This window comes from Dipodomys merriami, unplaced genomic scaffold (assembly GCF_024711535.1).
Source record: "Dipodomys merriami isolate MVZ:Mamm:240054 unplaced genomic scaffold, mDipMer1.0.p SCAF_50, whole genome shotgun sequence".
Taxonomy (NCBI): domain Eukaryota; kingdom Metazoa; phylum Chordata; class Mammalia; order Rodentia; family Heteromyidae; genus Dipodomys; species Dipodomys merriami.
Window position 1 is genome coordinate 7,002,412 of NW_027206069.1, and position 71,772 is coordinate 7,074,183.

The 71,772-nt window shown below is 47.5% G+C and overlaps 2 protein-coding genes across 2 annotated transcripts; one reads left to right on the top strand and one right to left on the bottom strand.

The window, feature by feature from the left end:
- Window positions 1-4,660: 4,660 nt before the first annotated feature.
- On the bottom strand, window positions 4,661-6,400 carry LOC138810533 (uncharacterized). The gene has a single exon (XM_069997761.1). It carries the CDS (start codon window positions 6,398-6,400, stop codon window positions 4,661-4,663), a length of 1,740 nt encoding a protein of 579 aa, XP_069853862.1.
- A 34,476-nt stretch (window positions 6,401-40,876) lies between these two features.
- Tcl1a (TCL1 family AKT coactivator A) lies at window positions 40,877-45,171 on the top strand. Its single transcript, XM_069997762.1, has 3 exons — window positions 40,877-40,981; window positions 44,563-44,733; window positions 45,121-45,171. Exons 1-3 carry the CDS (start codon window positions 40,877-40,879, stop codon window positions 45,169-45,171), a joined length of 327 nt encoding a protein of 108 aa, XP_069853863.1.
- Window positions 45,172-71,772: the final 26,601 nt, after the last annotated feature.

Genomic DNA, 71,772 nt, shown 5'->3' on the forward strand with positions numbered 1-71,772 from the left:
AGTCTGGGGCTCTGAGGAGAGAGGCAAGCCATGTCAACACTCCAAAGCACCCTGCATAGCTGGGACTGGGGCAGGCAAGGCAGGGCCTTGGGACCCAGAGAAAGGGACAACAGAAAAGGCCTCAAGGATGGGCGCTCAGATCTGGCTCCCAGTGTGTGAGGAGTTTAGCCATGTGGCAATGCGTTAACAGCTCAACTTGTTTCTCCCTCTACAGCTCAACTTGTTTCTCCCTCTGCTTGTACCAAGATGACCAAGATTTCCTTGCCTGGGGTAGACACCCGACATCCTAGAAATCGCCAGCACCTTCTCTGGCTGCCAAGCATGCCCCGTTGCATTGTATCCTCTGTAGTCATGGGGAGAGGGAAGAGGTGCCGAGCCATGGGGAAATCTTCACACCGCACACACCAATACATATCCAGGTGGATTTCAGAGGTGGGTAAATGCAAGTAAATCAATGCCACCCTGGCAGTTTAATAAACATCTGAGGGATTGAAACACTGGCTAAGTATAGCAATATTTTTTTAAAGCCCAAGAGAGAACAATGGACAGAGAGCTACCACAATAGGTAGTGGGGAAGGGGACTGACACAGGAAGATCACTAGAATCCTGGGACTCTGATGAATTTTTCTTTAAAAGAAATCCACTGAGCTTCCTGTAGCTCAAGAGGAAAAGAAAGGGTACCACTACAAACAGTAGGGAGGCCATACAGGAAGATGCCCGGCCCCTCCTGTATAGTTATAGAGCAAATACAAGCTGAAATGACAAAGGGGAGCCACCACCTGTACCTAGCAGGGCAGTTACACGGGACGGTCCCACTGCCCATACACACCCTATAGCAAGGGCTGGGTGAGAGGCCCAACTAGTTGTGTCTCAGAGACAGATGAGGGCGTTCGGTGCTCAGGATGCCAGCTCTTGAAATGTGTGACCCCAACTGCTCAGAATCAGCTTGGAGCAGACTCGGCTAGGCTGCTCTTCAGGACCATCATCTTGCAGGACAACTCCACAGAGCCTTCGCTGGGCTATTTTCCAGGACTACTCCAGGAGGCTTTCACCTTCGTTTTTTTCAACAGTTACAAAACTCTACCAACTTAGTGGCTGATTTTGTCTGATTTGGATATTGCTGAATTAGAATTTTTACCTCCTAATAAACAGTCATCTTCATTAAAACATGATCCATTCGCTCTGACTGGAAGTAGCTGGGTTGGGAGGGAGGGAGAGGAGTCGATGGTGATTTATTTCCTGTGTGTCCAAATAAGCCACGCGGGAAGGAGGTCAGGTGGCAAGAATGCAATTTGTTCCATTCAGTTTTATCTGTAAACATTAGGAGTATGTTTCTTGGTTCCTGTCTTCCCTTGAGCTTTGTAAGGTCTGCAGTGGGGAGGCAGGGAGAGAGGCAGCTCTTAAGAGCAAGGTAGAGGGCTGGGCCAGATGGGCACGCTGCCCAGCCGGCCCGCACAGGCTGGGCCCTCGCATTCACACTGAGAAGTAAACCCATTGCTGTTGACCAGAGATTGTTCTTGTTTCTGATTTTTTCATTTCTTTCTCTGGTTTTGTCTCACAGAAAGGCAGAGCAACGAGGAAAGGCTGTTTGCCTAGGAAGGCCATGTGGCTGTTGGCGAGGAACATCTCCCCGGCCCAAATCCCTATGTCCTGAGCCTAGAGACCCAGTCCATCAATGGCTCTGACTGATCTCCGTTAAGAACCCCAGGGAAGGGCTCCAGAAGCCCAGGCAACTCCAGTCATTTTCAAGGGGTACTGACTGGCCTGGGGGTATCCTTTGTGAAGCTCAAAGAGGGGGCTGGGAGTTGGGCACCAGTGGCTCATGCCTGTAATCCTAGCTACTCAGGAGGCTGAGGTCTGAGGATCACAGTTGAAAACCAGCCCGGGCAGGAAAGTCTGTGAGATGCTTATCTTCAATTCACCACCAGAAAACCAGAAGTGGTGCTGCGGCTCAAGTGGTAGAGCACTGGCCTTGAGCTGAAGAGCACAGGGACAGCACCCGGGCCCAAAGTTCAAGCCCCATGACCGATTAAAAAGACAAAAACAAAACAAAAAAAAAAAAAAAAAAAAAACAGGGGTTGGGAGCTGTAGAGTGCTGGCAAGATTCTTGATGCAGTTTTATCTGATTTAATCCTCAGGAAGGATTAAATAAAAGATAAATACTTGGTTTCTATTTTGTTGATGGAGCTTCTTGGAGATGAACATTGAACTCAGGGCTGTTTAACAACCAAGCCCAGCTTTCAGTGCTATGCCCAACTGCTTTGGTGTAAACTTGACCATTCCTCCCAAACCTGACCCTCCAGGGTGGCAGCATGAAGGGGTGGGGGCTTTGGAGGGTGACTGGGTTCTGAGAAGCCCGCCCTCCCCAACGGGACTGGTGTCTTACAGACAGGACTCACTCCAGGACCTTTACCGCCTTCCACCCCTTCCACCACACGAGGGTGTATTAGTCAATGATATGCCTCTGTAACAAAACTCCTGACATTGGCTACTTCCTTAGATCTATTTTGGCTCACTTTCATCCATACCCACCAACATTTGCAAGTATGCAGGGCAACCATTTCAAAGACCATCTTTACAAACATGCTGCATGCCCGGCCCTCATGGGACTGGACACAGCTGCACGGCTGCATTCACCGCAGCACCACTGGGAACAGCCACGCTATGGAAACAGCCCAGGTGCCCTACAGGTGACAAGAGGCCTAACGGTGAAGGGGACAGTCTTTACAGGCCCGTCTGAGCCCTGAGGTACGGCACCTGCCACCACTGGGGCCGTGATTGGGACTGCTACGCTACTCTTGCTTGGAGTCCTGTGTATTTAAAATTACTAACAAAGTTCAGCCAGGCACTAATGGTTCATACCTATAATCCTCACTATCTCAGGAGGCTGAGATCTGAGGATCACAGTTCAAAGCCAGCCCAGGCAGGAAAGTCCCTGAGACTCTATCTCCAATGAACCACCAGAAAACCAGAAGTATAGCTGTGGCTCAAAGTGGTGTCCTCAAGTAAAAGAGCTCAGAGACAGTGCCCAGGCCCAGTGTTCAAGCCCCACAACTGACAAAAAAAAAATACTAGGAAAATTCATGCTCTCTGACCTAGATCAATTCAAACTACAACTGACTATGGATCTAAAAGCCAACCATGACAAAGGACCTCTGGATGGCATCAGCACAGCTTCTTTTAAAAACCTTCCCCAAGACCACCCTTCTCATGGACTCCTTCCCTTGGGTCCCCTCTAAGCCCCCACCCAGCAGGAAGTAGCCAGGTTCCTGACAACAGTCAGGAAAAATGAGGGAAGAGAAAAACCGGAAAGGTCACAATGTCTCGGCTTGCCCACTGTGCTTTGGCTACTGCCCAGGGGAGGGTCTTGTCTGTTTTAGACAAGCCAATCATAATCTGACAAATTGCCTAAAGGGAGGAGAATAAAAGGGGGACAAGGTTAACATAAAACAACAGGCCAGAGACCCTGAGATAGACAATCCATTTCCAGGTCCTGCTGCTTACTTTCTCTTTATTAAATAAACTCCTCACTACCTTACTATAAACTGTGGCCACCGTTCCTGATTTGTTTTTGTACTAGTGGAGAACAAGAACCCTCCATGCTCCTGCATCACATGGATCAAGACAATGTGGCAGTTAGACACACTGGAATATGACTATATCACTTTCAGGGAAATGGATGAGTCTGGAACCATATTAAGTAAGCCAGGATAAAGGACCAGTGGAATGGACACAGAAAGAACAAAGGATCTTGTTTTTCTTCATATGTTAGACCTAAAATGTAAATATATTCAAGAGCACATACAGAACCACAGGTCTGAGTAGTCTGACTGAAGTATGCCATACACATTGTGAGATATCATGATGAAACACTGTGAATGATCAACGCACAGCAGAACAAATAAGAACATGAAGAAATTCAAACATATCCTGTCTGGGTGTCAGTACCAGAGGGAGGGCCAGGCAAGAAGATGAGGGAGAGGGAGGGCAAATACACACAAAATGCTTTAGATACATGAGTGTCATCCTTGGACAAAAGAACTAAGGGACAGTGCCCAGGCCCTGAGTTCAAGCCCCGATACTGGCATGCATGCATGTGTGTGCGCGCACACACACACACACACACACATAAAAAAATAACTAATACCCTTTTATCCAACTAATTAAGGCCAATAAAAAAGCAAATAAATAAATGAATAAGACATTTAAAATTCAATTTTTAAGAAAGAAATAATGCAGAGGGCAGCTTGCATGGTTGCGGCACCAAGTACGCTGAGGACTCAGCCTCTTACACTGCCAAGACGCCCTTAGCAACCAGGCGCCCATGGGTCCTGGGGGCCTTGTCCCCCGCCCAGAGTGTTCCTCCCTCACCCTTTGTCCTTGATGTCCTCACAGCTGTCATGGTGCCACACCTGTCCCCCCTCCTACCCTTCCATCCTTTCTGGAGTCCCAAGCTGGGATGTTGGGATGCAGGGATGCAGGGATGCTAGATGATGGGATGCTTGGGTGCAGGGATGCTGGGATTCAGGGATGCAGGGATGCAGTGATGCAGGGATGCTGGGATGCAGGGATGCTGGGATGCAGAGGTGCTGGGATGCAGGGGTGCTGGAATGCTGGGATTCAGGGATGCAGGGATGCTGGGATGCAGGGATGCTGGGATTCAGGGATGCAGGGGTGCTGGGATGCAGGGGTGCTGGAATGCTGGGATGCTGGGATTCAGGGATGCAGGGATACTGGGATACTGGGATTCAGGGATGCAGGGGTGCTGGGATGCTGGGATGCAGGGATGCTGGGATGCAAGGATGCAGGAATGCTGGGATGCAGGGTTGCTGGGATGCAGGAATGCTGGGATGCTGGGATGCAGGGATGCAGGGATGCTGGGATGCAGGGATGCAGGAATGCTGGGATGCAGGAATGCTGGGATGCAGGGATGCTGGGATGCAGGAATGCTGGGATGCAGGGATGCTGGGATGCAGGGATGCTGGGATGCAGGGATGCAGGAATGCTGGGATGCTGGGATGCTGGAATGCTGGGATGCAGGGATGATGGGATGCAGGGATGCTGGAATGCAGGGATGCAGGGATGCTGGGATGCAGGGATGCAGGAATGCTGGGATGCTGGGATGCAGGGATGCTGGAATGCTGGGATGCAGGGATGCTGGGATGCAGGGATGCTGGAATGCAGGGATGCTGGGATGCAGGGATGCAGGGGTGCTGGAATGCAGGGATGCTGGGATGCTGGAATGCAGGGATGCTGGGATGCAGGGGTGCTGGGATGCAGGGGTGCTGGGATGCAGGGATGCAGGGATGCTGGGATGCTGGAATGCAGGGATGCTGGGATACTGGGATGCAGGGATGCAGGGATGCAAGGGTGCTGGGATGCAGGGGTGCTGGGATGCAGGGATGCAGGGATGCTGGAATGCTGGGATGCAGGGATGCTGGGATGCAGGGATGCTGGAATGCAGGGATGCTGGGATGCAGGGATGCAGGGGTGCTGGAATGCAGGGATGCTGGGGTGCTGGAATGCAGGGGTGCTGGGATGCTGGAATGCAGGGGTGCTGGGATGCAGGGGTGCTGGGATGCAGGGGTGCTGGGATGCAGGGATGCAGGGATGCTGGGATGCAAGGGTGCTGGGATGCAGGGGTGCTGGGATGCAGGGATGCAGGGATGCTGGGATGCAGGGATGCAGGAATGCTGGGATGCTGGGATGCAGGGATGCAGGGATGATGGGATGCAAGGATGCTGGGATGCAGGGATGCAGGGGTGCTGGGGTGCAGGGGTGCTGGGATGCTGGGATGCTGGGATGCAGGGATGCAGGGATGTGAGGATGCAGGGGTGCTAGGATGCAGGGATGCAGGGATGCTGGGATGCAGGGATGCTGGGATGCAGGAATGCAGGGGTGCTGGAATGCAGGGATCCTGGGATGCAGGGGTGCTGGAATGCAGGGATCCTGGGATGCAGGGGTGCTGGAATGCAGGGATCCTGGGATGCAGGGGTGCTGGAATGCAGGGATCCTGGGATGCAGGGGTGCTGGGATGCAGGGATGTGAGGATGCAGGGGTGCTGGGGTGCAGGGATGCTGGGATGCAGGGGTGCTGGAATGCAGGGATGCTGGGATGCAGGGGTGCTGGGATGCAGGGATGCTGGGATGCAGGGATGTGAGGATGCAGGGGTGCTGGGATGCAGGGATGCTGGGATGTGAGGATGCAGGGGTACAGGGATGCTGGGATGCAGGGATGCTGGGATGCAGGGGTGCTGGGATTCAGGGGTGCAGGGGTGCTGGGATTTAAGGATGCTGGGATTTAAGGATGCTGGGATATAGGCTGGCTTCAGTTGGTCCTGCCCCTTGACTCCTCCAGTCTTAGTCCTGATGGAGCCTTGAAGCCAGATACCTTGGATCATGCCAACTGCCGTGGTCTCTCTGGCCTTTCCCGCCTCATTTACTGTTTAATATACCCAGCATGGGCATCGCAGTGGTAACGACTTTATAAATAGTAATGCCAGCAATGCTTAAGAGGCTCCTGAAACCCCGCCAAGTCCCTCCTCCGCATCCTCACTCCATGCTTGAGGTGGTGGGGTTCCATGTCCCTCTTCTAGAAACTTGAGGGATGATGGGAACTCCAGCACACAGTGAGTGTTCTGCAAACACCCATCAGTGAATGAGCGAAGGAAGAAATCCAAGGACCCTGGCTCCGGGGCTTTGGGTTCCCCCAGCTGGAAAGCAGGGGTCAGGAGTGTGACCCTGGCTACTCACTCTACCTCATGGCTCCTTGCAGGAGGAGAGCAGAGGCAAAGGGCACTTTGCCAAGCTGGTGAGGAAGGGTTGAGCCAACTTGTGCCTGCTCCAAAGCACAGAGAGTCACCGCGAGGTGAGAGGAGGCAGGTACTGGCATGCTGGGATCCTTTTCCTTTCTTTTCTTTTTTGTGCCAGTCAGTTCTGTAACCTGAACTTAGGGCCCAGGAGCTATCCCTGGGCTTCATTTTTTTCTCAAGTCTGGTGCCTTGAGAAGCCACAGCTTCACTTCCAGCTTTTTGGTAGTTTAGTGGACAGAAGAGTTTCAGACTTTCCTGCCCAGGCTGGCTGTGAAGTGCAATCCTCAGATCTCAGCCTCCTCAGTAGCTAGAATTACAGGCGTGAGCCACTGGTACCTGGCTTTTGGGGATTCTTATGACTAAGGAGCCCACAGAGGCCTTTTTCAAAGCATCCTCCTCTGCTCCCCACATGCACACTATCTAGGGCTCCTAAAATCTTCCCCACCTCCTCCCTTCCATGGAGTCCTAGAAGGCCATTGTCAATTAACTGGTCTCCTTTTATCTAAATGATAGAACTGAAGACCAAGAAGGCAAGAGGCTTAATCAAAGGCAAACAGCATCATATCACCACAGTTGGCAGCAAGATCCAGGTTTTCCCATTGCTAAATCAGTGCCCCTTGATAAAAGGTAGCCTGAGTTCCCCTGGCTTCAGAGGTGGGTTGATGTAGGGGCTGGCATGATTCCTTGGTCCAGCCCCATCCTATGGTAGCCGACACAAGTCTTAGGTCTATGGGCTATTATTCCTGGAGATGGGGACCAGGAGAACGAGCTCCCACCTGTTAATCCCCTGAGAATTTCTCTCAACCCACCATTGTGTGTGTGTGTGTGTGTGTGTGTGTGTGTGTGTGTGTGTGTGTGTGTGTGTGTGTGTGTGTGTGTGTGTCTGTCTGTGTGTGCGTGCACGCACAGTACTGGGGCTTGAACTCAGGGCCTGAGCACTGTCTCTTAGCTATTTTTTATTCAAGATGGAGTCTCCACCACTTGAGCCACAGCTCCATTTCAGCTTTATGTGGTTCACTGGAGATAAGAGTCTCTTGGTCCCTCAGACTTTCCTGCCTGGGCTGGCTCTGAACCATGATCCTCAGATCTCAGCCTCCTGAGTAGCTAGGATGACAGGCGTGAGCCACCAGCATCTGGACTCACTATGAAGCATTAGGTAAAGAAAGCAAAGGCTTTTTTTTTCCTTGGGCTACATTCTAGATTCTTCTTCAGCATCACTCTCTCAAGCTCTCTCTAGGTCCCAGAGCAGCAATGAGTTGGCCGCAGAGCCCCAGAATTCTTAAATGATGGCTGGTCGGGGCTCCGGGGCTTGTCTGGCACTCAGGAGTTGGTGGAAGGAAACCACAGTATGATACAGTCCCTGAGCAGGTTCCAGCCTGAGGGGCAGGGGCGCCGTCCACCTCGCCATTACGAGAGCCCCAAGTTTGGCAAGGGAGAGGCCACGCATACACGAGGAGTTTATGATCCAACTTGGAGTAAATTCATTTGCGGGCCTGTGTAGCTTCAGGCAAGCAGGAAGAGATTAAATAAGTTAATGGATGCGAGAGCACTTTTGAAAGTGTAAAAGCGTTGTGCGAGCACTTTCTAAGTGTAGCGTGTTATATAATGGTGAGCTGAGGCGGCCAGGAAGCCACGCAGAGGGGAGGCTCGGGAGTGTGCACCGCTCCACGCCTCCTCCAGGATTTCCAGCCACTTCATCAATTTAGGTTCTCATTTCTGCTATCAGGTGAATGGGTTTTTTCCCCCCTGGCTCTTTGAGGAACTTTCCTAAGCTGCTGGACATCTGCTACTTGGTGCCAGACAGGACATGCCGATTGCATCATGGGACACTTTCAATCATTCCTTCCTTTAATCTGTAAATCTCAGCTATTCACGAGGTTGAGATCTCAGGATCTTGGTTTGAAGCCAGCCTGGGCAGGAAATCCATGAGACTCTTATCTCCAATTAACCACCAGAAAACCAGAAGTGACACTGTGGCTCAAAGTGGTATAGCACTAGCCTTGAGCAAAAGAGCTCAGAAGCAACACCCAGGCCCCAAGTTCAAGCCCCACCACTGACACACATAGAAAGGAAGGAAGGAAGGAAGGGAGGGAGGGAGGGAGGGAGGGAGGGAGGAAGGAGGAAAGAAGGAAGGAAGGAAGGAAGGAAGGAAGGAAGGAAGGAAGGAAGGAAGGAAGGAAGGAAGGAAGGAAAGAAGGAAGGAAGGAAGGAAGGAAGGAAGGAAGGAAGGAAGGAAGGAAGGAAAGAAGGAAGGAAGGAAGGAAGGAAGGAAGGAAGGAAGGAAAAGACATGGCAGAGAGAGAGAAAAGAAACAGAGAATAAGCACATGGTATAGTCATGCCACAGGAAAATGGTACTTTAGGCCATTCTGGCTATCTTGTGCTGTCTTCAGTTACAAGGCCTGGGCTTGGGTTGAACAGGGAGAATTGGGGCCTTTGGACATGGTTTTCTGATTGGTACATCTCTCCTCCATTCTCTACAAGGTTACAATGCCAAAGATTGGTGCTCCAAACGGAGCTGCTTGTGCTGGCCTTGTCAAAAGTAATGAAAGCCATGTGGTTAAGAAAAACAAATAGTTCCCAATCATGGCTGCCTGACGCCACGCATCAGATTTTTCCAAGGCAGAACACAGATGCCCCTCTTGCTAACCGAATTTGACACCGTTAATGTTTTAACCATGCAAGTGTTTCCTTTTGCTTAGACTGCATCATGAGTCGTGGAACTGGAACCTCACGAGGGCCTGCCCCCTGACCTCTACTGAGGCCCTGGAGACTGCCGGCTTCTCCATCAATGCCTGGAGGCAGCGGGAAGCCGCTGGAGGGGTTGCTGCCCCACGTCTCTAACAGCCATCAGGGGCACCTCCAAGCTAAGCCACCGCACAAGGCATCAGGTGGAGTCTGACCTGGGGGACCCGAGGGCATACCTGGTACTGAGACAAGTGGGCTCCAAAGGTGGGGAGGGAGGCTGGCTTCCATCAAAGAGCTTTGGTGGCAGTCCTGGCCAGCCTGGGATTGAGATGGGCACCCTGGGAGATACGGTATGTGGACATTGCTCTGCCCGCTCATGTGCAGTGCCTGCCTGTCTAAACTGGCATGCGCTCATGGAGTCCTCATGGTAACTCTGCAAGTGAGGTCTCATTGGCACTCTCATTTATCATTATCTTTATTTTTCAGATCAAGGGTCCAAGACAAGGAGTAGTGAGATGGTTTACCCAGATACCTGGCTAACGAGTATAGAGTTGGGAGTTGAGCAAGCTATCCTCTGCCCTAGTGTTTACCCCACTTCACCGCATTCCTGTGATGCTGCACAAAGCCATGATTTACCCACTAGCTGGCCTTGCTCACGGCTAGCAGCTGTACCTTAAAAGGAGATGCTTGAACCCTCCCAGGCCTGCATTTCTTCACTCCTAATGAAGGGAATCACTACTCTGAAGCTGGGCTGGGCTTCAGATGCGCTTTCTAAGATCCTGCTCTCCTCAGCCACGCCTTCTGGTTGTGAGCACTTCAAGGATCTCCACAGCCTCCCCAGCTCCCACTGCAAGGTGCCCTCTGGAGCCCAGGGCCAGACTTTCATGTTGGGTAGAATAGGCCTTCATGGAGCATGCCTAGAAGTTGACGTCATTGGATACCAGCATCCCTTGAAAAAACTCAGCTAATCTCCAGAGAAATGGGACATATCAGGCAAACAGGATTTTCATCTGCTGAGCTTTTACTTCATGTACAGATTCTATAATAGGGCTCCTCAGTGACCTTCAGTGAATCTTCTGAGGGCCCCATGAAGTAGAAGTGTTTGTATTCCTGTTTTTAAGGACCAAGCTACGGAGAGATGCAATGAGGCATTTTCCTGTAGTCATTTAAAAACAACAACAAAAGGACAGAGTAGAGCCAGGACCAAACACAGGGGAATGGGGGTGGGGGGAGGGGCGGGGGGGTGTGCACTCATCCCACCTCTCAATCCCAGCAGCCCCTGCCCTTGGCCAACACCTGTCCTCCTCCAGGGAAGTGAGTGACCTCTGTATTTCTCAGGGTCCCTCTTCCGCCCCAAGAAGAGCAGAGCTGCCCTGGTGATAAGATCTAGGGAGAAAATACTCCTGTAATGCGCTCATCCATCACCCACTCCAACAGAAAAGACAAATTATTAAACATGCCCTGTGTGCCCTTTCAAACCCTGGTGGAGAACAACAATTAAAACTTCTCATTGCAGGAGCTGCCCTAGAGACAAATGAAAGGAAATTGAATGTGGAAACGGAGGGAGAGAGGCATGTCCATGGGGGATCTGAGGGTCCCAGAGACTGTGTGGAGACAGGAGCATTTTATAGCAGGCTTAGCTGGCAGCCTTCAGCTGGAAATGCTCAAGGACAAGCCTGGGAAATGTCTGCAATGGTTGGTATAAGACAATGTTTCTCAATATGAATATGTGTGTCCTATTACAGAAACATTGATATGTCTATGCGCATGTACGGAGACACTTGCTCATAAAAAGAAATTCTTTCGGGGCTGGGAAGGTGGCTCAGTGGTAGAGCGCTTGCCTTGCAATGCATAAGACCCTGGGTTCGATTCCTCAGCACCACATAAGAAAAAAGAAAAAAGCCGGAAGTGGCGCTGTGGCTCAAGTGGTAGAGTGCTAGCCTTGAGCTGAAGAGCTGAGGGACAGCACCCAGGCCAGAGTTCAGGCCCCACAACTGGATCCCCCCCAAAAAAGAGAAATACTCTCTAGGGGGGCCCAGTGGCTCACACCTATAATTTTAACTACTCAGGAGGCTGAGATCTAAGGATCACAGTTCAAAGCCAGCTCAGGCAGGAAAGTCTGTGAGACTCTTATCTCCAATAAACCACCAGAAGATTGGAAGTATTGCTGTGGCTCAAGCAGTAGAGCACTTATTTTGAGCTGAAGAGCTGAGGGACAATGCCCAGGCCCAGAGTTCAAGCCCTAGGACCAACAACAACAACAAAAAAATTCTAACTTAAAAAATAAATGATGTAAGCTGGGCGCCGGTGGCTCACACCTATAATCCTAGCTACTCAGGAGGCTGAGATTTGAGGATCACAGTTCAAAGCCAGCCCAGGCAGGAAAGTCCATGAGACTCTTATCTCCAATAAAAACCACTAGAAAACTGGAAGTGGCACTGTGGCTTATGTGGTAGAGCGCTCGCCTTGAGCTGAAGAGCGCAAGGACAGTGCTCAGGCCCAGAGTTCAAGCCCTACAACTGATAATAAATAAATAAATAAATAAATAAATGATATTCATTAAAAACTCTTGGGCATTTATCCAAAAGATTACAAGTCAGGACACAGTCAGGACACATACACTCATGTTTATTGCTGCACTATTCACCACAGAGCAATATCCAGATGCCCTACAATGGGTAAATAGATCAAGAAAATGAGGGCTGAGAATTTGGCTTAGTGGTTTTAGTGGTAGAGTGCTTGCCTAGCATGCATGAAGCTCTGGGTTCAATTCCTCAGTACCACATAAACAGAGAAAGCCAGATGTGGCACTGTGGCTCAAGTGGTAGAGTGCTAAGTTTGAGCAAAAGAAGCTCAGGGACAGTGCTCAAGCCCTAAGTTAAAACAGAAGAACAAAGGAAGAGGAGGAAGAGGAGGAGGAGGAGTAAGAGGAAGAGGAGGAGGAGGAGGAGGAGGAGGATGGAGAGAGAGAGAGAGAGAGAGAGAGAGAGAGAGAGAGAGAGAGAGAGAGAATGTGACTAAGATGTAGATATATATGATATATATGCCAGGAATATCTATACACATATATGTAGGTATATGTATATATTTAATGGAATTTTACTCATTTGTTAAGAAGAATATTATATCATTTTCAGGGAAATGAACAGACCTGGAAAAAATAGGTTACATGAAATAAGTCAGGCTCAGGGAGACAAAGGATATATATTTTCTCTCATGTGGAAGATCGAAATTATAAATGTATGCAAACAAATGCACACACACACACACACACACACACACACACACACACACACACACACACACACACACACACACACACACACACACACACACACACACACACACACACACACACACACACACACACACACACACACACACACACACACACACAGGCTAAAGTATGGCATGGACCAGTTAGAATTCCAATGCTGTACCACTCCTTTAAATAACTAACATATAGTTTAGCAAAATGAATACCAGAAAGCTGGAACAAGTTTTGTCAGGGTGTGGAAGGTCAAGACGAGAGAGGGGGAGGCAGTTACCATCATAGTATTCTGTGTACATATGTGAAAATGGGCCCAGGTAACATGACAGGAAGGATGAGTGGGGTTGGTAAAAAGGGGTGAGAATGATGACAGGGGTAACACCCATCAAGAAGCACTGTACTGACAAACCGACGTGCTGAATTGAAACCTCTCAACACAACTATTTAAGGGGCTGGGAAGGTGGCTCAGAGGTAGAGCGCTTGCCTTGCATGCCTGAGGCCCTGGGTTCGATTCCTCAGCACCACATAAGCAAAAAGAAAAAAGCTAGAAGTGGTGCTGTGGCTCAAGTGGTAGAGTGCTAGCCTTGAGCTAAAGAGCTGAGGGACAGCGCCCAGGCCCAGAGTTCAGGCCCCACAACCAGATCCCAAAAAATAATAATAATTTTTAAAAACAAAATTCAAAAACATTGTAAGTGAAATAAAATCTGCTCTTGTTCTCCAGACAGACAGACAGACAGACAGACAGACACACACACACACACACACACACACACACACACACACACACACACACACACTTTGCCCAATCAACAAGGTCTTTTGGAAACAGAGCCCAGGGAGCATCAGACTCCTCCGTTCTATCTCTCATGTACTGAAAACTGATTTGGAAGGGAAAACACCAGGTAGGTGCTTTCTGCCAGTGATCCCATTATTCCTGTTTGAAGGATGAAGAAACTGATGCTTATAGTACTCAAGTGGTGCAGACTGGGCCCTACAGATCCAAGTTTCTAGCATGTCCAGGCACCTCAGGATAAAGAACGGGGAGAAAGATTAAAACCCTGGCTCTTCCTCTCAACTGCTCAAAGTGTACCAGGGATTGGTAGAAGAGGCAAAACATTGATCCAAAGCCCAAGTAAAATGCTGCAAGTTTCATTCACGTGCTTTGAGACTTGAACATACTTTCAGGAGGAAAGAGGCAAAAGGAGACTGGAATGATGGAAGGGGCTACGTTTGGGGGTGGTCCTAGAGATGGAGAGGGGGCTTGATGTGTGAAAGGCATGCTAGGCTAACGGTGCCAGGAAAGAAAATAAATGTTCAACATTCCAGAGTCAGGAATGAAAGGTCAAGATTCATTTGGCTGCCATCTGGGACGTGAGGCGAAGACACAGAAAATGAAACTTGAAATGAGGTTAAGGACAGATATAGAAGAGTTGTGATTGCTTGGCTTAGGGTTTGGCCTTCTGAGCGGAGAGGCGACAGGCTCTGAGCCATAGTCTAAGGGTATCTCCGGAGGAATACTATGCAGGCTGGAAGTGGAAAGTCTTTCGTGGAAAGCAAGCCAGGTAGGCTGCAGTTGTGTTGTGGAGGAAGGGTGGGGAGGTTGACAATATCTATTGGGGCACGAATGGGGTGCTGGGTACTAGAAGTGTTGGGCAAAGAATAAAGAATGAGACAATAAAGAATAAGACAAGAGAGGTGTTTGACCTGGGTCTCTGGGGAGATGGTGGAGCATCCGTTGGGAGAGGGGCGGGGAAAGAAACAGGAAAAGGAATCAGGTTCTGCTCAGGTGAGTCGGAGCTGACTCTAAAGCAACTGGGCAGGACACCCCACAGGTGAGCTGATGTAGGTGCCAAGTGCCTAAGAAGTTCGCTTAGAACCTTCTACCACATCCCACTGCAGACCCAAGAGGGGCCCAGGAGGTGTGTCCTTCCTGAATTTCATTCCCCCAGCATGGCTCCTCCTCTTAATCATCAGCTTCCTCCCTCCCTCATCCCACCCGTCCCTACCTTTCTGCTCACTCTGTCTCTCTTGCCTTGGACTGGCCACACTAGATGCAGAATGCTGCCAAGTTCTTTCTTCATCAGATGTATCAGTTGCCTATCTCCCAGCAAAAGCCCGCTGCCCATCCTCTGGCTCAAACTCAGCCTCTGCTGTCCCACCTCCTTAGGACCAAGGGTGGGACACAGTGTGGAACCATGCCTGGGCTTCCATAGAATGCTGCTTTATTTACGGTTAAGGCCTCAATGTATCCACCTGTTACATGGGGACAATAATGTCCAAGGCGCAAACATGTGGTGAGCAGAGAAAAGGATTTCAGGCAAAAGTACATGAACAGGATAATGGAGAAGGGCAGGCTGGTCAGGGGCTCCCGGGTGGGTGCGAGGGTCAAGCGAGAGCATGGATGCCATGGTCTCGGGCCTGATTCCAGGCTGATGGGAGCTGAGCTCCCACTCAGCCCTCGCCTTCCTGGTCAGCCATGTGTCCCCTTGTCTTGCTGTCAGCATCCTGGGAACCATCTAGAAGACGCAGGTGACGCTTGGACGTCCCTCTGAGCTGGATCTCCACCCCTGTGCCCTCTCTTTACTTGGTTGTGTTGCCAGTTTACTGAATTGTAATTGCTTGTCTCATTAAAAATGGCTAAGCTAATAAATACTAATTACTCTGAGACAAAAAAAGGAGGAGGAGGAGGAGGGAGGGGGAGGAGGGGGAGGAGGGGGAGGTGGGGGAGGAGGAGGAGAAGGCCACTCTTACAGAGCATGCAAGGCACGGTGGAAGGCGCCACAGACACAGGGACAAACTGCTTAGCGAGGGTTGATCTCCTCTCTGGAATGAGGGAGCTCTTTTCAGATTTTAATTACATTTCTCAAAAACAAAAACAAGCCCTATTCCCCTGAGAGACATCCATCCCATTTTTATGAAGAACAGAGCCAGCTGTGTGGAGGAGCAGGAAACAGAACGTGCCCAGCAACTGTGGCTTCCTTGCAGTGGGCACAGTCCATCCCCGGCTGGTGGCCTGGCTACCTGCAGAACGAGAGTCTCCAGGGTATCTCCAGGATATCCCATAATAAGGGAGTCAGAGGGGAGATACCCACGCTGAAATCCCACCTCCCCAGAGCTCACCATGACAATACACACACACACACACCCATCTTCACTCCATTTTCTTAATTTTCTTAACTGATTTCTTTGGTGGCAGTACTGGGTTTGAACTCAAGACCTGGACGCTGTGCCTGAGCTTTATCGCTCGAGGCTGGTACTCTATTACTTCAGCCTCCGCTCTACTTCTACCTTTTTGGTGGTTAGTTGTTGATAAAGAGTCACATTATCTGGAATGTAGCTTAGTGACAAAGTGCTTGCCTAGCAAGTTCAACATCCAGTACAAAAAAGAAAGAAAGAAAGAAAAAACAACCTTTAGCCAGGCACCAGTGGCTCACACTTGTAGTCTTAGCTACTTAGGAGGCTGAGATCTGAGGATCGTGGTTCAAAGCCAGCCCAGGAAGAAAAGTCAGGGGGACTCTTATCTCTAATAAACTACTCAGAAAAAGCTAGAAGTGGCACTGTAGCTCAAGTGGTAGAGCGCTAACCTTGAGCACAGAGACTCAGAGACAGTGCTAAAGCCATGAGTTCAAGCCCCAGGACCAGAAAAAAATGCCTGGGCTGGCTTTGAACCACAATCTTCAGATCTCAGCCTCCTGAGTAGGTAGGGTTACAGGTGCCCAGCTTGTGACTCAGTTTTTGTGTTTCCTTTGGGGCCTATGCATTCAATTCTGTCAACTTTCCCAGTGAATTTTACACTGAAATCTGCAGGGGACACATGCTGTCAGTGCTGAGTATCCAAACAGTGCACATGAAGAAGGAGAAATAGAGGCTGAAAGCTGGCTCAAGCACATTCCAGCTAGAATACCAGGAGAGATTTCAGAGAGCATGGAATAAGGACTTCTCAGCAAGCTTGATTTTCTACAGCATGAGAGTGACTGACTGCACACCGTGCTCCTCTGAGTGGGGCGGGGGGTGCCAACTGCCCCAGAAATGCCCCTCCAGCAGCTATGGAGACAGGCAGGCTCATCAGCCTCTCTCCATCATGGCTCTGAAGCGCTCTCCCTGTGACCACCTCTTCCTCCTGTGAGATTCCATCGGGACACACTCTGGTGTGGACGGGGGGCCAGGCATGACAGGTTGCATCAACCTTGCTGGAACTCATTGCTGCTGGAATGGTTGGCTCACTGTCCCTCCACGCTGACCTTTTGCCCGAGGGTGAGAGGGTGAGGCTGGGGCTGGTGACAGCTCAGATAGAGCGCACTGTCACTGTTTCCTTCAGCATAACTGAGGTGCATGAAGACACCTTGTCAGAAACAATGGTGCCCAGTGATGCATGAGGCACCTTACCGAGGCCTGAGAGAGAGCTAGGAAGCGGGGCTCCTTGCTTCTAAACTCTTCATCAGGAACAGTCTGGATCAGTATTAAACTCGGAGTGATTGTGCTCCCCCAGCTCATTTCTGAAATTATCACAAGTGAGGGGACTACTGGCATCTAGTGGGAAGAGGACAGGGGTGCAGCTAAAAAATTTTTTAAAATCCCACAATGCACCAGACAACCCTCTAGAGCCAAGGAGGATCCTGTGGCCAGTGTCCGTGGTGTGGAGGCTGAGAGGCCCGGTGTGGAGAAGCGTTCATGACTTCCTGAAATATTTGGAGGCAGCCGCCTTTGCCTTCGCCAATGGCCCTGGGAGGCTTCAGACCAAACACAGCACTGTGAATCAGATATAGAATTCAAGGCCAATGAAAATGTCTCCTGTTTTCAACAGAACAGTCGTGGGCCCCCACCGCATTCTCATGCAGGATTTTGTGAGATCCAAGCTAGTTGTCTCTCTGCCCTCTGAGCCTTGCTTTAACTATCAGGAGAAGTGGGACACTAGTGAAAGGCCTTCACTGCCAGGGTCCTTTGTTTAAAAACCACGAGCACACAAAATGTATGCAACCGCATACCATGGTGCAAACTCAAAAATTATATTCAATTTGATTAAGACCCCAACGGCTATCATTTAAATTCTTGGCAATATGCTCAGAGAAATAGGCTGATCATCTTTTATGCTCTAGCCTGGAATTCCACAGGAGTCTGCAAGTCACAGTGTAAATATGAGTAAACACCTGTAAAGAAACAACTGCAGGAGGCAGAATGGATGGAGGACGGAAGCCGATGTCCGAGACATACATGCTGTCCTCCAAACCTGCTCCCTTTCTTCCTGCACACACAGCTGGACTATGGCCCAGCCCTCTCTGAAACATGAGTTGCTGCATTCTAGACATTGGACTATGAGCCTGGCGTGATGAGAATCACTCAGAGCGTAGTTCATGAGACCTTCCCATGGCTGGCTGCTGGATTTCTTTGTCTCCTATCCAGATCCAGAGGACCCAGAAAAGGTCCTGTGGTATCCCACAGCCCCAGACATCAATTCCTGAACAGTATGGGAAAATTAACCCCCAAAGGAATACTCACTGTATTCATCATGAATAGAATCAGTTAGGTAGACGGATAGATTATAGATGGAATAGGCTGGATGGATAGATGGATGGACAGACAGAGAGATGACAGAGATAAAAGATGGGTTGATGGCTATATGGGTAAGTGAGTAGATGGATGGATGGATGGTGAATGGCAGGTGGCTCATCAATGGGTGAAGGTAGATGGATGAGTAGATAGATGGTTGGATGGATAGATTACTGAGGCTGAATAGTCCCACAGTCTGTCATCTGAGAGTTGGAGAACCAGAAAAGCCAATCATATAGTTCAGACCCAGTCAGAAGGCCTACGAACCAGGGGAATCAATCGTGTAATTTGTAGCCCAGATCCAAAAGCCCAGAACTTGAGGGTGGTGAAGTAAGTTCTGGTCTGAGGCTAAAGTCCTGACAGCCAGAGGTGCTGATGTATGAGACCAGAGAAGATGAATGTCTCTTCTCCACCAGAGAGCACAAATGACCACTCCTCTACCTCGTAGTTCCATGGGAGACTTTAACAAATTGGATGGTGCGCTCTCTCATTGGTGAAATGACTATTTTGCTCAGTCTATTGATTCGATACCATTTTGGAACACTAGAAAGAATGTTTTAACAGCTATGTAGGAATCACGTAGCCCGATCAAGTTGGCAAATGGCATTAACCATCACATCCAAACTGGAATAAGAGATCAATCTGTTTTCTGTTATACTACAGAAACACATAGCTATCTTTGTTATAGCAGCTAGTCCTAAACTATACTAACAAATATCATGTTTGTGCCCAGGCTATGGTCCTAAGTGGAGAGGATCCTCCTGGTGTCTCCATTACTCTATCCAAAGACCTTTCTCACAGCACAGGAGAGGTCTGCTGCATCCATGCATATGGTCATCTCTCTGTACACCTGCAGTGGTTGCTGTAGACTTTCTCAGCAGAAAGGGCCTAGGATGCAAATTTACCTGGGAGTGGAGCTAGGAGACTTCTCTTTGACACTATAATTGCTCAGCAAAATATGGCGACACTTCCAATCTATAAATAAGAGTTCCTGCAGATGTTCTCAGGTATTCTGTATGAGGATGAGAAAAACACCCACTGTTCTTTTACAGAGAAAGGATAAGACATTTCCCTTCTCGACTACTGAATAACTGGGTGTGAATTCAGGCCCTGCCGTGTATATCTGTGATTGTGAACAAATTACTCCATGATGCTCAGCCTTCTTCATTTATAGAGGGAGGAAAGTAAGAGTACCAGAAAATTGGGCTCGAAAGAGATGGTGGATGCAAAATTCTAACCTAGGTCCTGGTTCTTAAAGTCAGTCATCACGATTATTATTTCCCAAACCCAGCATTTAGCAGGGTGTCTAGAACCATAATGTTTGTTGTGAGAATGAATAATTAATTTAAAAATTATCCAAGTCAGAGCAACACAAAGATAAAGATACCGCTCATGCAGTGCTGAGTTGGCTATCATAATTAATTCTGCAGATACATTTTCTTGGCATCTTTTCAGCAAGGATTCTCCTCTAGATTTAATTAGCAAGGCAAAGTCAACATCCTATCAGGGTACTTCTCCTATTTTGTGTTCTTCCTTATTGTTTTTAAAGCTGCAATGCTATTTTGTTTAGCATAGCAGAATGTATTACCCTGGGTCCTCACCGTAGCAATGTGCATTGCATTGACAAATCAGCCAGCTGTGCTACCTGCCTTGGAAATGAGACCAGAAGACAGCCTTAGAGATCCATGAGCTAATGGAAAGTCTTTGTGGAAGACAGCAATGGGGCTCAAAGGTCATTAAAACCCAAGGGGTAGGTGCCAGTGGCTCATACTCATAATCCTTGCTATTCAGGAGTCTGGAAATCTGAGGATCACAGTTCAAAGCCAGTGTGAGCAGTAAAGTCTTATCTTCAATGATCCACCAAAGAGTCAGATGTGGCTCAAGTAGTAGAGTACCATCCTTGAATGAAAAAAGAATCAGAAACAGAGCCCAGGCTCTGAGTTCAAGCCCCAGTACTGGCACAAAAACAAATAACAACAAAGAAAAACACAAAGGAGCTTAGCTTTCTCATCTCGAGGTATAGATGAGGAAGCTGAGGTCCTGGGGGGAGGGGAGGGTTTTAACTCCACACACACCATTCTTAACCACCCACTTAGGAGTCAGGTGAACATCCCTGAGTCTTTCCTAGGCACACCCTCCTCACTCTGTATCTCCAGCATCATTAATACAAGCAGAGAAGTCCATTCTAGCTCCTCCGGCACTGGGCAAAGGCACCAGAGGACCCTGGACACAGTCTGAAACCTTGATGTCACACCACACAACAACTAAACCAGAAAGCACGGCAAGATCACCGTGAACACACCCACTCTTCCAGGAAGAGCGCCACCTCCAACTGCAATGAATGGGAAAATCAATAATACCCTCTGGAGTCAAATTGCCTGTGAAATAGCTCAGGAGCTGGTGTGGGAGGTAGAGAGAGCCAGACAAAAATTCTGACTTGATGAGTGCTGCTGCCCAGTTCGATCCGCCTGCAGTCAACACCCAGCCTGATGCACATGCCCACAGGAGCCATGCGTGCCACAGATGAAAAGGCACAACTTGGGGATTCTACTGCCCAGACTCAAACCTAAGCCTTTGACTCAGTTTCCTGCTCTGTAAAAGGAGGGCATAGAGATCACATGGAGCCCGGTGTCCACACATGTGCACATGAGGTCATTATCCCTATCTCTGCGGGATAGAGCCCTGATCAGGTGTCTAACACTCATTTAAAGTCCAAGGAGCTTCCATCAAGGCAAGGGACATGAGAAGCACACTCACCCGTCCAAACTCAAAGGATGGACCTAGAGACAAGATGTATAGCAAAAGTGCAACTTTAACGGCCCTCTTCCTTTGTCTTCCTGTAGTAGGCTTTGCTTGTGTGCTTTCTGACACCGTTTCTACCCATTTTCTCATTTTATTGTGGGCCATTCTCCCACTAACTAACCAGCCCAGTCCACTTGTAATCCATCCTGTTTATCTATGGGCTTTCCAATGGATGTCACATCTGTAAGTAATCCCAACTCACAATTAAATGCCATGACTTGAAAATGGGACCATCAAGGGCTTTATCTCTAACAAGAGCTAAGGGGAACAACGGACCCCAGTGCTAGATGAGTGGTGTGGATCTGAAGCAGGCTCTCCATGTGCATTTTGGCCAAAGTAATGTGAGCTTGGGGGTGAGTGCCAGGACAGAGAGAGCATGGTCCAGGGTTCTATGGATCTCAGATGGTGGGGGGAGGGAGCCAGAGGCAGTGAGCCGAGATCCCAGATCCAGGGAGGGAGGCAGATTATAAACTAGTTCCAGAGCCTCTGTGGAGGGCAGGCTTGGGAGGGGAAAGGGTTCCAAGCTAACAAACAACCTCACCTGCCATACAGTTTAATCTCATCATAGGGCAGGTGATTGCTTCCTATTTCAATCCCACTGACAGGCATTACTCAGTGCCGCCATATGTCTCCCTCAGTGTTTGGCCTCTGGAAACTCATCTACTCTTCCCCAACTGCCCTTCTGATTCTCCTGCTTACAGAGAAGGAAAACTACACACTGAGAGATTAGGTAACTTGTCCAAGGTCCCTCATCTGGTCCTAGATCCAGAGACACACAGAGCTGTTTCCACAGTCAACAATTCAACCATTCACTGGGCAGAGTTCTGGGCTCAAAGCTGGGAAGTGAGACCAATAATAACTAAGTAGAAAACAGAACTGAAATGAATGGGTGCTTATAATAAAGACAGACTACTCAGGAGGCTGAGATCTGAGGATCCAAGTTCAAAACAAGCCTAGACAAGAAAGTCCTTGAGACTCTCAATGCCAATTAAGCACCAGGGGAAAAAAAGCTGGAAATAGAGCTGTGGCTCAAGTGGTAGAAAGCTAGACTTGAGCAAAAGAGTTCAGGGACAGCACCCAGGCCCTGAGTGCAAGTCCCAGGACCAACATGCTCGCACCTCCCTCTCTGTCTCTCTCTCTCCATCATTTAGTAGCACTTATTCCCATCCCAATGCCCTGGTAGAAGTTGGGTCTCTCTATCTATCTCAGGATCACTCCTGAATTGCATTATCACTATAGATAAGCCCACATCTGTGAACTACTCTACACATGAACAGCACCAAATAGGTTCCACGGGCTAGCACTACAACCAACCACTGTTCCTCATCCCACCCTCTGGTCCAGCATCAGCTTCCTTGGATTTTCCCAAAGGACTTGCAATATTTGCACTTTGTCTGTGCCTCTTACTGGCTTGCCTCTTTCACAAATGTGCTGTACCTTCCTCATCTGTGAAATCAGAATGGAATGTTCCTCCTTCCCAGAGTTTTCTGAGACTTCACAGAGTAAATTCATACCAGTGCCTAGCACAGAGTAAATAAGATGCCCACAGTGATCAGCAGTACCCAGCCCCTCAACATGTTGCGGTATAATTTTTGCTCATCCCCTTATGTGTAATTGTGATAGGAGCCCAGCTCTGGAACTAGTTTTGGATTCCTCTTGCACACCTCCCTAATAGGAAGCACCATGCTCTCGCCCATATCCCACTGATGACAGCACCGTGTAATAGCTGTCCCTCCTAGCTCTGCCTGGCTTTATGCAGGTACTGCTCTACACTGCCCCTTCTCATGGTCAGGCTACCTATCTCTGGGGACCTATCCCAGGGCGTCCCTCCTATCACAGTCCTGGACACCCAGATCTGCACAAGTAGAAGGCTGGGAAGTTCACGTTCTATGGGCAGACACCAGTGCCCCTCCATTTTCTCCTCTATAGGGACAAGTACTACTTGTTTGTGTATAGGGACACAGAGGTCTGTTGGGTCCCACATCATGGTGGTGGCAGTTTAATGACAGGTTCTCTCTCCCCATCTTATTTCCCCAAGTTCTCATTCTTGACTTCAGGTATTGCACTTTAACATTATGCTTGTCATTATACATGTTAAATAGATCAAGTCAGGGGTTTTCAATGTGATATTTCTATTCCTCCTTATGGCTCCCTTCTCCCCTCCCTTCCCAACTCATCTCTGTTCTATTCATTTCAGTTTTATGAGCCTGTTCCCACCCTTCCCCCTCCAGCTTTCACAAACAAGAGAAACTGTGAGGGTCATCTTTGTGGGAATAGCATATTTTACTTAACATGATGCTCTCCAGTTCTGTCCCTCACCCAACACGCAATGTGATTTTATTCTTCAAGAGTGAGCAAAATTTCATTGTGTATATAGACCACATTATTCATTGTTGACAGGTACCTAGGCTATTATAGGCTATTTTAACTTGGCTATTATCAATACTGCCATAATAAACCGGGGTTTCCAGACACCTCTGTAGCAAGCTGACTTTGATTTTATACTCAGAAGTGGTTTAACTGGGTCAGGTAGAAATTCAATTTTTAATGTTTCGACCAACTTCTATACTGGTTTCCACAGTGATGGGACTAGTTTACATCCAAGAAGTGGGAGAGAATTCCTTTCCTAATCTGGTGCTGGTGGCTCACGCCTGTAATCCTAGCTACTCAGGGAGCTGAGACCTGAGGATCAAGGTTTAAAGCCAGACCATGCAGAAAAGGCTATGTCTCTTATATCCAATTAACCAAGAAACTGGAAGTGGAGATGTGGCTCAAATAGTAAGCAACAGCTGTGAGAGAAAAGGCTAAGAGACAGTGCCCAGTCCCTGAGTTCAAGCCCCGGTCCAGCATAATAAATAAAATTTCCTTTTCTCAAACATCCTCACCAACATTAGTTGTTACTTGTTTTCTTTTCTTTATTTGCCAGGCCTGGGGCTTGAACTCAGGACATGAGTACTGTCCTTGAGCTTCTCTGTGCTCAAGACTAGCACTCTACCAATTGAGCCACAGCACCATTTCTGGCTTTTTTTTCTGAGTAGTTTATTGGTAATAAGAGTCTGACTTTCCTGCCCAGGCTGGCTTCAAACTGTGATCCTCAGATCTTAGCCTCCTGAGTGGCTAGAATTAGAGGCGTGAGTCATTGACACTAGCTGTGGTTTTCTTAATGATAACTGTTCAGACTTAAATGAGGTCAGACTTGTCTCATTTTTTATTTGGGTATTGGACATTTTTCATGCATTTATTAATTATTCACACTTGATTCAAAAAGTCATCAATTCACTCATTTATTGATCAGATTCTTTGGAAATTTTTATTGTTCAATTTTACTTTTTGGTACCAGTCCTGGAGTTTAAACTCGGGGCCTGTCCATGGCTTTTTTGCTCAAAGCTAGTGTTCTACCACTTGAGCCACAGCTCTACTTCTGGCTTTTTGGTAGTTAATTAGAGATAGGAGTTTCACAGACTTTCCTGCTCAGGCTGGCTTCAAACTGCAATCCTCAGATCTCAGCCTTGTGAGTAGCTAGGATTATAGGCCTGAGCCACCAATAGCTGGCCTTGTTCAATTTCTTTATTTTTATACGTTAGATATTAAAACCCTGTCAGACAAATAGGCAAAGATCTTCTCCCATTCTGAAGGCTCTCTTCGTTTCATTTCTTTTGCTGTGAAGGCTTTCCATTTGAGAGAAGTTTACTCATCAAGGCGTGCTCTTATTTCCAAAGTCTTGGAGCCCCATTCGGAAAGGCATCACCTCTGCCTAGATCTTGAAGTATTTCCCCCTACTGGTTCCAAAGCAGCCTTTCTCTAAGGTTCCACTGCTGAGGGGCCCATGTTATAGCAAAGGGTAAGGCCAGGTGTTCGCTCAATGAGCTCCCTTCCCATAGCTTAGCATGCTCCCTTCCTGGGCAACACTAGGCCCATGTAGAAAAGGCAGTCAATAGTCAGCCTCCAAACCCTTTACCTTGGGATGGCACTTCCCTGGGGCAGCTACCACCATAGAAGGCAGCAAGAGCCCCTTAGAGTAACCTTTTAGGTCTGGACAGCTGCAGAGCCCCTTACCTACTACTTGGACAGCAGCCATAAATCCTAGTCTGCCATGCTGAGGCCCCAGGCCCTCACATCCTTATCAGGGTCTCCACCTCCTAGCCCCTTCTAGCCCCTCCAAGACCTCTTAGGTCATATAGGTCACCTCAGACAATAGCTGGCACTTCTTACTTCTCCTGAGAAGGGGTCTTGCCTGCCAATTTACCTACAATAAACCTTTCTTTGTTCTCTGTACATGGATGTCTGTGTGGCTTTCTGGCAAAATCTAAAATACTCTTAACACCAGGCATACTCTATCCAGGAAAAAGAAAACCTGAGAATAGACTCTCTGTTCTTCCTTCCTTTCCCCATCCCCACCCACCTTACCAGCCCATGGTAGTTCCTGGGAGGATTAACTTCACTTCCTGTACTTTCTAATTTACTTTCTGTCCACTTTGTTTCCTATTGGTGTGGCTGTGCTTCCTGTCCCTTCTTTACCTTTGGGGATTAGGAAAGGGCCCCTGAACTGCACCTAGTCCTGGCAAGTGCAGAAGAGGCAACATTGTTGCAAATCAGAAACTAAACATCCTGCCTAGACCTCTCCTTTCCCCCTTTAGTTCCTCTAATGGGCTTACCATCATCCTGGGGGAGGAGGGGAATTTACAGAAGGGTCCCAATTGGCAATGAACAATCAAGGTATCACCATTATTCTGGGGGCAGTGAGCTGCCATTTTCCCAAGTCAAGAGATATCAAGGGTGACAATCTGAAGCCAAGGAGATCATGTAGCCTAAGTTATTCTGCATATTCTAAAACAATTATAGTTTTTGGCTGCTCTAAGACATATCAAGAGGTGGCAAAATCCTCCCAAAACCAAATTGGCAGGATCTTTTATCAACTCTTCTATCCAGGGGTTTCCTGCAACTCATGACATTGCATAGCCAGTACTTCCGAAGAGAGGGAGCAAGCTTGCAGAGTTGGACAAACTGAGCACTTTTCGCACCAGGGGACTTACGAACCCACTGTGAGCTGGCGTCTCGTCCTGAAATAAAAGTGCTGCTTCATCTCTAGACAAGAGCGCAGAGCAACCAAAGGGAATTAAATTAATAAGCTGCAACTCAAGCAGACCCACTCCAGTCCGCTCTGAATCATCCGCAACATGCTCCTGTTCTCAGCCTTTCTGCTGATGGACTGCAGTTCCAGCCTGGAAGCAGGAAGCCTGCAGTCTACCATGTATACACTTAGCAATACCACCCCCTGGCAACAGAGGGGAAGAGATCGCAGAAAGACTTGCCTAGGGTTCAATCTAAATTATGCGTGTTCATGGACTAAGAAAATGATTTGGGGCTCTTTATAAACAAAACTCACTTTTTTTTTGTCAGTTGTGAGGATTGAACTCTGGGCCTGGGCGCTGTCCCTCAGCTCTACAGCTCAAGGCTAGGCTGGCTTTGAACCACAACTCTCAGATCTCAACCTCCTAAGCAGCTGGAGTTAGAGGCGTGACTACTAGTGCCTGGCGAGTTGCATCATTTTATTCTGTTTACAGATTAAGAAAATGAGGCCCAGAAAAGCAAAGACTCCATTCTAGACAGACAGAACATCTGCTTCTCTTTCAAACCATGAGGCCTTATTGAATCCATTTTAAGTTCTTCTATCAAGAATGATACTGCATTGGCCAATATGGCTTCTCTGAGGGGAAGGGCTCTGCTATAATCATGGACTCATTTTTCAAAGCGTATTTTCTTATCGAGAACCAAAGGACTTCCTTATCCACAGCTTAGCTGCCTTCTGAAGCTGCTCAAGTGCTGCTTCCCCAGGAAGATCCCCGGGGCCATGAAGAACCAACACATTGCTTGCTCACCCCAGTCCTCAGCATCCAGCCTTGGGCCAATCCTTTGGTTTAATGAGTCACTCTTTACCTCCTCGTTTTTCCTTTCATTTGAACAGTGTGCTAGTGAGCTTCCACGGCTATGACCAAATACCTGTCAGGAACAAATACCTTACAGGAGGAAAGGCTGAGTCTGCTCAAGACTTCAGAGGTGTCAGTCCATCACTGGTGGGAGGATGTAGTGGATCAGCTCACATCATGGTGGCCAGGAAGAAAAGTTAGAGCAGTAACAGGAGGTGGGCGGGATGAGATACAGTTCCCAAGGCATGCCCCAGGGAACTATTTCCTGAAACTTCAATGGACAGTTCCTCTGCCACTCAACAGTCTCCACAAATTTAAAACCCATGAGTGGCTTGAGCTATTCATCAGAGCCTTCTATGAGGTAACCTTCTCTGGAAATGCCCTCTCAGACACCCCCAAGGGTGCACTGGGTTAATTTCCTAGGCATCTTCTCAATCCAATATAGTTGACAATCAATATCCTAGCCACAGTAATGTTAGCTGCTGAGGAGGCTGAGGTCTGAGGAGATCTTGGTTTGAAGCCAGGCCATGCAGGAAAGTTCATGAGTCTATTATCTCTTATTTAACTACCAAAAAGCTAGAAGTGGAGGTATGGCTCAAATGGTAGATGTGTGGCTCAAGTGGCTCAAGCCTTGAGCCAGGAAAAGCAAGGGGCACTGCTCAGACCCTGAGTTCAAGCTCAGTACCAGCATGTATGCACACATACACATACACACAATCAACCATCACAAAAAGACAGCACAGGGCAGGTAATTTGGGCACAGATTTTCACAAACTGTATGTTGATGACTAATTAGGATTAGTGCAGCTGTGAGCATTTGCATACAAATCTTTATCTGAACATCTATTTTCAGTTCTTTTGGGTAAATGCCTACAAATGGTATATAGTGGTACTTCATTATGGTTTTAATTTGAATTTTCCCAAGTACTAGTAAAGTTCAGTGACTTTGGAGGTATGTCTTACTTTGAGTAACATCTGTTCAACTCTTCTGCTCATTTAAAAATATTGTCTGTAAATGAACTGTACAACTTGTGGTAGGAACAGGAGGGAAAAACTGGGGAGAGCAAGGGAAGGGGTGACATTGCCCAAAAAGAAATGTACTCTTTACCTGACTTACGTAACTGTAACCCTTCTGCACATCACCTTTATATCGATTAAAATTTTTTTAAGAAAATAGATTTAGAGATTACATTCAGAAAATAAAGCTTTAAAAGTCACAGTTCAAAAAAATACTGTCTATATTCTATTATATTGTAATCATTCCTATGTATTTTGGTTCTAAGTCCTTTGCTGGATGCATATTTCTTCCAGGTCTGTGGCTTGTCTTTTCATTTTATTTCTTTTTCTTTTTTTGTCAGTAGTCAGGCTTGAACTCTGGGCCTGAGTACTGTCCCTCAGCTCTTCAGCTCAAGGTGAGTGCTCTACCACTTGAGCTACAGCGCCACTTCTGGTTTTCTGGTGGATTATTGGAGATAAGAGTTTCATGGCCTTTCTTGCTCAGGCTGGCTTTGAACCACAATCCTCAGATCTCAGCCTCCTGAGTAGCTAGGATTACAGGCATGAGCCACCAGCACCTGGCTTCATTTTATTTCGAAGAGAGAGGTTTTTGATTTTGATGACACAGAGAAGGGAGATAGAGCCCTGGTTTCAGAGAACCCCCAGCACTATTAGGAGAAACTACAAGCACAGCTACAGGCATGGTGCAGTGGGATGAGTTGCAACCATCAGGGTAAGCACAGGTATCCTGGGAGTCCAGGAGGGACATCCAGCACAGCCTGGGTGGAAACTTCCAGAAAAAATAGCATCTAGGGTTGGAGGTATGGCTCAGATGACAGAGAACCAGCTAGTGAACAAAAGTGTTCAGTACTGAGTTCAGGTCCTGGTTCAGGAGGGGGAGGATAATATCTGTTGCGGATTAAAGGATCAATCATGAAGGGAAAGGAAAAAGACAGTCTGGTGTAAGGACAGAACTTGCACAACCCCATGATAATGCTGTGCACAATGTTTTACTCTTCTAAGTACATCTTGGTTGGTGCAAAGTGTGTGAGATAGAGAATAAAGGAGGAGAGAACAGAGAGGGAAAGGGCCAGATGATAATAGGTGCCTCTTGCCTCTTAAAAGAAAATGTGAGTGTTCCCCTAGAATATACTAGGAAGGCATAATAAGGGAAAAGGAGGAGGATTTTCTATCAAACATCCATCACACATCTTACTACATAACATGCTTTGGTACTGATGCAGCAACAGACAAATAGAAAAAGGGAGCATTACAGACAGTTCAGAAATACATCCATGTGTATAATAATGACGCATAACCAAAGGGTTATCATAGGCAGCTGGTAAAGCATGAGTAACTAGGCAATGGGGTTAGGACAATTCATGTACAAAAGAGAACTCTTCATGTAAGTCACAAAATAGGTTCCAGACATCTTAAAATATTAGAAAATACTCAACATTTCTGCATCAAATAAAACATCCTTATGATATCAGGGTTGAAAAGAAATCCTGCTAACCACAGCAGGAAAGAAAGCCCGGGTACAATTTTCGATGTCTCTCATTTGCATAAGTGGAATGCCATTGTGACTTTGCCTGCATTGGTAACTAATACTATTCAACATCAACACCTCTGTGTTTTATCCCCATTGGGATAAACTTTTTTCAAGTGTCTGCTCAACTCGTCCACCCATTCTTCTATATCAAGTTGTTAGAATTCATTAGATGTCCTGATATGAGCACTCCATCAGATCTATAGATTGCAAATATCCTCTTCCACTCTGTTGGTTTTCATTATTCTCTTAAAGAGAAGATCTTAATTTCAGGAAGTCCAGTTTGCCAGTATCCTTCAAGGAGAATCTAGAGTGAAGTTTGGGCCAGGTGCCAGTAGTTCTCACCTATAATCCTAACTACTCAGAAGAGAGATCTGAAGATCTGAGATCTGAAGATGATGGGCAGAAAGGTCCATGAAACTCTTATTTCTAATTAACTAGCAAAAATTCAGAAGTGGCTTAAGTGATAAAGTGCCAGCCTTAAGTGAAAAGGTAAGGGACAGCACTTAAATCCTGAGCTCAAACACGTATGTGCATGCACATGCGCACGCACACACACACACACACACATACACACACACAGAGTCGGATGCTTCTCTGTTACTCTCCCTGCTCTGGAAACCCAGTGAACTTAGCCTATTTCCCATGGTAAAATTTTTCTGAGCCAGGTGCCACCAGGAGGCTGAGAGTGAAGATCACAGTTTGAAGCCAGTTAGGACAGGAAAAGTCCATGAGACTCTTATCTCCAATTAACTGCCAAAAGAACCTAGAAATGGAGCAGTTGCTCAAGTGGTAGAATGATAACCTTAAACAAAAAAGCCCAGGGACAGCATCCAGGGTCTGAGTTCAAGCCCTAAGACTGGCACCAAAAAAAATGAATTTTTCTGGATGCTAGCTCATCAGTCAAGCTTTTCTTGCCTACTGAGTGCCATGCTGTCCCAGCTACTTAGCGGATGAAGAAAGACGCAAAGTATCTCCCTTGTGGAGCTTATATTCTGACGGGGAATTGGAAAGTGCGTCAAATCTGAGAACTTCGGTGTGAGTAATAAAATAAACCAGCAGGCCTGCTGAGTGGGCTGAGCTGGGTTTAGACATGATGAATGCATAAAATCAGAAAGATGCTATGACCTTCTCTGGAGGCACTCAAGAGACCTGGGAAGAGAGAAAACCCACAGTACAGGGGTGTACATTGAAACGAAACAATTCTTTAGCTTCATTTTCCAGAAATATATTCCTGTCTCCAAAGGTTATTGCTGAAGCTGGGTTTGCTCAGTTTTAACTTTAGACATGCCCAAGCTACTCCAGAGGTTCTATTTTTAGCACAAAGACAAATCAGGAAATAAAGAAGGTTTCAGTAAGGTATGGATTTAAGACAATGTTATATAGCCATTGTCATCGCTGGTCCCTCCCAAAACAAGAGCATGTAAAATCAGACAATGGATCAGAAAAGTGAAGGGGCAGGGAGAATGTTATCAGAAGGCACTAAAACTAAGAGAAGAGAAAGCAAGTAAACCCTGTGGAACAAACTGAACTACAGGAGTGAGAATCGTCTGACTGACCTTTATATGACAAGCCTGATTTGTGTGTATGTGGGGGAGGGGTTGTTCAGACTCCCCAGGAACAATTCTAACCCTAACAGAGTACTATTACTTCATCTCATAGTCACAGATGCTTCTCTATGAACTCAAAGATGAAGGGAGATTCCCACGCTCCTCAAATGATACTATCTTTGTTTTCAAAAAAGGGGAAGGAAAACTTTATAGTTACCAGGAAGATAAGCCACGTGATTTGGTAGTTCTGGATCAGCAGAATCTTAGGCGCTTTCCCTAGGAAAAAGTCATCTATTCACATCTAAACAAAATTGTGTATTCAGTTCTACGGGATGCAATTAGATTTTGAACTTGAAGTTGCAATCTCTGACCTGCAATGCACTGCCTTCATTTCCCAGTGATGCAAATCATTTTTGTTCCATTTTGCCTATCACTGAATTTTGCATGACTACCTCTGAAGTTATATTCCTCAGTAATCATGTGCTTAAAATACATGTTTATAAATAGAGCATAATCTCAGTTAATCTTACTCAGCATTACTCCATAGCAAAGGAATGTGCACAGGGCTAGAATTCATTCATGAATTCAGTTTACTACCTGGTGGCCATACCCACCCAGAGACATCCTGGCCTGGATTTAGCACCCAGACCCTGAATTTAAGCCCCAGTGCGCACATGCGCACACACACACACACACACACACACACACACACACACACACACACACACACACACACACACACACACACACACACACACACACACACACACACACACACACACACACACACACACACACACACACACACACACACACACACACACACACACACACACACACACACACACACACACACACACCCCCAAGGCCCAATTGTAGGCTGCCTACAAGAAATTCATTTTACCTGTAAAGATACATAGGCTGAAAATGAAGGGATGGAAGATGATATTCTATGCAAATGATAAGCTCAAGAGAGCTGGAGTTTGCTATGCTTATATCAGTTAAAGAAGACTTTAAATTTAAAAAGCTAAAAAGGAGACAACAAAAGTCATTTCTATGTTATTACAGAGATGTTGTCATGAAAGCCATCACTTTGTATAACTAATATGCACTAACAATAAAGAAAATAACATACAAGTTTATGGTTAATATACAAAACTCAGGGATGGTAGAACATTCTTTAATCTAACAAAGCATGTATACCATACCTTATAGCCAGGCTGACTCATGTTAAGCTTTACAGTTATTTTTACTAAAAATAGAAACAATATAGATATGTTCACTATCTCTGACACCTGTTATGTAATGTGCCTTTTCTTTCTTTCTAGTACTAGGATTTGATCTTCAGGCCTGATGTTTGTTTGGCTGGCACTGTACCATTTGAACCATACCTCCAATCCTGCATTTTTGTTGGTTATTCTGGAGATGAAGTTTCTCAGCTCTTCCTGCCCAGACTAACCTTGAACGGAAATCCTCCAGATCTCGGTTTCTTGAGTAACTAGGATCATAGGTGTGCTGCCGTTCCCGTTTTATGTGATAGATCTGAATGTAACCACCTAAAGTCAATGGCAAGGAAAGATTATATTAGAGGTAGAGACTGAGAGACAGAAGAAAACAGACACAGGCATATACAAAAATGGAAAAAGAAGAGTAAATTTAAAAAACAGACCTATGGTGCTGGGATGGTGGCTCAGTAGTAGAGCATTTGCCTTGCATGCATGAGGCCCTGGGTTCGATTCCTCACCACCATATAAGCAAAAAAGAAAAAAACTGGAAGTGGTGCTGTGGCTCAAGTGGTAGAGCGCTAGCCTTGAGCTGAAGGGCTGAGGGACAGTGTCCAGGCCCAGAGTTCAGGCCCCACGACCAGACCAAAAAAAAAAAAAAAAACCACACACACACACCTATGATTTGCAGCTTAATCCTTAAAACGAATACAAGAGCCAGATGCTTTTGCTCATATCTGTAACACTAGCTACTCAGGAACCTGAGATTGGAGGATCACAGTTTAAAGCCATCCCAGGCAGGAAAAAGTCTGTAGTACTCTTATTACAATTGACCGACAAAAAGGCAGAAGTAGAACTGTGGATTAAGTGGTAAAGTGCTAGCCTTCAGCACAAAAGCTCAGTGACAGCACCTAGGCTTTGAGTTCAAGCCCTAGGATTGGAGCATGTATGTATGTGTACACTCACACACCTATTCAAGAATTTAGTAAGTATATTAATGTGCTTGAAGAATCCAGTCACACTTTTCAAGTCAAAGTCCACTAATAAATGCCATTTACACAATAAAATTATAAAGTAGAAATGTATCAAATAAAAATATGCAACACTTGGATGGAAAATATCATAAAATCCTTCTAAAGAATAAGTCTTCCCCTATACATTGGGGAAGAAAAAAAAAAAAACAGAAAAAAAAAAAACTCGGGCCAGGCACTGGTGGCTCATACCTTTAATCCTAGCTACTCAGGAGGCTGAGATCTGAGGATCACTGTTCAAAGCCAGCCCCAGCAGGAAAGTCTGTGAGACTCTTTTTGTTGTTTTTTGTTGGTCGTGGTGCTTGAACTCTGGGCCTGAGTGCTATTCCTCAGCTCTTCAGCTCAGAATGCTCTACTGCTTCAGCCACAGTGCCACTTCCTGTTTTCTAGTGGTTTATTGGAGATAAGAGTCTCACAGACTTTCCTGCCCAGGCTGGCTTTGAACCGTGATCCTTAGATCTCAGCCTCCTGAGTAGCTAGGATTACAGGCGTGAGTCACTGGCACCCCAGCTCTTAAGACTTTTATCTCCAATAAACCACTCAGAAAACTGGAAGTGGAGCTATGGCTCAAGTGGTAGAGTGCTGGCTTTGAGCTGAAGAGCTGAGGGACAATGCTCATACCCTGAGTTCAAGCCCCATAACCAACAAAAAGCAAAAGTAAAAAACCAACCCTCATAGGAAAGTCTGTGAGACTCTTTTTTTTTGGGGGGGGGGGTCAGGTCGTGGGGCCTGAACTCTGGACCTGGGCGCTGTCCCTCAGCTATTCAGCCCAGAGTTTAAACCCCAGGACTGGGAAGAAACTTCCCCCAAAGCATTAAGAATAAATACAGTGACATAAACACTCAAAAACAACTAACCCAACTTTTGTGTATATGCAAGACCTAGGGCTTGAACTTAGAGCCTGGGCACTATTCCTTTTGCTCAAAGCTAATATTCTACCACTTGAGCCACAGCTTCACTTCTGTTTTTTCTTTTGTTGTTGTTAATTGGAAATGAGTATCACAGACATTCCTTCCAGGGCTGGCTTCAAACTATGATCCTTAGTTCTCAGCCTTTTGAGTAGCTAGGATTATAGGCATGAGCTGCCAGCACATATTAAGCAATTGTTTAAAACAACAAAAAGACAGGACCTACTCCACTAAATACTTGTGTAATTCCTAGTGACTTCTTAAGAAGTATAGCTTTACCATACACACAAGATGGACAGAAGAGAGCCTAAGAGTAGCCCATTTCTCCATGGAGACTTAGTACTTCACAATATTGTGTAAGAAATATTTTGTAGCCAGGCTCCAGTGGCTCATGCCTTATAATCCTAGCTACTCAGGAGGCTGAGGTCTGAGACTCAAGGTTCAAAGCCAGGCTGGGCAGGAAGGTCTGTGAGACTCTATCTCCAATTATCCACTAAAAACTGGAAGTAATACTGTGGCTCAAAGTGGTAGAGTGCTAGCCTTTGAGCAAGAAAATTCAGAGATGGTACCCAAGTGCCAAGTTCAAGCGTCATGACTGACAGAAAGAAAGAAATCTTGTGTAGAAAGAGTTTTCACTAGTGTCTTGGAGACTGGCTAATCATTTGGAAAAAAGGAAATACAACTAGACTTCTATCTAATGCATAATTATGTGGTTTAATATATTTATTATGTTTATTATTATTTATGTCCTATGCCATGTTAATGACCAAAATCCATATTAAATATCCTTCTTAAAATTAAAAATCTCCCCAGGCACTGGTGGCTCATGCCTGTAATCCTAGCTACTCAGGAGGCTGAGATGTGAGATCAGCCAGGGCAAGAAAATCCAGAGACTCTTATCTCCAATAAACCACCAGAAAACCGAAAGTGGCACTGTGGATCAAGAGGTTGAGCGCTAACCTTGAGCTGAAGACCTGTGGAACAGAGCCCAAGCCCGAACAAAGTTCAATCCCCATGACCAGCAAAAAAAAAAAAATTAAAAATCTCAAAATCTAGATCGAGAGATGTTTCATAAATGGTACAAAGGGGCATTTATGGCATGAAGGCTACCAATAGTAGATGGTCCATCTATTAATCTCAGTGCAGAGTGTGATGGCTCACACCTGTAATCCTAGCTACTCAGAAGGCTAAGATCTGAAGAAAATGATTCAAAAATAGCTCAGTCCATGAGATTCTTATCTCCGATCAGCCAGCAAAAAGCCAGAGTGAAGCTATGGCTCAAGTGGCAGAGCACCAGCCTTGAGCAAAAAAACTAAGGGTTAGCACTCAAGCCTTAAGTTTTAGCACTGGCACAAAGTAAAATATAACACATGCACACAAGGGCAAGGACGCACAGGACATGGATATCAGTTTATATATCCTTAAAACAGAAAGATGGCTCACCAATTTTTTTTTATTTTATTTCTGTCAGTCATTGGGCTTGAACTCTGGGCCTGTGCTGTCCTTCAGCTCTTCAGCTCAAGGCTATTGAGCCACAGCACTATCCCTGTTTCTTGGTGGTTAATTGGAGATCAGGCTCATAGACTTTCCTGCCTGGGATGGCTTTGAATTGTGATCCTCTGATCTCAGCTTCCTGAGTAGCTAGAATTACAGGCATTGGTCACTGCCTGCCCCCTGCCTAGCCACTTTTCTAGAGGAAATAGATACAATGTTTGAAAATGTTTCTTCTGAGGGGAAATTAAGCCACTAGTTAAACCAGAATTTAGGGAGGAACCAGAGGAACCAAATGGATACACAGTAGCCACTACTGAGAAATGTTTTTCATATGATTATATGTATAGATTTGCCTGTAGGCAAATGGGAGCCACATCTGTAATTACAAGTATCCATATGTCTACTCCCTGGGCTCACTCACCAGCAACTACTGGGTGCCTTTTGCTGTTACAATTGATTTTGTAAAGAGGGTAGAAAAAGAAGGGGGGAGAACAGTAGAGCACCTTGCAGTTTAGAAGTGGTTCAGAGATCACTAGAATTAGCTTCACCTAGATGCTTGTTAAAAATGTAGATCCTAGCTGGGCACCAGTGGCTCACGCTTGTAATCCTATCTACTCAGGAGGCTGAGATCTGAGGATAACAGTTCAAAGCCAGCCAGGGCAAGAAAGTCTATGAGACTCTTATCTCCAATTAATCAGCAGAAAACTAGAAGTGGTGCTATGGCTCAAGTGGTAGAGCACTAGCCTTTAGCTGAAGAGCTAAGGGACAGTGCCCAGGCCCAGGGTTCAAGACCCACGACTGACCAAAAAAAAAAAAAAAAAAAAAAAGTAGATCCTGAAGCTGTGAGCTAGTAACTCACATCTATAATTCCAGCTACTCTACAGGCTGAGAGGATCAAGGTTGGGAGCCAGCCTAGTCAGGAAAGTCCATGAGATTCTTATCTCCAATTAGACTGGACATAGAGCTGTGGTTCAAATAGTAGAACATCAGCCATGAGGGAAAACGCTCAGGGATAACACCCAGGCCCTGGTTATTGGCGCATGTGTACGTATGTACATTCACATGCATGCACATGCACACGCGCGCACACACACACACACACACACACACACACACACACATCCCAACTATAAAATTAGAATCTGCATGTTAAGACAATCCTCATATACACTTTAAGGATTTAGAAGTTAAAACTGTTCAGAGCAGTAGAGTGTTCTATTTAAAGAAGGGAGGTCTCTACGTGGTAGTAATGCTAGATCATTTACTGAATTCTAACTGGAATGTCTTTGTCTCAAATATACCTTCATCCAGGGGGATCATTTCATCCTTTATAAGTTAAAAAATAACATCTTTTTACCTTTCACTTTGAACTCACTTGATCAACTGTTTTAAGTATCTAAAATAAGACCTAGAACTAAGTATGACCAGAAAATCCACTCAGGGCATCGGCGTGGATTCCAAACATCTCTGTACTACAGCTTTTGTGTTTTACACACCAGTAAGATGAGATCTCAGACTCTCGCAGTTCTAATAAACCTGGTGTTCTGGTTCTCTGCCCACAAAAGATTGGAGCAGCAAATTTAAAATAGAACAAAGGGACAGAAGTAAAGTATGAGGTTGAGGGTGCGGGTTATGATGAGAATTAATGGTACAGAGCGTGGCTTTGACATTTTCATGGTTATTTAATTTTAGAAATTTGCTCACACCTCAAAAACAGTTAACTTCAATCTTCTACAAATAGCACTTACCTGAGTTCATGGTAGAATTACCCGAAGAGTCCTTAAAAAAAAAAAAGAAGGAAATGGTCAAGTTTCTCTCAGAATGTGACCTGCTTAGACGAGGATCAGGCTCAATGTTTCAGTGAAACTTCCCAGGTGCTTTCAGTGGCCCAGGGGCCTACCCACCTGAGTACCTTCTAGTAGGCTCTTTATTGTTGACCTGGGTTAATTAGGATGACCTTGATAAACAGAAGTTTCTTGTAAGAGGACATTTTGTGTTGTAACTGATTTTAGCAGAAAGCAATGGTACTTAAAGCTAAACAGTACTGATGTACCTGTCCAACTCTGTGTCATAGAAACATCTAGAGACCACTGAGTCTCCTCGTGTGCCTCTTCTGGTAGACTGCTTAGTCTGTCATTCCCACGCATCACCTGGGGGAGGGGAGACTGTTATACAGCAGGTTTGCACTGGGGTCTAGGAAGAATTTAGATCCTACAGTCTTTGTGAGCTGTATAGGTGCTGTAAAAATGCATTTCGTTCCCTTCTGGGGAATCTAGACAAGACAAATAACTTCCCCACACCTGAAGAGGGTGTCCCATGGGAGTTCTTGGTACCCAGGGCCCCCTGCTCAAAGCCACAGGCTTTTTGAACTTAGATTCTCAGCTTATAACCCTCCCCTCCTCCCTCCAGACACCTGTACTAGAGGGTCAGCCCCCTGCCCAAGAAGTGGGAACAGATCACCTGAAAGTCTGCTCATTGATTACAGGAGGGGGGAGGGAGGGTGCCCCTGAGGGAGAGCTGGCAAACAATTTGCCTGGTTCACAGGTGCTAAGGAGAAAGTCAACACTAGATGGAAGGCAGGGCATAAAAGCATCAGTTAGGGAGTCTGCCCTGAAGACTGCTTTGTACTTCTCACCCTCTGGGAAGTAGGCAGAGTTGGAAAACCTCAGCAAGGGATAATTCTAAAATTTGGCTGCCTGGCAGTGAGTAGAATGCTAAAATGAGGCAGGTAAAGGGGAGGAAGAGGGGGCAGGCTGTTGGTCTCTGAGACCATACAATGCCTATTGCCCCCCTCCTGAGGGTCAAGGTCCCCCACAGAAGCTGCTCTGTGAATGGCCTGCTGTCCTTATTTTGTTTTTATGTTTTGGAAGTCCTTCAGAAATACCTTCCTGGATCCCATGTGGAGAATGGTATATTCTCTTGTGCAATATTAAGAAGCCCTTAGGCAAAGTGAAAGAAATAATTTATTTTCAAACTGGGGAAAACAGGAATCATGTTCCAAGAATATTTAAAACCTGACCCAGCTGATGTTTTGCTCCATTATTTCTTTCTTTTTTTTGGGGGGGGTCCGGTCGTGGGGCCTGAACTCTGGGCCTGGGCGCTGTCCCTCAGTTCTTCAGCTCAAGGCTAGTGCTCTACCACTTTAGCCACAGCGCCACTTCCAGCTTTTTTCTTTTTGCTTATGTGGTGCTGAGGAATCGAACTCAGGGCCTCAGGCATGCAAGGCAAGCGCTCTGCCACTGAGCCACCTTCCCAGCCCTCCATTATTTCTTTTCTCACGTCCTGTTAGAAAAGCCAAGTGGGTGTGAAGAAAATGGGCAAAATCAGTGGATTCTGGGCTCTAGGGCCATCAGGATGGCTGGGTCAAACTACATAGGCTCCTAGTCACAGAAGACGATCACCAACCAGTTTAAACTGGACTTACGGTTGCTTCTTACCTCCAAACTCGGGATTGGCTGAGACATCCCACAGAGCAGATTCTCAAGGTTTTTGTGCTCCTCTGTGGTTGTCTGGATCTGGTGTCCAAGCCAAGCACAGGAAAGCCAGACTGGAAGCAACATATTTAAATATTAAATACAAACACTAATAAGAGATCTTGGGCTATGGTGGCTAATGCTGTAATCCCAGCTGCTCAGGAGGCACAGATCTGAGGATCTTGGTTCAACGCTAGGCCAGGCAGACAAATCCAAGAGATGCTTTTCTCCAATTAACCACCCACAAGCCAGAAATGTAGGTGGGGCCCAAGTGGTAGAATGACAGTCTTGAGGGGGAAAGCCAGGCAAGAGCATGAACACCCGAGTTCACACAATACCAGCACACAAACAATAAAAACTCACTAGACGCTGCACTGGACAAGAGACTTGCTGAACTCAAGGCCTGGCCTTCAGCTCCCAGCTTTACTTCATCTTCTATTTGTTTACCTGGGTTAGTCAATTAGCCACTGATCCTAAGTCTTGCAAGTCTTGGCAAATTTGGCTGTCTGAAGGCAGAAACCCACTTGGCAGGTAGAACAGGTGTTCTCATCTAATTGTTTATTTTCACTCGTGACATTTCAAAGACCCCCCCCCCGCAAAAAAAAGAATAATTGTGTCCTTAGTCCCTCCTCAGAGAGAAGGGAAAGAACTAGAAAGTGAGCCCTGCACTGCTACCAGTACTGGTATTTGAGCAACAGGCCTGGGGCTGGTTTACATGTTTCTCATTATACTTTCCTAATTGCCTTAATAGGCATGCGTTACTGCAAAATAATGGGAAGCTGTCTTGCCCATTTGTTGTAATTTACAAAGAGACGGTTTTGAGAGTATAACCTAGGGACTTTTCAAACCCATTGATCTTGGCCAGTCGGAAGGGGTTTGTTTTTGAAGCATTCATATTAAATAAACTCCAAGTATAAAGAGAAAAGCGCAACACCCTCTTTCACAACAACTCTTAAGATGACCACAGCATCATCAAAGACTTGGAAAATGCATGTCTTGTGTGTGGGAGATGGAGGCGTTGCTTCAAGAGTTGAACTTTGCCAAGGATATTGCCTTTGTCACCCAAAAGCACAGGGCAGGGGCGTGAAGGAAGCAGGGAGACCCAGGCCTGGTTCAGGTCTCTTCCAGAAGGTGTGCAGAGGGTCCTGGCTCCGGGGTACCTAGCATCCACCGTGGGTACAGCGCTGAAGTCCAGAGCCCGGGTCAGGGCGTGGCCGGCTTGGAAGTAAGGCCTAGCTCCCAAAGAGGGTTGGTGGCTCCTCCCGCCCAAAGAAGAGCTCGGAGCGCCTGGGGCAAGGCCGGCTGGGGGGTGGGGGGGGGACCTGATGGAACTGGATCTGCACTCCGAGAGGCAAGCAGTCTAAGGGGCACTTGCCCCGCCCCCTTACATCCTGCCTCACACCTTGCCACCTGCCCCGCACCAGCCTAGGCGCCTCTATGGGCATCGGGCCTCACGCCCCGCCCACCCCGGCTCGGCCCCTCCCACCCCGCCGCCAGAGGGCGCGCGTGCGCACTGGAGGGCTATAAAGCCCGGCCGGCCCTGCGCCCGCCACCTGCCCGCCAGCCGCCCAGCCTGGCTGCCCCGCTTCTCTCCCTGACCAGGAGCCATGTACTACGCTGAGGTGATAGAGCCCCCGCAGCGCCTGTGGATCTGGGAGAAGGGCGTGTATAAGGACGAGAACGCACGAATCTGGCTGTCCATCTTCACCGAGGTATGGCGCCGCTCGAGCCTGCGGGCGGGCGGGCACCGGGCATCCGCTCCCGCCGGGCTGGAGCTGCCCCGGGCATCGGGCGAGGCCGGGGGACGGAGGGGTCCCTCCGGTCCGGACGGAGCCGGGGAGCCTGGGACGGAGGGGCCCCTCCGGTCCGGACGAAGCTCGGGGTTCAGGGGGGCCTGGGACAGAGGGGCTCCTCGTGTCAGGAGGAAGTGGGGGGGGGGGCTCAGGCCAGCCTGGGACAGAGGGGCCCTTCGTGTGCAGCAGGACGAAGCCCGGGACGCTTGAGCACCTGGGCAGGTGTGGCTCAGGCTGGCCGCAGGTGGGGTGCTTTGAGCTGGGTCTTTGCCAGGTGGGAGGCGGAGGCCATGCGGGCTTTTACGCTGTCTACGCAGTCTGAGATTCTATAGCCTGGGCTAAAACGAGTTTAGGACTGCAGTCCACAAAGTGGAAACCACAATACGGTGACAGTCATACATGGGGCCTTGACCAGACTCCTTAGGCAGGCCCAGAAATCTGTACTTTGTTTGTGCCAGTATTAACGCACACACAAAAGACACGAAGATGCTGTTAGAGTGTTCAGTGATTTAATAGCAAACAGTAGTAGTTGGGTGTGAACTCTTGTCTCTGCTGTGGGGATGGGGAAACTGAGGCTGAGGAAGAACTTGTGGCACTTGGGACTGTCAGTTAACTACCATATAAATGTTTACTCTCTTGCCATTTTTAAAGTTTTACATACATTTTAAAGATCAGGTTAAAGGGCTGGTATTGTGGCTACTCAGAACTACATCAGCCTTTTAGAAAGCATGGAACCCTGCAAGAGTACTGCCCCCGGGGTCCCCCCTGGGAGGGGCAGGGGTTGTTAGTGAAAGGGGAGGGCTAACCAGGAGGTTGGATGAATCTGGACAAACTAGTCTGTTTCCAAGTGTGAAAATAGAAGAAAGAATCAGTGGAAATGGTTTGGGGTTGGGGATTGGAATGAATGGGAGAGAGAAACAGAGGGGGTGTGGTTGATCAGGATACATTGTATGCATGTATGGAAATGCCACAATAAAAATCCTTCTTCCACAACTAAAAAGAAAGGGGGAAATCAAGTTAAATATTTACTTTTTGAAGTCTGCAGAAAATGTAGATGATATCTCTAGTTGGGAAATATCTTTGTAACAAAACCTTCAGACACTTTTTTTCTTCCACAATAAAGGATACATGAAAAACTATCCATTAGTTGACAGGGATAGGATCTGTCTCTCATGTTTGAAAGAACCAGTATCCTTAGTAAATAAAGATTTTCTCAAGTTAATGACTAAGTGTTAAAAAAAAAACACCTATATAAACAGTTGATTAAACAGTTGAAGGACAGGGGAGACTGTACAACAGGATGGTCAGTTCCACGATGCTTACATTTTATGACCTGAATATTTTAAAATATTTTTATTAAAAGTTGTACAGAGGAGCTGCTATTCAAGGCATTTTGTGAATACAGCATGCCTTGCTCAATTATTATTTCTTTGAATAGTCTCATCCACCTACCATCCTTCTCAGCCCACCCCTTCCCTCACTTTTTCTTTTTTCTTTTCTTTCTTTTTTGGCTGGTCATGGGGCTTGAAGTGGGGGCCTGAGCAATGTCCCTGAGGTTTTCTTGGCTCAAGGCTAGTGCTCTACCACTTAGAGGCCACAGCACCACTTCAGTTTTCTGGTGGCTAACTAGAGATAAGAGTCTCACAGACTTTCCTGCCTGGGTTGGCTCTGAACCATGATCTTCAGAGCTCAGCCTCCTGAGTAGCTAGAATTGCAGGCGGGCCTGGCATTTTTCTTAATTTGTAAGGTATGTATTGAATTTTTGTGCCATTTAACAAAGCAGTTTATGAATATAATGCATCTTGATTTGTATCATCCTTTGACCCACCCCTTTTCTTAGTTTTACAGCATATTCAATGAATTACTGACTGCGTTCTCCCGTTTTCCCCGCCCTCATCTATCCACTGCTTTCTTAGCTCCACCCACCTCAAGTGTCCATTTCTTGGTGCTTGTTTTGTTGGGCTCTGATTTAATCTTACTACTTGAGGGCTGGGAAGGTGGCTCAGTGGTAGAGGGCTTGCCTTGCATGCCTGAGGCCCTGGGTTTGATTCCTCAGCACCACATAAGCAAAAAGAAAAAAACAAAAAGCTGGAAGTGGCACTGTGGCTCAAGTGGTCGAGCACTAACCTTGAGCTGAAGAGCTGAGGGACAGCGCCCAGGCTCAGAGTTCAAGCCCCACAACCAGACCCCCCCCCAAAAAAGAATTTTACTATTTGAGCTCACCACAGAGTCTTATCATTTGAGAAAATTACAAAACTATTTTCGTTTTCGGAAGAATAGTTGTTAGATAAATAGGAGTGCGTAATTTATATGCGGAGTGTCATTCTAGCTAGCTTGTGGGGATTTGGAATAGCGGGATAGAATCCTTCCTACTTGCAAATGCACTGCTGGTGGAGAAAAGCCAGGAAAACAGCTGATGGTGGGTTGTGGTAAATGGGGTAGAGAAGGCTCTGGAGGAGAGGTGGTCTTGGTGAGGGGTGATCAGGCAGGACCCCTCAGAGCCCTTGTTTGAACTTGCCATCTTTTATAAGTGCAATCCTTCTGGGCCTTGCTGGGCATGCTCTTTAGGTATATTGTAGACTTGGATTTACAGAATTTTATTTCCCTTGAACTAGTGGATGAAACTCATTTTCAGCTCTTGATGACACTGGTCTCCATTCTATCTTCATTCTATCCTGTTGTATTTTTTTTAGTTTTTCTTCTTTTCTTTTTTAGTTTTGTTTGCTACTGATACTGTTGCTTGAACTCAGGTTCTGGGCACTGTCCCTCAGCTTTTTCACTGAAGGCTAGAGCTCTAAACCTTGAATCACATCTCTACTTCTAATCCTTTGTTTTGGTGGTGGTTGGGGGTAGAGTGTTAACTGGAGAGAAGTCTCTGGGAGTTTCCTGCCTGAGCTGGCTTTGAGCTTCAATCCTCAGATCTCAGTCTCCTGAACAGCTAGGATTATAGGCATGTGCCACTCAGTACCTGACCTCTAAAAATAAAAAAAAAAAAAAAAAAAAGGAAATGGAGCAAAATAAACCAAGAAAAAATTCCACAGCAACTTGAACAAGAACTGGAGGCTTGGCCTAAAAAGTAGGCAGTCGGTGGGCTGGGAAGGTGGCTCAGTGGTAGAGTGCTTGCCTTGCATGCATGAGGCCCTGGGTTCGATTCCTCAGCACCACATAAGCAAAAAGAAAAAAGCCGGAAGTGGAGCTTCGGCTCAAGTGGTAGAGCGTTAGCCTTGAGCTGAAGAGCTGAGGGACAGAGCCCAGGCCCACAGTTCAGGCCCCACAACCAACAACAACAACAAAAAAAGATAGTCGGTGGCTACTATGGGAGTGTCTGGACCCATCAGGCCCAGCTGTGTCTCTGAGAAAGAGCTGACACCAAGAGGGCTGATCACCAGAATCTGCTTGGCAGGTGTCTTGTTAGTCCAGCACCTCCCTAATGGCCCAGTCCACTGGTGCATGGGCTTAGTGGGTGGAACCTTAAGGTGTGCTGTTATCTTCCCCTGCAGAATGAAAATGTCTCCTTTGTGATCATGCGCCAAAAAGACATCCCCTTGGGGGCGCCTATGAGCCCCAACCAGCTGGCCCCATTCCCGCTGCCTCTAATGTATCAGCTGTACCCTGAAAATAGATACAAAAGCATAGATTCCAGGTACTGGCGCATCGTGTACCACATCAAGGCAAGCACGGCTTTCCCCAGGGACTGGGCGGGTGATTGATTGGTGTCTGCCCCCGACCCCTCACCCCTATGCTAGATGTGTTCCCCTCCATCCCAGTACCAAAAGTAAGATAACAGGGAGGGGTCGGCAACTGACCTGGAAAGTGCTGGATTGGAGAAGACCTAGAAGTGAGGACTGGCTGTCTGCTACAAGCTGTGGGGCGGGAAGCCCCATATGATGGCAGTGACAGGCTAGGTGGATGGGGAGGGCCATGACTCACCCGGGCATCACCTACTCCAGGCCTGAGAAGGCAGGGCTGGGCCTAAGGACAGTCTACAAGGCTGGGGTCTGATCACATCCTGTGTGTGTGTGTCTGTCTGTCTGTCTCCGTCTCCTTTCCCCACTTAGTTCCAAGGCACCGAGGAAATGCTCCTTGAGCTGCTAGAGGATCAGCGTTGACAGTGAGTACCGGGAGCTCCGTGGAGGCTGGGCTAGCCTATTCCTATCTACAGCCCTGGAGGGTCCTCCAAAGTGGGGCAGGTTTCTCAGATGTGCCCACGTCTCTCCCATGACCACTTCTGGAGCCAGCCAGAACTTTGTGGGAACCAGCACGGAGCTTCCAACCTTGACCTCCCTCCCAGCAGCCCTGGTTCTGCTTACCCACCCCACCACCCGTGCTTTCCTTTGCCCTCTGATGTTGTGTTCTCTTTTGTCAGGTTTTTGAGTTCCGGACTCCACTGGCCTCTGGGAATGTTTGTCTGGTGTTCACCTTGTTTGCAGCAGCTTTGTGTTGGCTACCTTGCTCGGCTCTGGGAGGAGATGGATGGAAAGATGAGTCCTACCCATGCCGAACGACCTTTCTGCAGCCCTTTTGGCCCCTTGGCCCTCACCCAGCTCTGCTGCCTCCCAGGGGTGACACCAGAGAAAACCCCAGCCGGTGTTGCTTCCTCCCAGCGTCCAGAGCTACCGGTGCCTCAGGTGTTCTCCGCTGGCTGATGATTTCTTATTCTCTCTCCCTCTCCCTCCCTCCCTTTCCCTCCCACTCCCTCCCACTCCCTTCTTTTCTCCCTTTCCTTCCATTAGCCCCACTCCCCCCTTCCTTCCTTCCTTCCTTCCTCTCGCCCTCCCTCTCATTGTCCCTCAGAACAACTAGAGTCTTACACACCTAACTGCTCTGTTCCTAGCTCCATGAACCCCAAGGCAGGCCTCATTGGATCATTTATTTCCCTGGTGTGTACCTGCACACACCAGGACTGTGAACCATTTATTTAGTTGTCAGGGAAGGCTAGAGAGGAGCTACTCCCTTGCTCAGGATTCAGCGCCTGTTAGTCAGGTACCCATGGTCACGAGGATTGAGGCCCCCAGAGGCCCCCTCAGGATGCCAGCCTCAGGATGCCAGCCTGGGGAGAAAACAAATGTTTGGTCCTCCCCTTTCACAGGTTCCTGCACACCCGGGTGTTTCATGAAGTTGTATGTGACGTGAGCTCTTTACATAATATTAGCTGATTAAATACAGACCATTCATCTAATGTGTGCTGGACAGCTTCCATCCTTGACGAGATGCCGCTGGAGAGATGAGAACTGTCACTCAGGTGGCGCTGAGAATTTCAGCATTGCTCCCACTGGCTGGAGCTACCGGAGTCCCTGGTACCTGAAACCATCCCCTGCCATTCATGCCCCAGCCATACTCCCTCCTCCACCTCCAGGAGCTGCAGCCACAGTGTACAAGCCCTGTCCCTGTCCCCTGCATGTCCTCATACTACCCCTCCTGCTGCTGCTGAGCAGGACCTCATACTCCTAGGGCATGCCTTCCATTTCTGTGTGATGATAGCCCACAGCATGCTTCTTGCAGAGAGATGAGAGGTGTGGCTCTGGGGGTAGTTCTGAGCATGGGAAGGAAGCACGTCAGAAAACTGTATAAGGAAAATACACCTTCCATTATACAGACCCGACCCCAGGCTTGTGACCTGAATAGATAAGCTTGGCCACCTCTCACGACAGGCTGTCTCTCTTTCTGAGCACACTGGGACTGTAGGGAGATAGGGAGTGAGGAACAGGAGAGCAGTGTCTGCCTCCTGGGGTTGGCAGGCGAGAAGTCTTGCAAGACCAACTGGTTTATCAGATATTACACCACCATCAAGGTCTGTGCTGGGTGCTGTGGCAAAGATCCTTGGTTGCCAGGCAACAAGACCAGAGCCACTTTCTGGCCCCAGGGGTACACCTATATAAGACCCATCTCCATGTTAGAAATGCCCCAAAATCCCCAGCTCCTCCCCCTAAGGGGCCATGAAAGTGCTGATGAAGATAGTAAGGTTCCTTGATGCAAATCAGCCAGTGCCAGATCCATATGACCAGGCCTCAGATCTCAGTCTCCTGTATAGCTAAGATTATAAGGATGAGCCCCTGGTGATGGGCCCATTTGTAGTTTTTGAGATTGAAAAGTTTTTCTCTTTTTTTTTTTTTGGGGGGGGGGTGGGTGGTCCAGTCATGGGGCCTTAACTCTGGGCCTGGGCGCTGTCCCTCAGCTCAAAGCTAGCGCTCTACCACTTGAGCCACAGCGCCACTTCAGGCTTTTTTCTTTTTGCTTATGTGGTGCTGAGGAATCGAATCCAGGGCCTCATGCATGCAAGGCAAGCACTCTACCACTGACCCACCTTCCCAGCCCTGAAAACAGTTCTCGAAACTGTACAAAGCACAGCATTTCCACAATAGAAAGATTTAAGAACTCACTTTAGAATCAGCCCAGCGATGGGGGCCTTACCTAGCTGGCTCACTCACTCAGATGACAATTGCCAGGGGCCCCAGAGAACAGAAATCCTGGGAGCTTAGCTGTGTGTCTCCCTTCAATCAGATGCTACCTCCTCTCAATGATAGCCTCATCAGTCATCGACCAATGACAGCAAGAACCATGTCCACCTACTGCCCTTCCAACCTGATTGTACTGAATTCAGTGCCTTGAGTGTCTTATTTCTCCTGACCCTCCCAATGCTTGGGCATTGTGCGGAGCAGGGAGCTTTCACTGTAGAAGGAACACACATGTTTTGCATCTCTTCTATAGGAATCATAGATTGAGGATCATAATATGGTCATTCCATTTGGCCTCTGATGCCTTGTGTCTATATGTCAGCTGGGTGCTCCAGCCTTTCAGACAAGATTGAACCCCACTCCCTAACACCCTAATGGATAGGCCTCCAGAGAGCTCAGTGGGGTCTCAAGAATCAGTGGATTCTTCTATTAGTACTCCACATAGAGTCACCTGTTCCTTACCCCGTCCTTCCCCACACCCACCCTGTGTACCTGCTCTGATCCCTCTGCCACAGTTAGTTGACAGGCTTTGGGGGGCACACTGGGAGATGTTTGAGGGCTTGGGTTTCACATTCAGATGACCTATATGGAAGATGAGGTATTCTTGTTCAGTAAAACACAGACAAAACTCGCAATTTTTTTCTGGGCTTCTCTCTTCCTCCTGGCCCCTCTCTTCACTTTCTACAACTTGCCTTCAAAGGCAGACACTCTGTTGTACCAAACATCTGGGCTCTCTGATTTGGAGCTAGCAGCTTTCTTTGATTCAAAGCTATATTGATAGCTAAATAAAAGGACTTCCTTTTTTTTTTAAAGTGTCTCCCCTAGGAGGGAGACCTGATCGATTCCAGGCTCTCCAATTCCTTTATTTCTACTTCCTCTTTTCATCGTGTACCTGCTCAGTGAGCTCTTGCATCGAGAAGGAAGGGGGAAGAGTTTGTATGAATAAGACCTGTTTCAGACCTCTCTGGAAGGTGGGCAGGACTCGGGTTTACTGAGGGACGTCCTTGGGGGCTTGACAAGAGCAGGCAAAAGGAATCAAGAGGAACTATGGCTTCCCCAGAACCAAGAGCAGCATGTGTGGCTAAGGCAGAAGTAATCTTACCCCAGTCCCTTGAGAGCTATGACTAATGATAAGGGCTTAGAGTCCAGATGGTTTCGGGCTAGGGAGAGGCAGACCTGATTCACCCTGGCCCCAGAGCCCTCCATCATCAGGCCATATTATACAGACTTGGCTGGAATCATCCTTGACTGGAATCCCAGCTCAGCCACTTCCTGAGCCCCCAGAGATAAAAAATGTGCTGTTTCTTATAGCCATGGTTTCCTTACCTGTAGAAATAGCTGCTTATATTCCTTTGAATATTGAATCCGCTAACAGATGGAAAGTACCTGGCCCAAAGTAATTTCAGTGAACTTTTAATATCCTTCTGATGTGGTATTTTCTATTTTTAGTAGAAAGTATCACACCAGTGTTCTTTAGGAGAGAAATAAAAACTTTTCTACCAACATTTAACTTCGTGGGGGATAAAAGTTCTAAAAGCACCGACGCACACACCCAGTATCAGTGGCTGCCTTCTTACTCTTACACGAGTGTCGTTTTAACAAGGACAACTCTTGGTCTATGGGTGCAGAGATTACGATTGTCGCAAGAACAATGCAATTGGCTCTGTTTTACAAAAGCAAACAGTTGGCTCATTTGAGGGCCCCTTAACAAACATGACATATAATCACAAATAATTAGGCCGATTTTTGCTCAAGTTACAACTGCCCTCTTCAACATTTCTCCTGTCCTTGGAGCCTGTTTAACGGGGTGACAAGCCTGTCATCTGCATGGGCTTCAGGCTACCTATGGAGGGGTTCATCCAGGTGCTCAGGTCCCTGGGGTGAAATTGCCCTACCTTAGCCTTGTGGCTACTTCCAACCAAGGTCTTTGATGTCTAGAAAACAGATCTGTGTACTGTGTACTTCCTGCTCTCATTTCTAGATAATATTTTCCTCATGGACAGGGATTTGGGAGTATCCTGACTGTCATTGATCCCAGTTTCTAGCTCTTGTTTAGGTTTAGTTTTTGAGGCAGGGCCTCACTGTGCACACCAGGCTCTCCTCCAACTTGTGATCCTCCTGCCCCAGCCTCCTCAATGCTCATTACAGATATGCAGCAGCCACACCCAACAGTTTCCAGTATTTTTTCCATATATATTTTTATAATATACTGTACAGAGGGGTTACAGTTACATGAGTAGGGTAATGAGTACATTTCCTATCGCGCAGTGTTACCTCCTCCTTTGTTTTTCCCCTACCATCCCTTCCCTCCCTCCCCCCACCACTGAAATTGTAAAGTTGGTTTTCTACATAGTGTCTTGTACATTGTTACAATGGGTCAACCTGTGTCCTATTTAAGCATTTTGTTATATCCCTTCCCCTCCCCAGATTGTAAAAATGTATATAATACAAGATGCAGGACACCGGAATCAGATACAGTGATTGCAGTATTTTTTAAGGGTACACAGCTGCTTGAGTTCTAAGGGGATCAAGTTTACCCTGTGAGAGATGGAAAATGTGAACTGTCACACAAGGAGTTGGCAGTTGAGATATTTTAGTCCCAATTATCCCCTAAATTGCTGTAGAACTGAGGACAGCCCTGTTCTGTTCCTCAGTCACTTGTCACTTGCTGGAGGTGAGCTAGTCGTATGTTATAAAGAAGCATGAAATAAAACTTACATTGCCATAGACTGAACCTCTGCCCAATGCCCAACTGACCTCCAAAATGGAGACCCCCATGCTAACAGCACCAGGCTGCAACTAAATAGTCTGCTGACCTTCAGAGAAGTGAGGATAAAGAAAAAAATAGCCAAATGCCGAACAGGTATGATAAGGAAATCCCTTGTGACCTAACCTTTATAAGAAAAGTAATTTAAAATCACAAATCCACTTTTGTTTTCATTTCTGCCTTTCTCAGCCCTTTTCTGATGGTAAAACCAACCTCTCTGCCCTGCTCAGTTGGAACACTTACTATGTTTTCAGAATGATTGCCTGATTCTAGATTCACTAGTAAAAGCCAATTAAGATCTCTAAATTCGCTTGGCATTGGTAGCTTACTCACTCCTGTAATCCTAACTACTCAGGAGGCTGAGATCCGAGGATCGTGGTTCAAAGCCAGACTGGGCAGGAAAGTCTGTGAGACTCTTATCTCCAATCAGCCAGCAAAAGCCAAAAGTGGAGTGTGGATCAAGTGGTTAAGCACCAGCTTTGAGTAAAAAAGCTAAGGAGAGCTTGGACTACACACACACACACACACACACACACACACACACACCAATAAAAGTTTAAATATTTTATAGTTTTGTCTTTGCACAGAAGTGGATATTCCAATAACTATCATCATTTTCTGGTGAAGAAGCCCCTTGCTCCAAGTCAGTATTTATCCAGCCCAGATGTCACCAGGACCTGCCTCTCTGGCTGCTGGTGCTCATTCACCAGGCCCCATGAGCTGTGTAGGAGCCATATAAAGTGGGTGCAGACCTAGGTGGGTGCAAACAGGGCAGCCATTGTCAGCAGAAATTCAGCGCAGGGATCTACCTCCGTTCTTACAGCCAGAAAGGGGAGAATTCAGGCCAGACTCATAGCTGTTGCTTCTACCAGGTGCTACTGACAGAGGGGAGCCACACACAGGTCAGTGGTGGGAAGTGGAACTCCCATTTGCAGTCGGGTGTTTCTCAACAAAGCACAGAACAAGGGCATAAAGTTTGAAAAAGAAAGGCTGGCACTGACAATCATTCCTGTAATCCTAGCTCAGGAGGCTGAATGAGTTCTGAGGATCTTGGTTTGAAGCCAGCCTGTGCAGGAATGTCTGAAAGACTCTTGTCTCCAGGCTGAAAGTGGAGCTGTGGTTCAAGTGGTAGAACACTGGCCTTGAGCAAAAAATAAATAAGCTAAGGGACAGGGCCAACTCCCTGAGTTCAAGACTCAGAACTGGCACATGCACGCGCACACACACACACACACACACACACACACACACACACACACACACACACACACACACACACACACACACACACACACACACACACACACACACACACACACACACACACACACACACACACACACACACACTTCTAAGTACCAAGACCAAAACCAGTAATTGGACTTGAGGACTTGCTACACACACACACACACACACACACACACCACACATTCTTTTTGAGAGAAAATAAAGGACTGAAATAGCTATCTTGGTCAAGATACAAACACTCAAAGAAATTAAGAAATTGAGGATTTCTGAGCTGATGCCTGACCTGCTGAGTCAAGGACTCTAAAAGAAAACCATCGGTCTTTTGGAATATTGTTTTGTCTGGCTGTATTCTGTCCAATTTAAAAAAACCAGGCAAGTCAAGTTCAACCAAATTTGACAAATAATACAGAAGAAGGGGCATGAAGTCTCAGGTGCTTGCAAAGGTGAGTTGAAATGGAATGGATGGTAAGTGTGGAGGGCTGGGTCAAGGTGGGATCTCATACACTGCATTCTGGGAAAAAGTCTTTTGTCAGTGTCCCCTGATGTGTGTGTGTGTTTACTGTAGTTGTTTTGTAATTTGTTTTATTTGGTTTTTGTCACTGTTGAGTTTTTCCTGCTATAGTTTTCCTTTTTTTTAATATAGTCACATTATTGTGTCTTTGTGTGTTCTGTTTTGAGTCCTCAGTTAAGATTTCTCTATAATTCTCATATTCTCTTCTAGTATTTTGTAATATCTTTTGTTTGAATTATTAAGCCATCTGGAATTTATTTTCCTCTGGGAAGTGCAGTCGTAATTTAATTTTGAATTTCCAAGTGACTCACCAGTTGTTACAACTCCATTTACTGACGTGTGTTCTTTACCAGCCATTTAAAATGCCACCTGGATTGGGTGTGAGAGGCAGGCGCTCACCTCTGCCTTCTTGGTGTGTTCAACTGGGCCTGAATTAAAAGATCAGAAAACATAAGAAGTGTTAAACCCTGGTCATTGGATGAAGAGCCCTGATCTGACTTGAGCTGGGCTGAGATGGTGCACTGTGCAGAAGCAGGGTCTGGGAAGACCGTACAGATTTCTCTAGGCCTGATGGTGACACTGTTTCCTCTTCTTTAAGGAAGGAAAAAGGAAGTAGGAAGTTGTCCTTCCTGTCCTTACTACCTGTCAGAGCCTTTAACACGAAAGAACCCTTCATGCCAAAGTGACGTGTTTGGAGCATACTTTACTGTACACCTTGCTCCCATGCGTCTCTACCTTTCTGTGCAGGTTCCATGCCCACACCTGGGTGGGTTCCTCGCCAGGATGGTGCGTGCCAGGCATGGCCTGTGACATCACCCCGCCTTCCACAGTCCTACCGCTCCCCATGCTGAATGCCCTTTTACATTTTGTTCTATTGCATTTATTGGATTTATAAATTAACTTGGGAACTGCTGTGTCTCTACAATATCGAGCCCTTCTGCCGATTGATTCAACTAGCATTTCTTTAGCTCTATAGAACACTTTGAGCCTGAAAAAATGAATTCAGGGTAACATGCTAACCTAGTAGCAAGCCTATGAGATGATTATCACCATTATCGTCACCTTCATCATCACTATCATCATAATCATCATTACCATCATCACCAGCATCATCACCACCAGCATCATCATCACCACAGTCCCCATTTTACAGATGAGGAAACTGCCACATAGAGACAAATTCCATCTGCACAATGATTCTTGAATGCAGTGTGTCCTTTTTGTTTAACACTTGCTTGATTTCCTCTAATGAAATTTGGGCACCAGCGACTGACACCTGTAATCCTAGTTACTCAGGCGGCTGAGATCTGAGAATCGTGGTTCCAAACCAGCCCAGGCAGGAAAGTCCATGAGATTCTTATTTCCAATTAAAAAAAAACAAAAAACAAAAAAACAGAAGTGGAGCTGTGGTTCCAGTAGTAGAGCTCTAGCTTTAAGCATAAAAGTGGAGGGATAGCACCCAGGATTCAAGCCCCAGGAATAAAACAAAACAGAAATTTTAAATTATGCTTCATGGCAGTATTTTTAATGTGTTCTTCTGGTTTTTCTGACTTTTGTCTAAGTTACAAGAAAACTTTTGGGTGTTTTGGGTTAAATTTATAAACATTTAACATAACCAGATTCTCTTATAGGTTCAAGTGCATTCCTTGTACTACTTCAGAAGGCATGCACTATGCCATTAGAGCTTTAGAATCAGTAGTTCTGTGCATCTCTGCGTAGCGTCTTTCCTCCAGTGTCTGCCCTGAAGGAGAAAGGAGCCACTCCCACTCTTCTGCTCCACCACCAGCATTGAGTCTCATCTACCAGCCGTTGCCTTTCTTCTTCAGATACTCTTCCTGCCTCTGTTCCTTGATTGTCAACAATATTTTATGCACTTTTCCATGAGAAAGTTGACCTACTCCACTTTTCTTCTCTTCCTCCACTATAGTTTTTATATTACCATAGAGTAAAAATGTTACATTAAAAACAACATAGACTTAAAATGTTACAGGCATGAGCCTTGGACTTACACCTGTAATCCTAGTTACTCAGCAGGCTGAAACGTGGAGTATCAAGTCAAAGTGAGCCTGGGGAAAAAGAGTCCACGAGACTCCCCAATTAATGCAAAAAGCTGGGCTGGAGACATGACTCAAGTGGTAAAGCACCAAGCAGACAAGCAAGCTAGCTAGTCAAGGGCAAGAGGCGCTGTGTGCATGTGTCCAGAGGGCAGTCACAGGGTATCCTGTAGTGTTGCATATACAGACACTGTCCACCTAGAGTCCCACAGACCCTGTCCACAAAGGTCTCATCCTACAATCCCACCCTTACTTCAGATGCCATTCTTAGTCTGGGCTTCCTGTGCTCAGCCAACATAGCTCTAACCCAGGAGGTCCCCATTGCCTCTGGTCAAGTACCCACTAGGGCTGGGTGCGAATGCCTGTAATTCAGCACCCAGGAGGCACAGTCAGAAGGATGTCAAGTTGCATCACCGACAGGATGAGGAACAACACTACATTTATCTCAGGGGTCTCCCTGCCCTAGTGGACGCTGATCTCTGCTCTTGTCGGAGCGGGCTTCGGTGGGAGCAGCTGGGCTCCATCCTTCATGGCGGGGCTTTGTTGGAGTGTAGAGAGCTGCGAGAGGCCGCACCTGGAAGATGGTGCCAGCTTCCGCCCTCCGCCTTCCCAATGGCGAGTGCTCTCTGTGGTAAACAACTCCTGATATGGCTAAGGCAAAGAATCTGGCTTGCTTCCGCGCACCTGAACCTATTGGTGGTTCCCACGTGGCGTATCAGGGTTGGCTACCCAGCGGGTACTTAAGGCTGTGGGGAATTCTCCCCGGGGTTGGGGTCAGAAGATTACTAAAAGGTCCTGAATAAACTGCAGAGAGAAGAGTCCGGTGTCGCGTCTTCCTTGCTGGTCGAGGCGGTAGCGACATTGGAGGAGCCCAGGGTTATGTGCATGTAGCTCAGTCTTCCTCTTTCTTTCCTTCATCCCCAAGATGGAAAGGGCTGCTACTGCACAATCATATTTTTCCATTTACGAAGGACTTGAGAAACCCAGAGCCACAGTGAGCAGGCCTCCCGTCCCTTCAGAAGAAACTCTCCCGCCCTCCCTCTCGGTCTTCTGCGGAAGCATCCGTCTTGCTGGGTCTTGGCTTCCAGCATGTGGGTTCTATTGCCTGGATGGCATTTCAGACAGCCTGTCTGTCTCCACTGGACTCTGCTTCCCACACAAAGCAGGTGAAAAAGTACTTGCAAGGCGGAGGTTTGACGTCAGACATTTCAGAATCCAAAGTTTAGTTCTGGCATTTATTCAATGCGTGACCTTGAGCTCCTAACTTAACGTCTCCTGAGCTCGCTGCTCCTCAGCCATAAAAAGATGGTGTCCAACTTGCTAGGTTATGATAAGGAATAACAATAACATTTGTGAAGTTCCTGACATGTGGTTTGTTCTTGACTGACTGATTGATTATACTGGTATTAGGGCTTGCACTCAAGGCCTCATGCTCTTGACTGGCTTTTCTTTTTGCCCAGAGCGGACACTACCACTTGAACCACACTCCACTGGTTACTTGGAAATAAGACTCTCATGGACTTCCCTGTCTGATCTGTTCAAGTTGCAATGGTCAGATCTCAGCCTCCTAGAATAGCTAGGATTGTAGGCATGAGCCAAAGGTAGCTGGACATTGGTAATTTATTAACTGGAAAATGGAGGTCATCTCTTATCATCTGTGTCCCTAGCATCAAACCAGCATCAGACACATTGAGAAGGAACCAGTAAATACTGGCTGGAATAAAACATCCTGGAGTCAAATTGTTTGCAGCTCAGTCCAACATGAACTCTAAGATGTGGGGCAAATATAATTCGTCCAGAGACTCCCTTCCTGCCAACTTCTCATAGAAAACAACGTACTCGGAAATTAAAGTGTTCACCGCCCAAGCAGAGGCCTGGCCATTGAGAGTATGCCATGAAACAGAGGTGATGGGTCAGGAGAAACAAAGCATTCTCCACCAGAGATGTTACCCCAGGGCCTCTATAATTACCACATCTTCTTTCCAAGGTCTGTTTTGTGACCACCCTAGGTAGGTTAGCTGAGTTGCCAAGGTGAGAGGTGCAGTCTGATTGGTTGGTCATGGCATCTGCCCTTGGGGCCTGTTCTGATCTTGGCATAGAACTTCCAGTGTAGATGCACAGGCCCCTCCCACATCTTCCCTGGGTAGCACCCACCTCTGGCTCCATGGGCTGCAGTTGTCTTCATTTAATCCATCAGGATGACCCAGAAGCAAGCAATTGTCTTTAAGTGGGTCATCCCCTGAAGCATGGTAGCAGCCTTCTTATGCTGTAGAAAATGGGTCTTTGTTAAATATATATATATATGTATATATATATATATATATATACATATAAACAAATAAATAAAAACCAAGCATCAAACCAAAGGCTAGGGTGAGAGGAGAGAGGGCAGTGTGTGACACCAGCTCCTTCTGGGAGCTGTGCTCTTGTCTTCATTGTAGAGACGAAGAATCCAGGCTCAGAGAGCACCTGTCACTTAACCATGATCGCAGAGCTAGTTAGCAAAGAAGCTAGAATCTGAGCTCCAAAGATCCTGATTCTAAGTCCCATGACTCCATGACTCCACAGCTTCATGGCAGAACCGCCCTGAAGTCTGCCCACTGCTGGTTAGGAACAACTGAGACTAGTGCGCATGAGCTGGGCATGCGAGTCTCCAGAACTCCGTAGACCAGTCAGGTTGCTTTGCCACACAGGGCACCACCACCCCATCAGCCCGCCTGGAGGTCTGGCTCCAAATTTCTCCATAACAACACAGGACACCATCCTGTATCATCTGGAGCTCTGTGGGCTCCAGTTTGTTTAGGACATTCTGGGGATGACATGGAGGTGGCACAGGTGAAATCACTACAATGTCCCTGTGCAAATACATGGTCATAGTTGCTCAGTGCTCTCAGATCCCCAGAAGGCCAGTTGCTAGACCTGACTTCCAGGAGATGGAGGATAAGATCATCTCTCCCTCCCCATTGTTCTTTTTCATTTATTTATTTTTTAGGTGCAGGTGCTGGGGCTTGAACTCAGAGCCTTGGACTATTGATTGGCTTTTTTTTGTCAAGACTAGTGCTCTACCTCTTGAACCATAGCTCCACTTCTGGCTTTTTGTTGATTAGCTGGTGGACTTTTCTGCCCTGGCTGTCTTCAAACCACCATTCAGATCTCAAGTCTCTAAGTAGCTAGGATTACAGATGTAAGCCACTGAGGCCCAGATTCCATTGTTCTTACAGATATATGAGGGTCCTCTGATTCTTAGGCACGTACTTGCCCACTACGTTTTCATGTTGAAGGTCAACACAGGACATGGTTAAAATACAAAATGTGGGAGCTGGTGCTGCTGGCTCATGCCTGTAATTGTAGCTGAGATCTGAGGATCACAGTTCCAATCCCGGCTGGGCAGGAAAGTCTGTGAGACTCTTATCTCTGATTAACCACATAAAGGCAAAAGTGGAGCTATGGCTCCCCTTGAGCACAGAAGCTCAGAGACAGTGCCCAGGCTCAGAGTTCAAGCTCCAGGACTGGTACACACACACACACACACACACACACACACACACACACACACACAATTTGGAATATAGAACTGGATTGGCCACATTCAGATCCCAGCTCTGATCTCTGGTAGCTCATGTGACTTGAGCAAGCAGTTCTCCTGTTGAGGAGGTATAAATAGTTCTACCTACTGTGCAACACTGGGAGAACACAGTGAGCGTCACACACTGAGTGTTTAAGCACAGTGCCTGGAACCAGGAAGTCCTTATGGTCTTTCCCTTAGAAATTAGACTTCTCAGCCTTGGCTAAGAATCCCTTTCCTGCCCCCTCTATTGAAACTCCCCCCCAGGAGGTCCACAGGCACGACTGACCCTCTCGATGGTCAGAGACAGCGAGTTCTCCCCCCATGCACAGTGCTGGCGCCTCTGTAGCATGGGGTCCCTCTTACCTTCCCAGCTCCTCTCCACCTTGCGATGCTGGTGATTCTCACCTCTGACATACAAAGGTTTAAAATGGTGGGTTGAACTGAAAATAACAATCACTCTTAAAAGGTCTTCCCCCTGTATAGTTCCCCTACCTTCGCCTTTTTCCTCAGAGAAGATCTGATGATCTGGGGAATCTGGTGAGCCGAAGCTTCTCTGAGACCAGAGACACAACGTGGTCCTTCGGCAACCCCCACCCACCCATCTTTATCAAAGCTGAAGCCTCTTGAGTCAAGAGGGACTTTATATTCCTTATGCTGGAGACCCCCGCTGGGGGAGATGGGCAGGCATGGAGGCCAAGCAGAAGCCACGGCCAGTCCCCAAATGAACACAGACAAGTGACAGACTGCCAAGTCTCCTGTGCCAGCACCCGCTGGGGCCATCATCTGTTACTTCTTTCCAGCAGCCAGAACTGTCTGTCCCTGCAGAGTCCAATTCTAGCATGATGTTGAGAATGGGGGGGGGGGGGGGGTAGATTAAGGACTGTAGCCACAACCAGTCTCCTGACTACTTATGGTTACCAGATATTGAGGTTCAACCCCTAATCCCATACCCTAAACTTAATAATGCAGGGAGCACCTTCCACCTACAAGCCCAATGCCCAATGCAAACACAGTTAATATATATGTATATATACATATATATACATATGCATGCACACAAATGCATATATTATATATATATATATATATATATATATATATATATACACAAATGCATGCACACACACACACATGCTCATACACACAGATCTTTTGCAGAAAGTGGAGGCCAACAAGGCCTTGGGCCTTGCTTCCTAGTCTCAGCCCCCAATATACAAAGGACAACCAGGGCCCTGCATTCATAGTGTACGCAGGAGGCTCAGCCCACGCAGGAGCCCCACACCCATGGTAAGAACTCAAGCCCCCTCCAGTGGCCTCATGCCCACACTCTACTACCGGTGGGGTCTCAGGGGACAGCATAGGCATCGTGGTTTTGAAACAAGACATCCAAGCTTGGATCTGAGGTTGGAAACTTTTTCAGCTTTGGGACTGTAAACACACTCCTCTACCTCTCTGAGCCTCAGTCTCCTCTAGGCTGTGACGTTCAGCAGTGACAGGTGGAACTGTGTGCCATCATGATGCCAGGCCTGGCTTGAACCGCATGAATGACGTGGAAATATGACGTTAGAACTCCCCTACTCTTGAGATGGAAATCAGAAATACAAATTGTCCTTTAGGGAAAAAAAAAGAACCTTCTGTACCTAAAAAACTCGGGAGCAATCATTAGAACCGTTTTCTGTACCAATATTTCTGTACTCTGGAAAATTGGCAGGACCCTCTGGTTACAGAACATGGCAGCTGGGCTATTTGGAGCTGAAATGAAAGGTTTATGTGTTCAGCTTGCCTTCTGCTATACTAGGTTTTTCTTCTGAGTGTTCATCATCCTCCCTGAGCTTCCTGACACCCCAGGTTCAGGAGTGCAAAGAATTATTCAGCAGTGTCTGCCCTCCCCTTTTTTTACTTTGAATATAAAAGGTAAACCCCTCTCTTCCGAGTAGCCTTGGCGCTTATGGAACATTTCATAAGGCAGCCTGAGGTCACACAGCACAGCAGGTGTGGGGAACATTGCATCTCCATTAAGTCAAGAAAGATGTGAATCCCAGGATCTGCTTTCATTTCACACTGTTGTTTGCCTTTGTGTCTTCCATTATCACCTGGCTTCTACTTATCCATCCAAGTCATGTTCTTCAGCATGCTCCAGCCCTGACTGGGCATGGCTAGTTCCCGGCCCGTTCCTCCCTGCTTCCATCCACGTCCATCCTTGTGAGATAGAAGATCAACAAAAACCACCAGTATAATTCCTTGTGCAGAGAATGAATAGTAATGGGCTGGAGGGGGAAGGAGAGGGAGGTACAAAGTCAGAAGGCATGGTCAAGGAAAAGCCCCGCTGAGGGAGCAGAGGGGCCACTGTGTCAGAAGGAGCCCCCTGCACGATCTGAGAGGACGCATTCCCAGGACAGCCTAGAGGACCAGAAAAAGTGCTAGGGAGTCTGGACACCCATCTTAGAGAAGATGAGAACAGGGGTTGGGGAGTAGGCATGCCTAGAAAACACAGGGCCCTGAGTTCAAATCCTAATGCCACAAAAAAGAAAAGGAAAAATGAGGAGATGGGCCAGGCAGTAGGTCACACAAGGCCTCAAACCAAGTTCTTGTCCCAAGGACTGTGAGAAAGCATGGGGAACGTGGTTGGTGGTGAATGAAAGAGCTTGGAGTGGCGGCCCTGTGGAGAGGCGCTGTGAGTTTAGACAACAGGGGACCAGCCCTTTCCAGCCCCTTCCAGAGGCTGTCACAGAAGTCTCGTTAAAGCTGTAGGGCTCTGGACCTGAATGGTGGAGACAGGTGTACAGAAAGCGACAAGGCTGGGATGTGTTTGGGGGTTTTCTTTGGTCGGTCATGGGGCTTGAACTCTAGGCCTGAGCGCTATCTCTGAAGCTCACGGCGAGTGCTCTACCCCTTGAGCCACAGCGCCACTTCTGGTTTTCTGGTGGTTAATTGGAGATGAGAGTCTCACAGATTTTCCTGCCTGGGCTGGCTTTGAACTGCGATCCTCAGATCTCAGCCTCCTGAGTAGCTAGCATTACAGGTGTGAGTCACTAGCAGCCGGCTTGGGATGGATTGAGTGTGGGTTGAAGAGAGGAAGAGATAGCTAGCCTTTGCCTTCCCTGTGGGCACTTTGCTGGCCTTCCTGACTGCCCAAGACCCTGGCCTGCTTCCCTACCTGCCCTCGTATCTTCTGAACCCCTTTCCCAGCTGGACATTTCAGAAACTATCCCCACCTCTCCCCTCCAAGCTTCTATTCTTACCCGGTCTGAGAGAGGGAGAGAGAGAAGAGAGAGAGAGAGAGAGAGAGAGAGAGAGAGAGAGAGAGAGAGAGAGAGAGAGAGAGAGAGAGAAAGTCCGTGACTAGGTTTTGTAGCAGCAGCTGCTCTTGGCTGGGTGTGAATGTGTCTGGGATGTAAATCCATTGTGTTTCTGGATAACACAGGAAACAATCACTCATGCAAATGAAACCCTTCTACTCCTCTCCTTGACAGGCAGCATCTCAAGGAGTCCCGACAGTGTCCATCCTCCGCTGAGATAGGAGCTTCTATTTTCCATCCATAGACGCAGGGATGACAACAGGCAGCTCCTGGGTTAACAATGACCTTCTCATTTTTGGCAGGGCCGTGGAGTTACAAGGAGGGAGGCAGAGGGGAGATGGAGAACAGTGAGAGCCGTTCCAAGAAAGTACATCTGAGAATTGCAGGGAAAAAGTTATTTCAAAGTCAGGGGAAGTCAGACACAGTGCTGGCCCAGATACTATGATGGCGGAGGAGATCCCAGGAAAGGCAAGCCATACACAGCCCTGAGCTCGGGATGTGGCCCAGAACCGAGGTCCAGGACAGGACTCATTGCTTCATTTACTTACTCTTTCAACACACGTGCATTGAACAGCTACAACACGCCAAGCTCTGGGCGGATTCTACAGGGCTAGTGAGGGGTGGACCGGAGGAGGGACTGTCAAGCAAACAGAAAAAGTGCAAGGCAGGCTGATAGAGGTTAGCGTGCAGCTAACAGGAGCCCAAAGGGGCTTAGCGACTGTGGATGAGGTGGACAAGGTAAAGGGTGGAATTCCAGGAAGAGGGAAATTGCATTTGCAAAGACAGGAAGACAAGAGGAGCTTGGCAACCCAGGGAGAAGCCAGGAGTGAAGCCCACATCGTGACGTGTGGCTGGAGCTTTGCCTCCTGGACTCCACACCCTGGTACGGTGTGCATGTGACCTGTGACGTGTGTGGAATACAGGACGAAGGTGACATGATGTATGGGTATGCAGGCTTGCGTGATGATTACATACTCAGTATGGTGCCGCTGTAGCTGGGCCTCTCACTCCCTCTCTGGTTCTGAGAAAGTGGCAACCTCACACGATAAGAAACGTGTGTGGCTGAGTGGCCCAGCTTCCCCAGTGAGGTTTTCTGATGAGATTGCAGCCCTCGTGCGGACCTACGGTTCTACCTTCTGAGACCACACGGAGCAGAGCGGAGCTGGGCCCAGACTCCTGACCCACAGAAGCCCGTAGATAATATGTGGTTTTGAGTTACTAAGACAGCAGTTGGTAGCAGACAGACAAGGAGGGGAATGGCCAAAGGCCTGCTGAGCTGAGGACTGGGAACCCAAGCCTAGGCTAATAACTTTGGGCACCACAGGAAGCAGCCAATGTCCTTGACCTTCCAAACTCTACATATCCACAAACAAGAGGAAGCTCACTACCACTGCAGGCATTGGGGGTATCAACCTGCAGTGGTTCTGTGTGGCCTGGGTCTGAAATATTGTCTTTTAAAAAGCACCAGGGGGCTTGAATGGTCCTTGGAGAGCCTCTGTCTCAGCTCAAGGAGAACTGCCAGGCAACGCCAAATCGGAGCTAATTTATTTCAACTAAAACATCCAGCTCCATGGCTATCAATTCATGCACATCAGTTTCTAGTACTCCTCCAGAAAGTCAGAAGCCAGCAAACAGAAGTACAGAATGGGGGTCAGGTGCCAGTGGCTCACACCTGTCATCCTAGCTACTCAGGAGGCTGAGATCTGAGGCTCACAGTTCAAAGCTAGCCCAGGGAAGAAAGTCAATGAGACTCTTATCTCCAATGAACCAGCAGAAAACCAGAAGTAGCGCTGTGGCTCAGGTGGTAGAGCACTAGCCTTGAGGGGAAGAGCTGAGGGACAGCGCCCAGACCCAGAGTTCAGGCCCCATGACCAGCAAAATAAATAAATAAATAAATAAATAAAGGGCTCTGAGCCAGGTGTTTGTGACCCTCTGTCATGATGGCCCCAGTGACTTCAAACAAGCCATTCTCCAAGTCTGGGGGAAAATTGGACCCAGCAATCCATCACTCACCCAGCAGTCACTCACAGATCCTCTGCTGAGGGCCAGGCTCTGGGAATGTTAAGTAAAACACATGGGCTCTGAACTGCAGCCAGATCACATAATGATGGTTGGCTTTGTAGCCATGTGTCTGTGTGGAGTTTGGACCACTTTTCTCACTTGCTGGGATACGCTAGGATACACTGGGATCGCTGACCCATTTACAGGCTGCTGAGATGATACTGTGGTCGCTGATACAGGTCCACGGGAGACACTGCAGATGGCTCACAATGACACATAGAGGGCGCTGGCCAATGGGCTGCTGTGAAGAACCAGCCATGGGCCCTGAGCTCAGTAGACCAGCATCCACTCGGAGAGGCCTCTCATCTGGATGCTAGACAGGAGCATTGGTCCTGAGCAGCTGTGGTCATGCTTTAGAACATCACTTGCAATTCCCAAGGTCTGCAAAGAAAGTGAACTTTCACACTCTTGCAATTAATATTTCATCCAAATCAGAGCCATGGGAGCACCACACATTTAATGTTCTAACATTTTTTAAATTGGTGTGTGTGGGGGCAGGGGGAGGGGAAGAGCAAGCACCATTAGCAATGAACAGTTATAAAATAAATAAGGTAAATAGTAGGGGTAGCTGGGATTTCCCAAAGGGTGGAGCAGGAAGTTCCCAGGGTTCCTTCATAGGAAGAAAGGAGGCTGAGCTGTGACTGGGTCAGGAAGGCCAGGCACATTACTGAAGTTCTGTGCACAGGGGAGGGGCACCTCACCCCAGCCAGAGCACAGAGCCTGTCATGCTCAGGAAGCTGTGAGAGTGAAGGGGGCTGTGGGACAAGCATCCATCACGTCATTCTATGCCTGTGGTACAGCCTGCAGGTTATCTCTGTCCAGGCTTCTTCCCTGATTGTCAGGGGATGCAGGCTATAAGCTGGTAGCACATGCCTATCATCCCAGCTATATAGGAAGGAGAAATAGAATGCTCTCAGCCTGGGTTAAAAAACAAAAGCAAAAAGGGCAAGCGTTTTGACTCAAGTGGTCTAGTGTCTGCTTGGTAAGCATAAGACCCTGAGTTCAAACCCCAAGTGGGGGAAGGAGAGGAGGAGGGGAGAGGGAGGGAGAGAGGGAGAAAGAGAGAATCTGTGCAACTTGCAGCAAGGAGCTATATTTCCTGCCTGTCTGTCTGCCAGCCAGATGGGGCCTATGGCTCAAGGACAGGCAGGGACAGAGCACTGACCTACAGCCAGGCAAATCCTGGTTCAGCCACTTACCAGCTGGCTGCCCGGGCCTCAGTCTCCTTCTCTGTAGAACCAAATTAAGCACCTGTACGGTGCAGCATTGCCTGTGCCTGGGCATCAGTCAGGAGACAGATCTTGCTTGTGCCACAAGGTGGATGCTGAGTGACTTATTATAATTCCTGCTCAGCACAGTGCCCGATTGTCACGTTTCTTATTACCAGGCCCTGACTAAGCTCTGCACTCACTCACTTAACCCACTACGAAGCTCACAGAGAGGTAGATCGTCCTTCTGGGGACGGCTGCACACGTGAGTAAACAGCATGCCATAGAAGCTCGCCACAGAAGGCCACCATGGCTCTGGAGCAACCAACACTTCTTGTGGGACCCTGCACCCAAGAAGTTCTAGGAAAATGTTTAGGATTCACATGGTCCTGGCTCTCCATCCTAGACTACCTAGCTGCACACAGTGCTAGGCAGGGCTCTGACTGAAGGGAGGTGGGACTGCAGGGGGCCTGTCCTCAGTTACCGTGGGACCTATGCCCAGCCTCTCCCTTCCGGACTTGGGCACCAAGAAGGTGACGGGTAATCGACATCTACTGGAGAAACCTCAGAGCACTGAGCACACATGAGTCATCGTTTGAATCAGAAAGAGTGAGTGTTGCCCAAATGAAAGACAGGACCGGGCCCAGGGCTTGGCTTGCTGCTCTCTAGCTTTGTGACCTTGGGTGAGTCACTTAGCCTCTCAGAGCAGAGCCTCGGTCCAATTCTATTTCTTTGTCTGTGTAATAAGAGTACTGGCACTGCCTCCTTGGCAGAGTTGCTGAGGTTAAAAGAGATAATAATATAGGCAAAGTGCCAGAGTCCAGTGCCAGGCCCACACAGGTATACAACATAGTGTGCTACATTGGTAGATGCAGGTATGCTGGGAGCCTTGGGCCCTTAGAGGCCCACTGACTGGTAGATGGGAGGGATTGCAATATCCCTGTGGGGTCAGGTTGCATCTCCAGCCCCAGATAAACACCTTTGTGAAGGAGTGATGTGAACCCACTTGCAGTCAGGGTAAAAACCTGAAGAGATCAAATGTGCTTGGTCACAGTCCAAGACAGCAGGCCCAGTGAGGGCTTTACTCAACAAGCAGAACAGAATCTCTTCCAGAGAGAGAGAGAGAGAGAGAGAGAGAGAGAGAGAGAGAGAGAGAGAGATCAGAACCTGTGCAGGGAACTCTGAACAGCACACAGGTCTCCCAGTTGGTGGTTGTTTCTGGAGGAGATCACCTTCTGGTTTGGGAGGAGATCACCTTCTGTTTCTGGAGAGTAGCAGCCACAAGAGGGAGAAAGCCCATCAGGGGTCAGTATTCCCCAGGGACGACAGGTACATTGTCGCTCTGTGGGCTCATCCAGGGCCTCCTACTTGGTATCATTCTGGGCTCCATCTCTCAGTAGAAGTGGAGTTAGAAAATACCTGGGTTCAAATCTTACCTCTGCCACTTGGTCACCATAGGACCTTGAACCAATTCCCTCACCTCTGGGGGCCTCCATCTTCTGTGTACAGCCAAGTGGCCCTGCTTTCCCACGTGGGTGTGCTGGGGACACATGGTGAAAGCACTATTAAGGAGAGGGGTCCTTTCCTTCCTTTTGGGCTTTCAATCTAGAAGCGAGTCACTCTGCATCCACTATTATTTTTTATGTAGTTATACAGTTCAACATGTCAGTTGATGAGTCCAGTGCATCTTGATCAGTGCCATCCCTTCCTTCAGTCTTCTTCCCCAGCCCTTCAAGTTGAATATGATGGTTGTAGTTGCTCACCCTTCCTCTCTACCGAGAGATCTCCCCAAGCCCTTTGATGCTGTCTCCCAACAACATGTTCCGGCTTCTTTTCTGGTATTTATCGTACTAGGCTGTCAGTTACTTGTTCATAGGAGCCACACCATTAGACTCCTCTCCAGTTTGTGTGTATCTGCATATATATTTTTCATACCATATATATATATATATATATATATATTCATGTATGTTCATAATTTGAATCTTCTAGCCACATACAAGAGAAAATATTTGCCCTTTCTCTCTCTGAGCCTAACTTACTTCAGTTAACATAATTTTTTTCAGGTCCATTCATTTCCCTGCAAATGACATAATATTATTCTTCCTGACAGCAGAGTAAACGAAATCCACACAGAATCAATAACCCAATTACTGAATGGGCAAAGGAGCTAAATAGAGATTTCTCAGAAGAAGAAGTAGAAATGGCTGATAAACACAGAGCAATGCTCCATCATCTCTGACCATAACGGAAATGCAAATCAAAACAACACTGAGATTCCATCTCACCCCAGTAAGAACGGCCATCATAAAGAATACAAATAACAACAAATAAGAACGCACACACAATGCATTCACTCCACTGGCCCCTTAGGGAAAGGCTTGTTGCTCAGCAACAGGTACAAACAAGAAGTGGTAGAGCAGTAGGCTTCAGAAACAGTAGTCTAGATTGAGAGGGAGCTTCCCTGTACCCCAGCAAGAAGGATCAACAGAGACCATGGTTCTCAAGCAGGGAAGGTGTGGGTCCTGCTGCTCCTGCCGCTATAACATCACTTTGCTGCCACAAGAGGAGTCGCTGAGGATAAGGATGAACCTGAGGATGGTGGAGAGACCATCTCTTCATCTGTCCTCCCCTCAGTGTCTGCCTGTACCAAGGCTTTTGGTGCTCAGAGCTGGAACAGATACCTTGTAATAGAGGACGGGAAAATACGTGATCATAAAACAGGGCTGCCAGCTCAGTGTCTATGGGTGGAGCAATGCCAGAAGCTTCTGCTTGGGGCACACTTCAGCCAGGTGTTCCATTACCTGCTGCTGATTCACTCCTATCTGCAGTGACAATGAGACCCTGTGACCCACCCTAGTTTTTGCAAGACCAGCCAGATGCCCAGAGGCCCCCTTTCCATCTTCACGGCAGAAGTCTGTGCCTCCGAGGTGAATTTCTGACTTAGGTAAAAAGCTTATTTTAAGGGGCTCAACCTACATGTGGAGCAGATGGTCTGATTCAATGTTATTTTTCCTTAATTTAGCCTTGATGAAAAGCTCTTGACGTGCTATGTCTTTTAATATATCCAGTGTCACCTTCTCCAACAGCACGGCCCAACCAGATGTTGGTGCAGTTCCAAATTGCTGTCCACCGAAGAGTCACATGGAGTCCAAGACAGAATGGGGACTGAGTTTAAGTCACAAAGCCTGCCACCACTTCCTTCCCTTCCCCAGCTCCCCAGCTCCCCACCCCTCCTCCAGCCTTCCACTTTGGGGTTCAGGAGATGCCATCCACCTGCTGCTCAGATGCTGGCTCTAGGAGCTTGTCCCTGGCACTCACCTCTGCTCTCTGACAGTGCTCACTCAGCACCTTCCACGCTGTGCTACTCAATGTCTTTCCCTTCCAGTCCAGCCTCTTCCACAGTCCGAGGAAGGAGACAGAGCAGACCTGAGCTTCAGTGCAAGCTGGCTAGGGTGCCCAGATGTCAAGTTAGGGTTGGGCAAATTCTCAACCAGTCTGATCTTTACTTTGTCATCCATAGCGGGGCGATATTGTAAAAACTGCTTTTGCTGACTTTTTAGTTAGTCCCACAAATGAAGAGCAGGGTGGAAGCTAGGCATCCCAGCCTCTCTTTTGTATCTGTGTCCTTTGCCCTGAGCAGTCACTTTACAGCCATCTTGGAACCCAGGAAGGAAAAGACAAGAGCCAAGACAAGCTGCCATGTGTCAACAACTCGTATTGTAACAAGGCCCCATCTGACCAGACCACCTGCCAGACCACCTGCCAACAGAGCACAGCCAGATAGATCCCTCTCTTCTCTCCAGCCTTAGTTCTCTGTCTACATAAACCTGTAGCTCAAGCCCCTGGCCCGAAAATGGCTTGAAGATGAATTAAAGTGCTGTCTTCCCGTGGCTGCCTGAGTCGTGTGATAAATCTCCTTGCTCGGCCCGTTTCCGCGTCTCTTTATTCAGCATATAGAGGTGAGTGGACAGAGCTGACATGTGGAACTCCTGAAGTTTGGACCTGGGATCAAAAGCTCTCATTTCAATGCTGCTGTGTGAGTGATTAAAAACAAAACAAAACCTACCTTCCTTTCTCGTTTTTATTGTTCTTGTGACTGTAAGGGAAGTTGGATGAGGCATTGCAGAGTTGGGTCCACAAGAACCTGAGCATGAAGCAACTACAGCAGTGGGACAAAATTAGGCATTTCCCATTGGCTGGAAGGGCTGCAGACTACAATGAGAATGCCATTCAAACATGGGAGCCGGGCGCCAGCGGCTCACGCCTGTCACCCTAGCTACTCAGGAGGCTGAGATCTGAGGATCACGGTTCAAAGCCAGCCCGGGCAGCAAAATCCAATAAACCACTCACAAAACTGGAAAACCGGAAGTGGTGCTGTGGCTCAAATGGTAGAGCGCTAGCCTTGAGCTGAAGAGCTGAGGGACAGCACCCAGGCCCAGAGTTCAAGCCCCAGTACCTACACACACACACACACACACACTCACACACACACACACAAAAGTGAGACCGGCAGAGCTTTGAGCCTAAAGTCAAAGTTCATGTGCACCATTCTGTGTCTTATCAATGTGGGAGTTGAATTTCCATATTTGCTAAGAAGAGTGAAGAGCTTTCCAGTAACTATTGACGGGGTCGCTGCCACGGGCACAGAGCCCTTGATGTGAGAGTGTTTGTAATTGGAAACCATATCTATAGCGAATTGCCATAGAAAGCCACATTTGTTCAGCTTCAGTGGTTGTTTCACTCACTATATTGGTGATAATTAACTCATCCAGGTTCAGTCCCAATCAACATAACCTACTACTACAACAACCGAAGTTTCTACCTACTGCTAACGTCAGCTATGTGACTAAAGGCATTTTTCTCCCCATAAGTAATTGTTTGGCAAATAAGAATGTGTTGACTTTAAACAAGTGTAGAATAACAATCGGTTTCACAGAAAATCGCTGGTCACATGTGGGTTAGGAGGAGGGCCCCAGGACAGTAGAGATTGGAAAAAGGTCAGTTGTAGACAGTAATCCGCCATCCCATGGTTTCGGTGTGTCTGTTTTGGCAGTGTTGGGATGGAGCCCTGGGCCTCACCTGCACTAGACAAGTGCTCTACCACCAAGCTGCGTCTCCACGCAGTGCCGTGTGGTTTCTATAGCCACCTTGCCTGTGTCTGCCACCTGGAGGGAGGGGAACACACGAATGGATCCCTGAATTATTTGGAGAAACATGGCTAGGCAGGCAACAGGCTTGTGTTCACCAAAGCCAGTCCTTGCTTTTATGTAACACCACATCGCCCTTGGGGCTGATGGGGGGTCGGAGTCAGGAAGGAGACTCTGCCTCCAAAACAGCCATTCCTTGCCCTCCTCCTACTTCAGACATCAAGAAGCCCCGGAGTAGAGGGAGAAGGCGTCAATCAGTGGCCACTGGGCAATGCCTGGTGCTTGTGCATAATAGGCAGATCCTGGGGCCCAGAGGTGCCCAGGTTCACTGGCTGTCAGAACGGACCCCCCAGACCTGGGGCCTAGACCTCGCCTGATGGGCAAGGTGGCAGAATGGGCGTAAGGGAACACCAGAGGGCTGGAGTCCCGGCACGGCAGGAAGGCATTTAGTCACTATAATGTCAGACTGTGCTGAGCTGAGGAGGAACAGGGCTGTGAGCCTGTTCACCAGGCCGCCCGCACAGCCATTGGTGTGTTCTATTTCTATCAAGAAGTGTTAGCCGGGTGCCAGTGGCTCACACCTATAATCCTAGCTACTCAGGAAGCTGGGAGCTGAGGATCACGATTTGAAGCCAGCCAGGACAGGAAAGTCCATTTATCGCTAATAAATTACTCAGAAAAAGCCAAAAGTGGAGCTGTGGCTCAGCGGCAGAGCACTAGCTTTGAGCAAAAAGAAGCAAAGGACCCTGTGTTCAAGTCCCAAGACCAGCAACCAAAAAAGAAAAAGAGGAAGAAGAAAAAAAAGTGCTGAGTTCTAGTTCAGTATCTAAAGAAAATGCTCATTTTAACATGGTAAGGAGAGTCTCAGCAGGGGTGGCCTGGAAGGAAAAGACAGAGAGATGAAGGAGGTGTCTGAGCAGGTGCATGGGTGCATGTGTGCACACGTGTGTGCAGGTGTGTGAACCCAGGAGCACCATTCAAAGGAGCTGGAAAGCACTGCAACTGGGCACTCAATGCCTGACATGCCGGCCTGAGGCTCCTCATCCTGGTTCCCAACCATCTAACAAGCCTCGTGCACCTCCACAGCCTGCAACTGCTGTGAAGCTGAGGGAGGTGACCCCAGTGGAATCCACTTTCCTCTTTTCTGAGCCAGCCTCTCTTGCTCCTCCAAAGCAGAGATGTAATCATGACATCAAACCGGGGCTAGCTTGGACACACTAGTTCACATTTGGATGCACTCTTTACAGTCCCATCCACAGGATATGACGGTTCATTTCCCCCCCTACATCCTGGCCAGCATTTGTTGCCATTTGTTTTCTTGATGGCTGCCACTCTGACTGGGGTGAGATGGAGTCTTAGTGTGTGGTTTTGACTTGCAGTTGAGATTGGTCCAGAGTTTCGTTTTGGTTGGGTCCTTGTCTAATGTGTGTGTGTGTGTGTGTGTGTGTGTGTGTGTGTGTGTGTGTGTGTGCGCGTGTGCGTGTGTGTGATAGTGGCCTCATAGAATGAATTTTATAGTGTTCCTTACCTTTCTCTGCTGGAAGAGTTTGAGGAATACTGGTGATACTTCTTTAAAAGACTGGTGGAGTAGAGCAGGGCACCAGTGGCTCACACCTGTCATCTTAGCTACTCAGGGGCCTGAGACCTGAGGATCAGGGTTCAAAGCCAATCTTGGGCAGGAAAGTCAATGAGACTCTTTATCTAGAATTAATTACACCTCCACACCAACACACACAAAAAAGCTGGAAGTGAAGCTATGACTCAAGTGGCAGAGATTTTGGTAAAAAAAAAAAAAGCCCAGGGTCAGTGAGCTGGGCAGTGAATCCATCATGCCCCAGCCTTTTCCTTCTCAAGAAAATCTTTCTTAGTTCCAATGTCATTGCTTGCTTTAGATCTGTTTTAAGTGCTTTATTTTCTCTTGATTTATTTTTGGTGGTTCAAATGCATCTAGACATGTGTCCATTTCATTATTATTATTATTACTATTGTTATTATTATTTAGCCAGTCCTCAGGCTTAAATTCAGGGCCTGCATGCTGTCCCTAAACTTTTTCCCTCAAGGCTAGTGCTCTGCCACTTTGAACCACAGCTCCATTTCTGGCTTTTTGTTTAATTGCAGATAAGAGTCTCATTGACTCTCTTGCCTGGGCTGGCTTTGAACCACAATCCTCAGATCTTAGCTTCCTGAGTAACTACAATTACAGGCATGAGCCACTGGCTCCTGGCTTGTCCATTTCTTTGTTCAGTTTATGTGAACACAGGTTTTCCAAGTATTCCCTTTTGACCACTGGATTTCATGGGTATGGTTGTGATATCCCTTTTCTGTTTCCAATTTCATTACTTTGAGTCTTTTACTTCCTACTTTTGGTTAAATAGGCTAGGAGTTATAG

Excerpts from the sequence above, each read along its gene's own strand:
- LOC138810533 (XM_069997761.1), bottom strand. The coding sequence starts at position 6,400 with ATGATCCAAGGTATCTGGCTTCAAGGCTCCATCAGGACTAAGACTGGA.
- Tcl1a (XM_069997762.1), top strand. The coding sequence starts at position 40,877 with ATGTACTACGCTGAGGTGATAGAGCCCCCGCAGCGCCTGTGGATCTGG. Across the intron at positions 40,982-44,562 it reads GGCTGTCCATCTTCACCGAG|AATGAAAATGTCTCCTTTGT; the intron begins GTATGGCGCCGC and ends CTTCCCCTGCAG. Across the intron at positions 44,734-45,120 it reads GCATCGTGTACCACATCAAG|TTCCAAGGCACCGAGGAAAT; the intron begins GCAAGCACGGCT and ends TTCCCCACTTAG.